General features: G+C 32.7%; 1 protein-coding gene, 1 long non-coding RNA gene and 1 pseudogene across 2 annotated transcripts in view; 1 reads left to right on the top strand and 2 right to left on the bottom strand.

Moving 5' to 3' along the window:
* The window catches only part of LOC112682959, a 4,569-nt gene extending 2,643 nt beyond the window's left edge, over window positions 1–1,926 (bottom strand). Inside the window, exon 1 of the mRNA XM_025553753.1 lies at window positions 1,868–1,926. Coding sequence (XP_025409538.1) covers window positions 1,868–1,926 — 59 coding nt within the window. The remainder of the gene's footprint in view (window positions 1–1,867) is intronic.
* Window positions 1,927–39,964: 38,038 nt separating this feature from the next.
* Window positions 39,965–41,776, top strand: LOC112682958 (annotated as a pseudogene).
* A 375-nt stretch (window positions 41,777–42,151) lies between these two features.
* On the bottom strand, window positions 42,152–60,132 carry LOC112682946. Its single transcript, XR_003148563.1, has 3 exons — window positions 60,059–60,132; window positions 59,858–59,981; window positions 42,152–42,245 (listed from the first exon to the last, which is right to left on the bottom strand). It is a non-coding gene; the product is annotated as an uncharacterized LOC112682946 (long non-coding RNA).
* Between the last annotated feature and the right edge of the window lie 11,957 nt (window positions 60,133–72,089).

Genomic DNA, 72,089 nt, shown 5'->3' with positions numbered 1-72,089 from the left:
ATATACTACATATATTTATACATATATATTTAATCTATGATAGTATACTACTGTCAACAACATTCAATGAATACAATTTTAAATAATCAGATCAAAAATAATGAAAAACTTAAAGTTAAAGAATTTGAATAAATTTATTATTTTCCAGAAAAAAATGTTGTATTTCAAAATACTTAATGTATACAGTTATATCTTGAAAAAATAGTCCCTCATTAGTAGCTTATAATATAACTTATATAACTAACTTAACCTGTATAACTATTATAATTCTATTGTTTATTTTTTATTTATTAAATAAATAATATAGTTACAATAAATATATTAGTTATTTAATTTACTCTACTAAGTAGAGCTTGTGGTGAGGTAAATGAGTAGTTAGTAAACAATAAAATTTATAAAATACATAAAAATTACAATATTTATAGCAATATTTTTTTTTTCTATCATGACCTACACAACTTTAGTATACTAAAGAGGAACTCTTTCAATATCATTTACACCAATAGAAAATCATGAAGTGAACTACTTAATTTTCTTTGTGTAACACCAGTCAAAAATGTTTTTAAATAATGTAATATTATTAGGATCATAGTAAGCTTTGGTATTATACGAGGCAATACAATAATTATGTACAGTAAGAAAGTAAATTTAGCACAAGTACCCATACAGATATTAATAAGTAAAATAATCACTAGGGTCTCATTGAATTTATGAACACAAGCTAATCCAAATGAATATATTCAAGATTTTTTTTAAATTAAAGTTTGACTTGGGATAACTGTATAACTGTAAGGGGTAAAGGTTTGAAAAACTGTTAGTATTGTTTTGTTAATTAAAGGACTGACAAAAAATTGTAGAAATAGTCAAGCATTCGTTATTAAAATGAGGTAATGCTGATGATAAATTTCATAAAATCTCGATCATTGAGCAAAAAACTGATCACAATTTAGTGCTAAGATATGAAAAGTGTTCATAAATCACTACTTTACCATACCAAAGAAAGAGAGCTTTCTCGAGGAAAATCACTGGTAAGTTTATTAGAATTGTACTTATATTTTCATCAATAACCATTTAATTTACAACTCAGATTTAACAATATAAATTAGTGATTTTGATTTAGTTATTTGGCTAATATTTTCAAAAAATTAAGATAAGTATAATTATTAATACAAGGTAAAATTACGGCTATTATATGCACTCTACTGACAGCGTTGCAACTGCAGTATGCGCTCTACCTTATTTTACCACTCTACAACATATTTAGATTTTAGACAATTTATTCTCGTATGTGGGATGATGTAAAAGTGCTATGATAAGAACAACATTTTTTTATAAGTATGTAAAATATTATAGAAATTACAAATGATTATATAAATATTAAAAACAGTTTGTTGTTGTTTCATTTCATAAATAATTATAAATATAAAAACACTTAAAATATATATTGAAATACTTGTGCTATGACCCTCAAAAATGTGTTAAGTGTTACTTTTTTACATACCTTAAGTGAACTCAAGTATTGTCATCCAACAACTAAAATATATACGATCAACAATTGTATAATGCAGAAAAAGATAGTGATAATCTTTATTACCATTAAGTCACGATAATAAAGATATATAAATTATATAGCAGAGAGCATACAACAAGCGTCTCGTAATTGCAAGTAGACCGCAATCTGAGGTAGAGCACATATGACAAGATGGTCAAAATCATTATTCACGGTAATTGACATATATAAACATTAATTTTTATATTAAATTTATATTTACATAACAAATGACAAAAATAATAGTAAAAACCATGTAATATGCTTACCGTACCCGGGAGATTTATTCTTATTTACGTTCGGCGGTATATTCTTTACCCAACATGTCCCATCCGGACGACGGTATACACCATGAGCGTGTCTCGGAACTTCGACATCTCAGTCGGTGCGGCGGTAATGGTGACAAATGTAAAAAACAGAACGTACTGCGATGATCGAAAACTATTGGACCGTGACGAGGACGCGCGTGGTAAAAATCGAATGCGACGACGGTGCACGCGCGCCACGTCGATGCGGAGCGTACAAAGTACGACGGCTACATGTCTACCGCGTTAATGATCAGGCCATAATAATAATGATGTACAACGGTAGTCGGCAATAAAACCGAAACGGAATGGAAAAAATCAATTAAAAACAATAACGATTACGGTAGTGCGCACGAGGGTGAGAACAGATGTCGAAAAATGAAATAACAAGTAAGTTCGTGTAGAACCTCTACGACGGCGGAGGCGGCGGTGAAATGTCGAACAAAGGTTAGGTACGCCGGTACAGCGATAATTGGCTTCGGGAGTGTAACCAACATTTAACATGTCCAAATCCGTATTAGTTCGGTCAAATTATCGTACAGACCACGGTCTCCCTGGACCGTACGGTTGGCAACGTTGGGCTTCGGCCGCGTCTAACGGCTACGGTCCGGTTCGGGTACAATAGCGGCGGCGGCGTACGAACGATGGCGGAGTGACCCCGTGGGATGGTGAGGAAGCAACGCGATGCAGGGGGCTAGTCGCCTGTGCGCGAACTCGTCGGCGGCGGTATACGAGTGCGTGCGTGCGTCCGTGTCAGACCGGCCACTGCCAAGATCTCTGCGGACCCACAAAACACGATGAAACCCGTCGGTTTTCGTCGGTTGCCGCAGCACCGTAAGGCTAGGTACACATGGACGCGCGTTAGACAGACGCGCGTATTTAGATAATCAGTGTTCCTGTACATCGTTCACATGACGCGCGTTTACGGGCGTATACGCGCGTCGATCGCGATAACGACGCAAGTTTCTGTTTTCGCGCGAACACGCGCGTGACTCCGCGTATTGAAATTCCATACATCATTATCGGACCGTTCAGTTGACACGCGCGTTTCGATGCGAACGATCGAATTTTCATCTATAGTTTTTGAAAACAAGTGTTATTTTAAATACGGAAATCGAAATAGATATGTTAATTAATGAAATAAAAAAAAAAAAAAAAAAGGCCTGCCATCTGGGACATTGTCATCAGCTCCTAAAGAGTCTTTAATTATCTCCAATAGGTCGTTAAATGATTTAACGGACATTTCAAAGTAATTGAAAAATTTCTCATGGTGCTCTATTAGTTTAGGATATAATGTAGCACTAAATATAATGCAATAATAATCTGAGACTTAAAGAAAGCCTTGTTTTCAAAATAGGATGAACCCAATATTTCCTTTCCGTCATTTGTCTGCATCGTTCGATGGACGGGCAATAAGCACTCATCATCTATCACATTCATTCTTCATGAAAATTTGAACTATACTAAGTAGTATAGTTTTTGACTAGAACATTCCCGTACAACGCGCGTGACACGCAGCCATCTGAACGGTTATACGCGCGTTCTGTGGCGTTCTAACGCGCGTCCATGTGAACCTAGCCTAAGTTGATATGAGTATTGTGGACAACCAATGACAGTATCTGTCGTACGATTAATTGTAACTGTGTATGGAACGCTTTACACGGACTACGAAGTGAATAGTCGTTCGCAACGTCATCTTATTTATGGTCGAATAATAATAACAATAATAACCCCCATTCGCCGCGTGCTCATAGTATACAGACGATAACAACAACGATGGCGCCGGCGGTACAGCAATAGCCGACATTCGGGATGGGTGATTCGAATCGATTCGGCGAGATGTCCGACCGAATTCGTTCAGTGTTATAAAATGATTAGGTTACACTGCTATTTTCAAAATTGAATTAGTTAATATCACGAATCACTTACCAAACTAAATACAGAGTTATTCAAAATTGTTCGTCCGATTTCAAATAGATTTAAACGGTTAATTATAAATTTTATTTAATCAAATTATATACCAATTAATAAAGTGTGGTATACCCAAGTTTTAGAATGTCATTAATTGTTCGTTTTATAATTATCGCTTTTCAGCGATAAGTTGGTTTCAGCAAACATGTCGACCGAACAGCAGACAGCGTTTTGTGTGTTGCGATTTTCTAAGTGCGAATCGGTAATAACCGTGCAACTCGATTTTCGTCGTCGTTACGGGATCGATGTATCGACTTCTCAGTGCATACGTCGATGGTGTAAGCAGTATGAAGAAACAGGGTGTTTGTGCAAAGGATAAAGCTCAGGCCGGCCTCGTGTATCCGATGACAATGTTGAAAGAATCGTTGTTTTCAACACAGTCCGTTTAAGATGTTGTTCGTATGACCAAAGGAGCTCATATAGAACGTTTATAGGTAAAATTAATTAAACTTGACATGTTTCTATTTTATTTAATATATAACATGTTGTTCTAAGACTAAAATATAAAATTATGTAAGCATTTGAAATCGAATGAATCATTTTGAATAGCCTTGTATTATGGACTCGTAATTATCTTTTATTATTATTTTTCATTTTATTATTCTTTTATTCTATGGTCACGATGGCGAATGTCGAATTATTCTAAGACCGTGAGCGAGTTTGTGGGTTATTGAATAAATGTGATAAGTAACCGGGTTATATATCTATTTTCCATGTCATCTTTATTATTTATTATCACAAACAACATTTTCCATATTTGTGGTAAACTGGTGTGCTATGTTACACGGTTTTACGAAATTGGAAAATTTAACATTGTAATATTACCTAAAAAACATATTTATGATTATAAAAATAACTTGTTTATTTTATTCATATAACTTTCATTGTAATTTATCTTTTAACTATATTAATGGTTGTAAATATAAATTATAAATTACTAAAAAAAAAAAACAAAGTTATATTAAGCATGTTATTCTTATAATTACATAATAATAACCGCCTTTTTAGTATAAAAAAACGAAGTATTATGATAATATAATTTATTTTAAATTTAAATTTAAAAAAAACTTTGTTCAACTCTTTTGCTTGATAATCTGTTGCGTTTTAGTTATAACTTGGCCACCTTTGGAAAACACTCATTCACTCGGAATAGATGTACCTTTTATACAAAAATGTCGTTTCATTATTTCAAACAAAGTAGAGTAGATGTTTTTGTTTTAATTCCATTATTTTAATAGATCATTTAATCTTGCAGTTAAAGGTTCTTGAATACACTTATCTATTTCAATAATCATCAACGCTTTTAGATTTTGAGACTGAACTATGTCAATAACTTCTAAATCATAGTCGTTCCAAATTGAATCTTCTTTATCACTTGTTGTCAATGAAATTGGGTAAGTTGTCAAGTTACTTTGCTGTATATTTTTTCTATAATTATATTTTTTCCTTTATTGACAACAGATTTTATGGAGTCTTGAAAAGCCGTTTTTCGAACCGAGGATCCAAAAATGTTGTCTCTGCAAACAGTATATTTTTTTTTCTAATTGATCAAATATCATATTTGTATATGGAATTGGCTGATCTTGGACCATTAGTTTGTTACAAAAGTTAGTTAATGCCTGACTAAATAAAATAGTTTTAAATACTGTTACTCCTTTTTCACTAGTCATTTCGAGAGTTATTTTTTCAAATTGTTTCAAAATATCACAAGATTTGCTTATTATCTGCCAATCCTATAAAGTTAAACTGACATAATAATTAAGATCTGCTAAGGACAACATTAATGTTGTTTTCTTATATTTATAATAATTTTATTCCAAAAATAAGTTAGGTATATAAACAAATTACATGTAATCTTATTATACATGTTCCATTCAACAATAATTTAATAAAATCATAGACTTGAGAAAAATATTTAAGTTTTTATAATGATATATTCATAAAATTGTGCCGAAAATTACTATATAGTTATAAGATCTATAGTATTCTTATGTTTAAACAAATTTTATTAAAAAATTGTGTTAAGTATTTATACAAATTATACATTAGACCATATATATATTATACATTCTGCATGTTCCATTCTACCAAAAAAATTAATATCATATACTTGAGATAATAATTTACGTTTTTAGAGCGATATGTTCAAAAAATTGTTTCGAAAATTCCGATATTATTGTAAAATCGACGGTTCTAGGCCAAAATAGCAAAACTGCAGTTTTTATAATATCTATTTTAATACTATGAATTTTAATATACTAATTGAACAAATTTTAAAACTTATAAAACTGTAAAACTTTAACCTATTTTATTGATAATTAGTATTTTTAATAATATAATAAATATTCTTTTGCAGGAAGCAACCCTACTATATGGAAATTTATTAATGTGATAAAGAAAATTCGAAATTTAGAAGAATGAACATAAGAACAGTATAATGCTGCTAAAAAATCAGAGATAAAAAATAGTACAAGGACTGTGCCAAAAGACTTTATTTGTTAATAACAAATTATAATACTAATGATAATAAGCATATCATTTTTCACTAAATGTCTAATTATTTTTTCAAAATTATTATCACTAAATATTTTGTCGTATATTTTCGCTATTTTTCAAAATACTTTTTTTTATTTTCTCCATTATTAATTCACAATTTTTATATTCTCAGTTATTTTGCTATTTTGGTCGGATACCTAAGTCAAAAGTTTTATTATGTTTATAATAATTTTATGCAAAAAATATTTTAGGTATATAAACAAATTACACATTATTTTACTCTAAATCTTTCATACTACAATAATATAATAATATCATATACTTGAGTTAAATATTTTGGTTTTTATAATGATATGTTTAAAAAATTTTGCGTAAAACTATGATATTATTGTAAAATTGACCGTTTTCTTATGTTTAAAGTAATTTTATTCAAAATTATGTTAAGTATTTAAACAAATTATTCATGATCCTATTTTGCATGTTTAATTCTACCATAAAATATTAATGTCAAAGACTTGAGATAAATATATACATTTTTATAATGATATGTTTAAAATAGTTATAATCAAACAATATGTTAAGTATTTAAACAAATTGTACATAATCTTATTCTTCATGTTCCATTCTATAATAATATAATATCATACTTGCGATAAATATTTAAGTTTTTATAGTGATATGTTCATGAAATTGTGACGAAAATTACCAAATATTGTAAAATCAATCGTTTTCTTATGTTTATAATAATTTTTATTCCAAAAATATTTTAGATATTTAAACAAATAATACATAATTTTATTCTACAAGTTCCATAATACAATAATATAATAATGTCAAAGATTTGAGATAAATATTTAAGTTTTGATAATATGTTAAAAAAATTCTTCCAAAAATAATGATATTATTATAAAATCTACCATTTTCTTGTGTTTTCAATTAATTTTATTCAAACATTTTGAAGCTGTTTTTTGTTAATATATTTGAAATTTCGTTCTCATCATCGATAAAACAAGTTTTCAATAAGTTATAACAGTGTTTTAAAAATATCCTTAGAAAGATGATAGTAAAAATAATGTGATTTAATTTGATAATAAAACTATTAAAAACGTATATTTCTTAGTTATATTTAACATTGATATTGTGATTATATTGTTTTTAAAAAATGTTATTTCATTAAATATGTTATACAAATTATTTATATGCATCAAACATATGTTATATAAAAGTATGTATCCTTATTTATACATATTTTAAATGGATCGCCACACATGATACATAGCACATTTTTGACTTTTATCATAATACAAATAAAAATCGTTAATGAGCAAATATATCATGGATGATATTCAAATATCTATAATAAATTTTCTTTTTATATTTTGTTTTGATAAAACCGTATTGTAATATTCATTTGTATGTTCATACTACATAAATAATAAATAATTAATAGTTATTACATTTTTATAAAACTATATTAATAGTATCGATAAAATAAATTCGTGCATGGAAAGGTTTTTAATAATATTTTATTACTTTTTTATTGAAAACTAGATATTTTTTATTTAGAATGTTGTAAATTTTACTTTATAGTCTAATTTATGTATTATTTTTGAAGGTTTAAGATGGAAAAATATATTTTGAGTGACTCAAATAATTGATTTGATGAATTTTGATATTAGTGATGATGAAAACTTATAACAAATATAAAATCACTACTGAAGTGGAGTTAATATCTACTCGTTCTAATTCAATTATTTCTTCATCACAAAAAGGAAAAATTTCCGATTTAATTTATATGTCTAGTCCGAGTTTTAAAAGAAAACATTCACATGATAAAGATACCGATACGCCCAGAAAAATAAAATTAAAACAAAAAATTGAAAAACAATCTAAAAAAAATAAAAATAAAAATACCAAAAAAACAAATAAAAAATTAGTCAAATTTGTAAATTAAAAAACTGTGCTTCTAAATTTAAAGTTCAAAATAATTATAAAATCTTATAAATGCATATAAATTTCCATCCTGTTTCTCTAGAGCATTTTTCTAACCATGCAGCTAAACAACAAACGTCGTACGTGGACAACTGTAGAGAGAAATTTAGCTTTTACTTTTTTTACAAATCTCCAACTATATATAATTTTTTACGCCTACAAAAAATTAATTTACCTGTTCCGTTAACTATTAGACGCTGGATCGGAAATTTTGAATCAAAATTTTTGCCTGGTTTCAATGGTTACTTTTTTGATCACGATCAAAAAAAAAAAAAATTGAGCATAAGAATTATAAAGAGAAAGCATGCAGCATTGGTTTTTATGAAATATATATCTAAGAGTTTCTAGAATATTCAAAACAATATGGTTTTATTGAAGGATTTTAAGATTTAGGAACTTACGGTAGAATTAATAAAAGTGCGAACTGCGTATTAGTGTTTTTAACTAGTAGTATATATTCTCAAAGGAAATTTCCTGTTGCATATTATTTTTCTAATTTTGGCGTAAATTTTAAAAGAAATTTTAAAAGATTTAATTGTTGACATTTTAAACAAACTATTTGATATTGGCTTATCCTCGAAACTCATAGTTTGTGATCAAGGGACATCAAATCAAAGCGCTTTATAATTGTTAAATGTTAATGAGACAAATCCGTTTTTTTTTTTTTAAATGGTCATAAAATATATTCTTTATTTGATGTTCAGCATTTACTCAAAAATGTTCGTAACAATTACATTGAAGCTTGTTTTCAAAAGATCGATCAAATTTTTTCATACAAGATTCATTAAAGATACTTATGATTTAGATAAACTAAATAAAAAAAGTAATGCTCTTAGTAAAATCACTGATGCGCATATCCATCCAACGTCTTTTCAAAAAAATGCGTGTGAAGTTGGCTGTGGAACTCTTAAGCCATTCTATGTCAACAGCTATACGCACAAGTGGAGAAATTGGTCAACTTTATCGCGATACGATTATCGTCGGTCCGTGGACGCCATTACCGCCGGGACTTTTTTCCGCCGAAACTTTCCTGCGAACGTCCGACTTGCCGTTTTTCCCGTGCCACCGGCCGTGTGTTTTTGTGGTTGCGGCATAGCACGGTGGAGTCGCCATCGCCGGGGACAATTTCGTGTGTGTGTGACGACTGTTCGAACTGTAGCTGACCCGTGTTCGCGAAATTTTCTTACGGTTATCGTCGTGCGCGAAGAATCCAGTTAAATAAATTTTAATCTTTAATTTAAACACAGACAGGTGTTAAAAAATAACTACTCAAAAGTCGATTCCAAGTGGATCTAAGTGGACTATTAGATTAAAAAAAAAAAAAACACAAATATTAAGGATTCACCAGATTTAAGTACTACCAACAATTGCACTTGTAAATTTTGAGCCTGAATTAAAAAAAACATTTGAGTCCCCTCTACTCAGTAGTAAGTCTGCATACGTCTGTCCAACACTGAGGACGTAGCCGTAGCGCGCAAAGTTAGGGAATTATATGGGTTACACATCCGGTTGCTTCGGTGCGGTAAGTTTGAATCGAGGCCGCATGATCACGTCGACGTTTTCCGGTCCGGTCGTCCTATTTTTTGACGGAGCGGAAAACTTTCCGTCCGCGGTGTACGATGTACTTGAATACCGGTGGAACGGGAGCGGTGACAGCGCGAACGGAACACATACGTGCACTGCGCTCTACCGGTAACAGTGTGTGTGGACCGATTGCATCGGATGTGGCACACAGATGGCGTTACGGTTACCGCAGACAATAATGCTATTCCGAAGGGCTCTGTAGCGTAACATCCGGAGGACGATTTACTTTTTTGAATACAGGATTGTGCATTTTTTGTTTTCTAAACAATGGAAAACCGTAAAACGACACGATGGTTTTGCCAAGATTTATAACAGTAAATTGTTACCGTTTTTGGAAGTTCGTCGTTATACGTTTTATAACTGTTGGGACCAAAGAGGATAATATATTAATTACTGATAATGACCAGTAATTGAGTATAAAACTATATTTGCTCGTACCAATTCATGTCAAGTATTTCCACGTTCCGACGTCATTATTTTTATCTTTTCATTTACCATGTTTTCCATTTCACTTCGTTTACTTCAACGTTCGTCAGTCGGCTAATAAAATCCACCGCGGTTATAAGTAGTGCGAACTTTAATTTCACGATAATCATTTCAAATCGTTTCGTCTACATGGGATTTCCCAGCGTAAAACCGTGGCACAAGAATAACGTGCGCTATCGTGTTACGAAAACGGTCGGAAAAGGTAACGCCGACAAGCAGCGTACGCAATCGGATTCCTTCCTTAATAATGTTTCGTGGGGGTGTTCTCTTCGCGGTGAAACGTTGCGGCGCTGAAACGTTGCGGCGCTGAAACGGTGCGGTGGTGAAACGGTCGTGGCGAAACGTCCGGGTTCGTAAAGAAATGTCGACGAGTTGTACGATTTCGTTTTGAACCCATTTAATGGATGGCATCTATCATAGTGTTCACATCATAGTTCATGAACGTAAAAGTTCCGCATAGGTACCTGACTATTTTTGTATGCGCAGTGTCGTTACCTTTCACGTTTTTTTTGTGCGTTTCTTTTTAAAATCTCATGTTTTTATTTAATTGTTTTAAACTGTTGAAAAATATTTTAAGAAAGTTTAAAAACAAGTGATTCCCAATTTGTGATTAACGGGCAGTATCTCATAAAGCACCGAAGCAAAGCGCATATGCGCACCAGCGACGCCCGATATTACTTAAATGAGGTTTTCGTAACCACTAGCAGTTGGTTACTAGTGTCTCTTATGCTATTGTGCATGTAAGTATATAGTTATAACTGGTGATCAGAAGCGGAACTAGGAAGTTATACGCCCGGGAAAAATGTTAAAACTACGCCCTATCATAGACCAAGAATCGAATACCCGAATTTTCTAATAATTAGCATACAATCGTACTTATCGATTTTAAACACATTATCATTAACAAAGTTAAAAATATCAGTCAATAACGGTTTATAGACTATAAAAATTATGACATCTACAATTTCACGCCAGGGGATGAATCCCCGTCTTCCTCCCCTTAGTTACGCCATAGCACGTAACTTAAAATGCTTAAAATAATTTAGTATTATATGTTTTAGTATCAAATATATCCTAAAGCATAGGCGTGCGCAGACCTCTTTTTCAGGGTATGCAAAAGGCTGCCACTGCCTACCCCTCCCCCTAAAACTGGAAGTTAATTTAAGCGTTCGAAATTCTGGTCTTAATAACTATTTAATTTAAAATATTAATTTTTTTTCCTGAAAAAGTGACTGAATAACCATTTCTTAATCGTTATAACTATCTTCATAATTAAAATTTAAAATAAATTACGAAAAAAAAAAATTAAATACATAACACTTGAAATGGTTTGAGTAATACGTTTAAATAAGGTAAATAAATAAAAACGTAATTATATACTTAAATGAAAAACAAAATAAATTTGATAAATAATCAAAATTAATCATAAAACGATTCTGCGGACAGTTGAGTTCTTAATATCACCAATAATGTTTTCGGGATTTTAATTTATAGCCATTTCTTGTTCTGTAGTTGATAGCTATTAAATCTCGCTTGAATTATTGTACTTCTTAATTTCATTAACACATTAAATCGTTATTATAGCATATGATTTGTGTTTCAAAAATAAATTGAACTATCTGGGACTGAATATAAAAATATAATAAAAATCATAATGTAATACAAAATCACACAATATAGATAAGACCAAATATGTCATAATTTTTATTTATTTTTTGTAGTTTTAGAAAGAAGGCTCTGTGTTTAGGGTACGCAGTTGCATACCCTGCATACCTCCTGCGCACGCCTATGTCCTAATGCCTAAGTTCTTGGACGAATACATATCCCGGAGTTATAACATTAACTCTAGATCATTCAAAAATGAATATGTGTTCAAAACAAATTGTGTAAAACAGTTTTAAACGTTTTGTTTAAAACACTTTAACACGACAATCCTGCTTTTCGGGCAACGTTTCGGAATGACGGGGGCGGCGGCGGCGGGGAATAAGTGCGACAAAAAAATGCGCAGGTGGATGAAACCACACGCGGTACATATCTGGTAGTACTAGTAGTAGTAGTAGTAGTAGTGACAGTATTGTCGTCGCGGACTCGCGCGAAGCATTGCCGCGCACAAGTGTGTATACATATACGCGCGTGTAATGATATTATAATTGCGCGCGCGCACCGGCGGCGGTAGGTCGTGGAACGGCGGAAAAGCGAAAAAAAAGCGAAAATACGTAAAAACAGAAACAAAATACGCGTTCGTCGCACGCGAGCGACGAGAAAATTGAGATTCAGAGTTGAAACCGACCGAGGAACGGAGTGCGTGCGAGCGAACGAAACGCTGCAATAATGATGATATACGGTCGCGTACCGGCCCCACGGTATCAGGTAGCGGGTGTTTTCTCGTTGCTGTTTTAAATAATTTTTTTCTCCCGGTTGTTTTTAATTTTTTATCGTTGTTTTTGTCCCTCCCCCCCCCACTCGCTGGTACCGCTGCGAACACGGTACAACGACCGGCGGGCGACGTAGTACGTGACAATCGACGAGACGACGTCATAACCGTGTACGTACGTGTAATATACAACGTGCAACGCACCGACGGGGCGGTGATAATAATAACAATAATTGCGATAAGAACATAAAAATCGCGCGGTAAAAATCACGTTCCGCCGCAGTCGTCAAAGTCGCCGATCCCGTAACGCTTGCGGCCCCGCCGGAGACCTGTGCACGGCCCCGCGCGCCCGTTCGCCGGCATTCGTTCCGAGGCCGTGCGTTCGCCCTTACCCCCCCTCCCTTCCCCCCCCCACCCGTACGAATGGCGCGGCGTGCGCAGACGGCGGGGAGGGTTTTTTTTTTTTTTTTTTTCAATTCTTTTTATGCGCGACGTAAACGACATAACTCCGGTGCGGCGTCACTTTCAATTATTTTACCGCCGTGTCGTTTCTTAGCACGCCGGCAATGTGCCCCCGGGGTTAACGACGGCACACGGGACGCGTGTCGTCCGCGCGCCTCTCCCCGACCCCGCGCGGCAAAGGTTTCCGAGACGTCCGCTACCGCTACCGCAGCGATCACGTTCCGACTCACGTGTGTGGGCGCGCGCGCGCGCTCGTAAACCGACCGGACCGCTCGCAGCGTCTAGACCGTTCGGTTTTCGGACCGTAGGGTGTTTAAAAAAAAATAAAACAAGTTAATTGATAACCATATTAAAATAAAGAAATAAAAAAAAAATTGAGAAGAAATGGAAAAATCCCGGCTAAAACCATGGCGTTTATACCGTGGGCCTGGAACGTACATCCGCGTCCCGTGACGAGCCCGAAACGTGTTAAAACCGCACGAACCGTGTTGCATGCTTGGGTTCCGATCGAGTGCACGGTAACCGGCAAGCGTCCGGCGATACTGCTCGTGTTCGAACGATAAGAATAATCCGAGTGTCGTGATTAGGGTTCGGGACTTCTAGCACTAAAAATTATCGAAATATGCAGTCAAAATCGTCAAAATATGCTACGCACTGATTTCATTTCATTGTACAATTCATACCCGGCTAATAACTGATTACTTTGTAGAGTTAGAATTTATATTTGTTTCATGATAATATGAAGATAAGCCTGTAGGAGTACAATATTCATTAGGTTATACCACAACTATACAATTGTCGATATTGTCGATAATAAGGTTGATTATTAAACGATAAAGAGACTATCATTGCAAACAGACGTTCGTGTTAGATATGACAGACTACGACTATCCAATTATGATTTTTCTCGACGATTTTACGTTTATAAAAAAAAAAAAATGTGTAATATGCCCAAATATACTAAAAATTGTTCAAATATGTGCTTTTCTTAAGATATGACGAAATATGCAAAAGTATGCAAATTCAAACTTAGTATTTAATTTTGTTATTTCATAAAACAAATTTATAGTTCACTTAGAATAGACTACGACCACTACAAAAAAACATGCAAATGCATGAAGGCCCGAACCCTAGTCATGATGTTACGGGAGAGCGATCAGTGACGATCGTACAACATTTCGTCACGTCGGTTTTCGAACCGTTAGCTAACCTCTGGTAGCACCACGTACCGTTAAACAACGCACAACGAGACTTCCTTGATGGGTCCTAACGGTTTCGAATCTTATCGTCCCGATCGGTTAGTTGTTGATTCGTTTCACGATCAGCATAGTAATGATAACAACAATTAAAAGTAAACCGGCGCGCGAAGCTTCTGCGGCCACGTCTCGTATCGGTCTTCTTCATACATCCATTCCTTCCCAATAAGCCGCAATTCGTATTGGCTCGTCTGAAATTACACGAGTCAAAAAATCTTTCTACACTTAACCGATAATATTGTATATATATATATATGTTACTGGTGGAGTACGAAAATCGGGCAATGTACACATAACCCGGGTAATGTGAACAATACCCATGCCTATTAGATAAAGTAAACATATTTGTAAAACTTTTATTTTGTAGGAACATTAACCGGGTCATGTGTACATTATCTACCTTTGAATGGATAAAGTGTTTTTATAAAATATAATACGATAAAATATAAATCATACATTATGATACATCGTGTGCGTTGATATTGTATAATAATTTTAAACTTCAGTACGGTGCTATCGGTTTTCGAGTTCATTTGTTCGGTTTATTAATGTTTGATAATTTAGATTTTTTTTTAAAAAAAAAATGTCTTTTCAAAAAGAGAAATTTTCTGAGAGTTTTAATAAATTAATTAAGGAAAAGAATGAGAATTCGTTAAGTTTAACGGAATCAAAATATTATAACATACGAGTATTATCTAAAATAAGAAACGTGAAAAAAAAAAAAAAAACAAATAAATCATAATGAATCGTTAATAAATATTTTATAAGTATCGGCTATAAAAATAGCCGTGTGACATAGCCAATGCATAATATTTTTTCGATGGTCCAAGTTTTAAAAATGTTGTGTACAAATAATTGTTTAAAAAATAAATGTACGAGTAAATGCAAATCTAGAGAGATAGATTGCAACTTAAAATATCACCCGAATCTGAACGGTTTCAATAAATAGCTATATTTAATATAATTTTTTAAATTATTTTCATTTACAAAATAATAACTTAATTATACATAATTTACTTCATAATTCTTTTTTTTCGAATTCATATGATTTGGTTTTTTTTTTCTACTTCATACCAGAGCTTAATTTTTTCTACTTCATAGCTCACTGGATAATGTACACTACTATTTTTACGAATAAGGTGTACTTTACCCGGTTAATGTGTAAATTACCCATTTTCGAACTTTACCCGTAACATATATACTGGGTAGTTGTAGTGTCGATGTTAAAAATCAAACATCGGACAAAACAAACAGCCGCGTAACCATGTCGCGTGCGCGCTGGCACGGCAGTCGGTGTTAATGGTGTACCGCCGATTTTTGTGTTGGTCGGCCGTAAATCGCGGTGAGTCGCAATCATCGAGGACACCTGGATGAGCCCGTGGCAGTGCGCGCCGTCCGGTGACGGTAACGCGGACGACGCGGTGAGCGGCCTGGACGCGGTACCCGCAAACGAGGACCAGTGGCCGATGGACGAGATCACGGGCCCGCTGGAACTGATGCGGTTCGCCACGGAACGGTTGCACGAGCACGGGACGTGGATGCGAGCGATGGAAACGGAGAACAGGGACCCTCGGGACGGTGATGGCGGCGGCGGCGGAGGCTACTACGACCGCGACACGCGGAACTTGGTGCTCGAGAGCCTGGTGATCATGTCGCACGTGGCGCACCGGTTCCTGCTGCACCGGGAACCGGACGTCCGCGAAGCCGCGGAGACGCTGACCACCGGCACCGCAGCGCTAATCGGCCGCTTATTTCACACCGTGCACTACTTCCGCTGATCACTTCCGCGGCGCGTTTTCGTCCCGTGCGGTTTTTTGTACAATAATTATTTTCTTTTCATCCGTTTTCAACTCCGTCCGTTATTGGAATAAATAATAATAATACAAGGATTAATACTGCACGTCGTGTACGTCTGTTCGGTTCCGATTAAACGCGTCCGACTGTGTTACGTGTTTCGTTGTTTGCAATGTTACCGCGTCAGGTGCAACATTGCACCTCATCTGCAACGTCAGCGGTCAGCGCATCAAGGGTTGCGATCCGCGATCTCTCCGGGATGGCAGCCCGGACATCGAGATTTGTACTCCGCCGTCGTGACGACGATCTATTGATTTATCTATTAATTTTTCCTCGGATCACGTTTCCCGTGATTATCGATTGATGACTAATGATCAATTAATTAACGCGTCTGGAAATCAAAACATTTTAAAAAAACCCAATCGACTTTGGTGGACGAGTATTTAAACTACGTGCGGTCGACGAACAATCGATTCGAAATCGAACTGTGCACGACAAAGTTTGTCCACACCGGTACTGCTCGTTTTGAAAATCGGCCATTTCTTACGAAACAGTTGCCGATCTATATATTATCGGCACGCGATATTTGTCTACGCACCGGGAATGACCAAATATTTGATCAGACATGTTTGTTAAACCTTTTTTTTTTTTTTATGTACATCTAGACTCAAAATGGAATCGGTTTTTTTGATCGGAATGATTTCAAAAACGTACGAAAATGTATTCAAAACAATTTTATGATCATAAATGGAACCCGGATTTATATGCATTTAAAAAATGTCAAATATGATGCAAATATGCTAAGAAAAAGTGACTAAATATGCAATTATATGCATTATGTTACACTTTATAAAATGTGATTTCTTTTTTTGAAAACCGCACTTATACCAAGTAAAATTCTAATTATTTTATTTAAAAAAAAAAGGATGATAATATCCATTGATTTATATTTCAAATCACTTAAATCAATCAAAACTTTTAGGAAACTAAAAAACGAGAATAGAAAAAAAAATCTAAAAATAAATATTTTAGATCATTTGAAGTTACCTACAGCCAAAAAACTAATAGAAAACTTTTAAAAAAATACAAATCTTTTAAAATAATATTTTTAAAACTTAATACCTATCATGTCAATTCGTGCTCTATTCGAGGAGATTACAAAATTTACTGTAAATTAAAATAGTTAATTTATTAAAAAACCATTAAATATGCATGTTATATGCATTTATGAACAAATATGCAATAACCCTCAAAATATGCAAAATATGCAATATAAAATTTGGTGTTTAAATTCGATGTAATATGAGTCGTGAACATTTCAAACCTCCATAGACGTGTATACACTTAGTACAAACATGCAATTGCATATAAATCCGGGCTCTAACAATAAATATAAATACGCTCGACGTCGATTGAGGCTTTATAGGTATGCGTTTCTATACTCGTATTTGTTCTACTCACTCCGACGTCAAAGGGAACGAAAAACCAACAACTGTTTTAAAAATGTTTACTAAAATATATGAAAACAACAAAGTATATGATTTTTAAGACAAATAATGACAAATGTGAACCATTAAGTTTAAAAATATGTTCTAATAACTATAAATGTTGAAATGTACAAAATTGGGTTCTAAACATTTTTTATATTAATAATAGAACAAAGTTATTGCTTATATTCAGCATACGACATGATCAACAAGAAAAAAAAATGCAAACACATACGAATATGAGCTCTAATTAGTGGTAATATTTATATGGCAAAACATTAACGCGGTTATACGTTTAGCCACGCTTACTGTTTCGTTTATTTTAGCGAACTATCCATTTGGTAATTAGTAGGGCACATTACGCAGTTTTGCTTATTTATAAAAATCAAATTTTTCTTTCAAGTATTTTTTTGTCGCCAATGAAAATGATTTAATATATTGTGTCATCACCCAATTATAATGATTATTTGTGTTATTTTATAGAAATTATATTGAATTATAATTGACTATCGAGCAAAATATATTATTTTTACAATATTATATAAGATTTTTGTTTTAGCACTTAAAATCATTCAGTAAAGAATTTTAAAATTATGTCATAGAAAAATCAAAAAATTTGACATTTTAGACTATTATTACTATTATTTTTATCAATATATTTATTTATGGTTTTTGCCTTTTCATAATTATTATTTTATTTGTCACTATATGACTGTAAAAAATTATAATCTAATTGTTTAAATAATTCTGTACTTTTATAAGCAAAACATTTTTTTAAGTAATTTCTATTTTGTGGTTTTGTAAAAAGCATTAAATACATTTACGTGAATAAAGGCAGCGACAAGGCTATGTTTCGAATTAAAACACCAATGTGAATGCTCCTCGGTTGAATAACAGCGGCGAAATAACGCTCTACCAACTTGGTCGGTACATCAGCTCTATTGATGGTTTGTAAAAAGTATCTTTGGTTTCCCGATACATGGACGAGATCCAACAGTTATGCATTTAGCGGTTCATCTTGAAAACAGCTAGCGTTTATTTTTTACAAACGAGACAGCATTTGATCTTGCCATAAATCCACCAAAAACTTGTGTAATCATGTGAATACTTTTGATAGGTACCTTTGCACGAGCACTATTCTACTATGAAGTAACACGCTATTTCACATGGGTTAAATTAAAATTATTTCGCATTGGCAAAAAATGGATGCCTCGCAAGCAAGGAACACTAGATTTATTCAAATCAAGCACTTTGGGTCTAATATATAGAAGTCAAACTGATTGCCACTATCTGCAACCGTTATTGGTTAATGTCATCGGCTCATTGTCATTTCAAGATATATCAGTGGTGTAATTTAGAATTGGTTCCGAGTAGGGATTGGGATATAAGTTTATACTATCGTTCTAGTGGAGCTATGCTCCCCATATTCCCTTAATCATTAAATCTCACATATCTCAATACTTTATTAATTTATTATTATAAATTAAATGAGGCAAATGGTATAATGATGATTTTCAAAGACAATAAAGTAAACAATTAAATTAAACTAAGTATATTTTTTATAAATTATAATATTAATACAATTTTTCTTTTTCTTTTTTTCGCCAAAGTATCCAGTACGTCATCGGGGTTCAACTAAATGTCCCGATGAATTGATAACATAGTAAGTCCATTCAAGCGTTTCTATTAAAAATTTAAGTTAGTAAAAGTTCATGATAATTATATAATTTACAAAAAAAATGATTATTACCTGATTATTACCATTGTATTTCTGAGATAAGTTTTTACTCTTTTTAAAGTAGAAAACATACGCTCTGGTGAAGTGGTCGAGACTGGCAATGTACATAATATTTTTAAGAGCAAAAATATTTTAGGATAAATTTGTTCATCACACATAATGAGTGCTTGGAGACCAGATTTCGGAAGCTTTTCACATTTGTTTAACATACGCTTCCATAATTTTAATTCCAAAAATGATTTGTCATAACATTCTACATCAGGACTATACAATTCTACCAATTGTTTCAATGATAATTTTTCATCTTCAGTTAAGTATGAATTTGTTGAAAATAAGCATTCGAAACCTATATACGTAACCTAACCTATATATCATAAATATAATTAAGAATTAATTATTTTTTATCAATATTTACGTAATAATATGCAATCCTTATAAATATTATGTTATATCACTATACCTTTGAAAATATCTGAATGAGACAAAAACCTTTCTTCTAATTAATTTATAAAATAATAAAGATAAGGTAGAAAAACTGTTATCCTATAGTATGTTTCTACAGTTATCTCTCCATCTGTTATAGGGTTCGCACGGTTTTTTGTTTTTTTTATAATTCTTTTGAGTGTTAATTCAATGTCTAGTTTAGCAGACATGTCCTATAACAAATTATACTCAGTTTAATATAGGTAAGTGACTGTATTATAATGATATACTCGTATTTTATACCTTTGCTTGACTAATATTTTTTGAAATTCACAATCACAATTACTTTTAATTAACTTCAACTCTGATACTATATCTTCGTTGAGATTGACTGCTTCTTTTAAATTAATTATTATGTATTAAATGTATTATATGATATTATGTAGTATATTTCAAACATATTATAATATGTGCTGATAAATAATAGCATATTATTGCATATTTGCAATATTTGCAACCAAATATCCAAATAGAAGCAATGTTAAAATCAAAGTATACAAATAAACTTAAGAATTAAAAATGTTAATTTTTAATCATCAACTTTTCCTAATTTTGTACTTACAAGTTGTTCCACAGAAATCATTGACGTGAGATTGATTTAATTCTTTGTTTTTCCTAAGAAAATGTTCTTGTGTTATTAAATTTATGGACTTGGATATGCCATAATAATTACATAGAAATAAGAAATACATAAATGTATGAACATTTAGATTATTTCAAAAAATAGTTCAACTTTATTACTACAAGTTCTTTATTAGGTTAGTCTTGATCTGAATCACATTTTGACAAGCTGTTTTTTTGATCAGTTTCTTTAACTTTTTTTTTTTAAAAAAAAGAAATAAACGCATTCGACTGTCTCTTCATATTTAATTTAATAATTTAATATGTAATTTAGTATTGTATTAAATTTACACTATCACACAATAGATACACATCCACAGTTAAAGAAAAAATAATATTATGTTATTACTCGTTTTATTGTAATATAAATAATAATAGACATTGTTGTTGCACTGTTACTCAGTAATATAATATATATAATATTCGAAAATAGTTAAAACCCTATATCACTAAATAGAATAATATAATGATACATTGTTTGTCGACATCGTCGATAAGCAATTTCCTGGGAAAATAAACCAAGTTTTGCTATAATGCTATACATAGTCGAAAACAAAACTCAATATATATTTATATATACAGTATAATATAGTTATTACAGTAATAATATGTCAACCACTGTATTCATTCCATTAATATCAATGATTATAATAAGAACTTTTAGATTATATAATAAATAACTGATAAATAACTAACATTAATATTTTTATTAAAAAAAATTTCAATGTTTCACGTTTTTATAAAATATTGCATGCTTTAAACACTAAACAAAATTCGTGAATTGTAGATTTATCAGTGTTGTATTTTAACTATGAGCTATACAATTTTCTTGTATTCGTATTATATTAGTAAAATAAAAATAAAATCTCAACTATAATAATATCCATGAATTCTTATTTCTTATTTTAAAATCTTTTAAAGCTTAGTGCTTATGGGAATTTAATTATAGTTATTCTAAAAAAAAAATAAGCATCGGGGGGGGGGGGGATATATCCACATATAACCTCATAATTACGCTACTGAGATATACGTAAAGTAAATGGACAACAGTATTCGACGTTTAAAGATACATGTATAATGTATAACTAATTTGCACTTGGCTTGATAGAAGACGACAACCACTGAGACAACATTGAACTGCACAGCAACACAAAGTCGTCTAAAATCCACTATAGTGTTTACTACATGTTTTCTGACCCGAGCAGACATGTAGTGGAATAAGCACAGAAATTGAATGAGTGATGATATATTGCATCGAGTTCGTACTCAGTGGAACGAACTAACGATAACATTCAATGACGTTATGTACAATGAAGCATTGATTACTATCGATGATCTTTGCAAAAAAAAAAGCATGAATTAAATGTGCGAATGGACTTTATGAATAGGTCTGAATTTAGATCTGTATCGATAAGTAAGTTTTTCAATTGTTCAGATGGTGTTTCAAATACTGGTAGTTGCACTTTTCCTGACGCACAACACATCCCGGCTAACTCATTTTATAACTTAAGAGCATGACAATTGGAATATTCCTTGTCTATCAATCGTCACATTTGAATTAACGTAATATTCAATATCAGGCTCATATTTGAATGGCAGACGAAGGAACGAATCAGATGTAAATACTCATTTGTTGGCGTTGTCAGTCATTTGCTTTGCATGTGTTCACTACAAACCGACGCGCTTGTCTTTACTTCAATCGTCGTTTCTTCGTTTTTCTTTGCTCCAATCGTCGTTTGTTGACTCAAATTTGCCCCTTTGCATCTTGCTGGCATTGTTCTAATGGAATTTTTTTTTTTTAACACGATTTATGTATCAACACTATTACTATTACTTATTACAATAAGAATGTGTGATATTTACAATTTGCAGTTGGAATGGATATTAAGCCAATGACTCCGTCTATATTATAGGTATACAATTTACACGTTTAGGGTGAGCCAACTTTAACACCTAGGGGTATAAATATATATATATATATATATATTCACGAATGCGTCGAGTTTACTGGTAAATGCAGTGTCCGTGAGTCTCTTATATATTCCTATCTGTATTTATATATATGTTATCGAGTTGGGCAACACATTCTGTTTAGGATAAGTCAACTTTACTTTTACAATTATCCAGTTGACGTTTATAGACCGAATAAGACGTATGTAATTTTGAGTTATAATGCATATCACCGACAAACAATTTGCGATTTATTAAATTAATGAGTCATTAATAATGACTAATAATTTATTTTTTCCGACAGGCCGCGGGGCCTTTTAGTGCACGAGGCTCTGTGCCACGACCACAGCTCGCACTCTGAGTGCATGCGTATTGTCGTGGCGGTGAATTTTTGTTATTGTTGATTTACACTTTTATCCGTTGAGTTTACGCTGTAATTCTAGATTATATTGAACACAGTTTGAAAATAAATTTACGAGCACTAACGCGGATTATACAACAGGTTAAAACGACGAGCGGGAGTTTACATACAAAATATTTACATTGATTTGAATTTTCGGTTTTTAGTCTAAAATGGTTCGCCAAATGTCAAAATTATTAAACTAACAATATATATAAATATTTATATTCCATGGGGGTCTATTTTTTTATAGTAAATAAATAAATATTAGTTCGTATATTGTACACGAAAATAAGACTTCAGTAATTATGAAATAACCGTGCTTCGATTTTAAAATGTGTTATGATCAATTCATAACACATATCAATTATGTACACGGTTAAATATAAAATATAAAACGCTTGAGTTCAGATCCATGAAGAGAACAACATTTTATTGTATTTATCTTTTTAATCATTGTGGTAAATTATGATGGTAAATTAAAAAGTGTAAGATATAATCCATGGTATTTTACCATTGATTAATTTAATCTTTGGATCCTTAGATCTTCCTTTATATAATTTTCAGTACAGACAAATTGTTTATAAATAAGTTTTTAGTGTACAGAAAATCTTTTTTAAACAAAACAAATAATACAAAATAGTACCTGTTATAACGTTGAAATCTTAGATTTATTTATTTAACAACATGAAAAGAGCGCGTTAAATTTTTTTTTCAAACAAAATTATTATTTTGAAAAACGCATACTTTACACTTAATGTGTTTTAGATGGATTTGTTAATATAATCCTTTTATGGCTTTAAAACCAATAAGAATTAAAGTGTTGTCAGATTACCAAAATCAAAGTTAATAAACAGATTAGTACATTAGTTAGTACACTAATTCCATAGAGTAATCTATTCATAAATGTAAATATATGTATATATATGTATATGATTATTGGACACAAAATTTAACATGGTAAGAATTAAAAACCATTTTGTAAGAACACACTTTTGTATTTTTTACGAATATATTAAATGAATGTACGTACTGTATTTTTCAGTTTATTTTATTCGTTTAATCAAAGTAAAATACAAATTTACTAACAAACGCTTTATTCCTCCATTTTATTCTATAACTCAAATTCATTTAGAATATTTAGAATGTTTCTTGGCTGCAACTCTTTTGAAAAATAGACAAACAAAACAATATTTAATATGTAATATCTATTTAAAAAAATTACATTTCCTAATAAAAATATAAAATAATATAATCTTACTTTTTCTTCAGTTTCGTGTAGAAACATGCTGTAATGAATGTGCATTTTTTTTTGTTGCATTCACAACATTTCCCGATAAGTCCTGGTGTCATACTTGTAACCATTCGCATTTTTACCTTATGTAACCATTGAGTCTTTTTTTGACAAAATACACAATACGTTATTTCGTACTTACGAGACATTGTCGTATCCTATAAAGAAATTAATCAATTTACCATAATTTTATTTAAAAGAAGTATTGAAAACACTCACGTCAAAATTAACAACACTGTTTTTAAACTCAAAACTGTTTACTATCTATTAGTACAAAGTTATAAACTGTCAACGAATTAATAGTAATATTTATATCCCTGAGTTACTGTTTTGATTATTATAAATTTGATAAATTTAAAATATGTATTTTAAATGGCCAGCGTCATTCGTTAAGAAATAATGAAATAATTTGTTACTATAGTGTAAATATCATTCGGTGATCTTAATATTCATGTGTGTTTATGTTTTTAATTTATAAAAATTATGAAAGAGTTTTCTTTAAACGTTGAGCAAGGTGATCAGAAATTAATCATTGATTTTTCCCTATGTTTGAACTTTTGAACTTTAATAAATTAGACTTCTGAGAGATAATTTTTCAATTTTGGAAACTTTTTAATTTGGAAAATATTTTTTCATGGTTTGAATACTTTAACTATAAGAAAAATGTACTTGGCGTTAAAATGTAAAATATTTTGTTTGGATAATATCTTGTATTATATAAATTAAAAACTTGAAATCTTGATAGCCGGTTGATAGCTCAGTTGTTTTCGTAAATACCAATTCACTAAAAATATTTATTTTTTTCAAATATTGGAAAACTTTTATTATTGAATATTTTAAATATCAGTAATTTTAATATCGTTATCATTTTAGGTAGAATAATATAATTATTTCACTAATTAATTTTAGAATTAAGAAAAAATAATTTTACCAAAATATTTTGAAGTAATACTCGAAACTTCTTTAGTTTCAATATTATCTACGAATTTCAATCAAGTAGGTACAGTGTTCATATACAATTGATTTATTTAAACGTTTGAAATCATCGTCTGAACGATATATTGCACTCTATAGGTACTATCTTATTAGAATTAAACCTTCTATAAAATGGTATAAAGTCCTATATTTTGAATTGTTATTTTTCAATTATCATAGAATGCTTAGAGTGAAATATCGAAATTAGTAAACAAATAAATTTGACTAATTTTAACGCTATTACAGTATGTACCGACGACCGTTTTTTTTTATGTTCAATTTAATGGATACTTCATTATACAAAAATTTTGGACTAAAAGCATTATTAAGTCGTTTTCAAAATCAAACGAAACGTTTTCAGTTATTCGAATTGTTTATCGACATACTCGTATATATTTAATAAGTTTGTTTTCATAAACGACATTTTTATCCATACAGTTTTACACGGTTCAGCTGTACAACGGCATCGTAACGGTCATCCGTAACATCCTTTCGGCCGCGATCCGTTCGTAAAGAGAATTTATGAATAGCTGACGCGCGGACGCGCGTTGGGACTTGTGCGGTGCGGTACACGCCGATCAGGTAGGAATGCGTGTGTTTAAAAATATTCTTCGAGGAATAAAAAATAATAATAATAATAAATAAAAATAAAATCCAGCGCTGGCGGTGATAAAATACGAAAAAATCTATGAATGGAATGTTTCGGGGGGGGGGGGGGGGGGAAGGAGAGAGCACGGGTTGTCTGCGCTGCGGTGACCAGTGTGCGAGCATCGGCACCGCACACCGCGTACACGGCGAGATAACAATAATATGTATAATAACTGGTCCTGATTTAACAAGTTGTTTGACAAATGGGAACTCTCGCGCGGACCCGACGCGTACGCGCAACCGGTCGTCCATCATTACCAATGCTAATAGCCCAACATTTATTTTAACGCGCGACCGTGTGCATCCCACGCGACCGTCGATAAATACCCTATCCGTCGAAAGGGCCTCGCGCGCGTGGAATGTCAAACGAACAAACAACAATAATCCGGTCGTAACGTATGGTTAACGAACTTGAAGGTTCTTCGAAGACAAGCGAATAATAATAAAAATTCGTCATAACTAGAACGCGGATTTATGTGCATTTGTCCCTGGTTGAAAGTAATGGGGTATTTTAACAAAACAAAATGAATATAATCAAAATGTAACAAAAAAATAAATTCATTTTGCCTGATTTATAATAATAAAATAATAAATTTATTAATATTATTAACAACTAGATATTACCTATACTTACTTTAAATGTTGATTATTGTTTTTTTAAAATGATACAATGACTAGTCAGTCTTGATTTTCATTATATTCATCTAAAATATCTTCAACGTTTGATTCACAACTTTTTTTAAATATATCAGAATAAAATGTTTTGGCATCATCTGATATCGCAAAAATAAGACTTTATTAGTTATAGCTATATTAATTTTAGGTATAAACATAGTATTATTGTTAAAGCATAAATTTAGGTACATACTAACTATTAAAAATTATAAATAATAAATATCTTACTATTACTCTTGCATTTTTCATCAAATTTCTTATGCGGCCTTTAGAGTCATCTTTATGATCATGAAAAACGTGTTTATGAGATAATGGCATGTAAAAATAATTGTTTTGGCCTTAAAAGCAAAACAAAGTTTAAGCTATTATCTATCACGTATCCACTAATGATAACAACCAAGTTTTGGAGCAAATTTGATGATATAATGTTGAAGTTAGAAACGTTCTATTTTGTTTTACCTTTTAGGATATTATAATCACTATATGAAAATATAAATCCGCACAGCTATAGTGATAACATGAATTTAGAATAAATATAAACTTAAATTTAAATAAGGAATAATTTTGTCATTTGTAACACATGGTAAAAGTGCATCTTGAATACGACCGATGTGTTAAATTTCCATTTTATCATGGGCAATAGTACGTTATGACGTAGTCTGGATATAGTACATTTTGAAAAAAATCATGGAAATAGTTCTTTTTGAAATATTTCTATGGTCTGATTTTTAAATTTCCATGGGCAATAGTACATAAAAGTACATAATTATATATTTTGGCCAAATTGGTAGATTCAGTATTGATAGTACATTCTGAAAAATTCTCGCCATCGGCAGTAGTGCATTTTGACGCAATTTTAGTATTTTTAATCAATTTATTGATAGGAAATAGTACACTTAGGCATAATTTGATAGTTTTAAATGATTTCGTGTGATCTAAACTATATGTTTTAATGTATAACTCATATTTTAATTTTTTGGCATAGTACACTTTGGAATGTCACCCCTCATATGTAATTCATGTTTCATAACGCGGGATGTTTTTATCTACCCGTGCGAGTTTGACGGTCTCAACGAGTGTGTCAACACAAATAATAAACGCCTTGAACGACTGACAGCATTAATATAAAAGTGGTTGTAAATCCACCACAAGGAATGACTATTGTTCGTTATACGACTGGTTTCAATATGTGGCACAATATTATTCTCGTCGAGCGTAGGTGAACTATGTATAATGTACGCACAAACATCATACGAGTAAGTGTTAGCAAAGCGTAGAAAACTTGATTTACTCAAACCGCGATTGTAAACATAAACATTGTATTATGTTTCGCAGGTAAAAAAATTTACTCAAATTCATTTCAATCGAGTGAAATGGTTCTCGATGAAATGTTCAATTCATTGTTCATCGATATTAGAAAAATCAAGAGAAAAAAAAATGTTTAAAACCGATCAATTGATTTGAATTCACGATTTTTCTAAACAATTCTTGTTTTAACAATGAATTATGTAGTGCTGCACGACTTACAAATTGTAAATAACATTATTTAATAATACAAATTTGAAATGTTTTCAAACTTTTCGGTAGTAATCCGTAAGTGTCTCAGAAATGGCTAGTTTACGCTCCGTTGCGTTGGATACGTCTGTACATAAGCGCTCTAAAGATAAAACAGTTAAGGCAAATTTATTGCTCAAAACACCCATTTATCGCGTAACTCGGTCTCTTTGAATTATTCCGAGAAATTAAATGTCAGATTAAGAATACAGTTATACCTCTGAAACAAAGTGAACAAAACTTTATCCGTAAAGGTGCAGGCAGTAACTAGTGAAAAACTTAACGTTCTAAAACTTTTAAACTTAACTAGTTGTTTAACTAAATGTATTATCAACTCAATTAATTTAAATAAATATTTTTGAAATTTAGCTTTTTTATATTTATTTTAAAATGTATCAGCTAAATTTTTTATGTAAGCAGTATTCGTTTTTTTTAAGACTTGGTAAACCAAATAATTTATTAACTTGACTGTTTTCAATTAATTATTAAATAAAATTGTCGAGACTATATTTAGTGTCACAATTATATAGATAATATTTCTAATTCTGTAAAAATTATCAACTTTTGAATTATGTCGCCGTACATTGATAAATAAAATAATGAGTTGAAAATACACGGAATTGTTAAAACCAAACAGTTTTCAAAAATAAGACGCAGTCCATTATATGTTCGTTTCCCACTACTATCTATCGATAAAGAATCTATACATAATATACATAATACAAAAAAAAATATTATTATCTTGTCAGATCAAATGACGCAATGATGAACCTACTCAGCGTCTCGCTACTGTTACTTTTAAGGGATGACAGTCAGTTTTTGAAAAACGGCTACCACTTATACACCGGAGATATACTTCTTATATTTTTCGATCAAGACAAACAACTTAGATTACAAATAATTTACATTTTATTTTTTTATTGATTTTATAATTTTACTATTTTAGTGAACTTCGATCAAATCAATCAACATCGTTCAAACTATGATTGGTATTAATTTTAGAGTTACGTTAAAGTACTACTTAGCCAATTGTATTATGTAATATTTGTAATTACTTTTGATAATATTATAATAATTATATCGATGATAATGACAAAAAAAAAAAACATAAAAAAAGAGATACATTTCGCGAGTTTTGGTGTGGTTAGAGTTACAGTTTTCAAAATATTTTATCAGTCGTAAAAATACGGTATGATATTTTAAACAAATTACTATAACGTACGAATTACGTAAATGCAAAATATGATCCAAACACAACCAAAAGTGCAAAAATAAATAACCTATAAGCGTAAAAAAAAATTACCTTTTTAACAACCCATAAACGCAAATTAATTTTACAAAAATTAAGTGTATTTTATTAAAATCATATAATTATTAAGTTTTTAGTAATTATAAAATTAATTAAAAAATTTGAAATTTAAATTATATATTAGTAGTAGGTATATTATTATAATGAGTACCTTAAATAAATATTAATATTAAATTTGAAGCCAACAGTTTTTAAATAGTCTAATCTGCAAATTTTTTTTTAACATAGATACATGTTCAATGCATTTATATTGAAGTTGACTTTAAAGCTGCGTTTTGTGGTTTTTCGTCCATTTTATTGCATTTTTAAGTAAACTTCGGCCTGGTGTTGTTTAAGCAATTCGATAAAATTATAAATAGATGGATGTGGTTTATAATATTGATCTTTTTAATGACGGTGGTATAATTCTGGACCATTAGTAGTTCTTGGCTTGTTTGAAGGTGGTTCAGCCTAGAGGTGCGATGGATATCTGCTGTCATTTTAAATAAAATTTGCTAAAATAAAATCAAAAAACGCTTATACCTTATCATTACCAGGAGCAATAAAAATAGAAAAAAAAAAGAAAATAGTTTATAAAACGCATAAAATATTTCAGTGGAAGGTAATAGTAGGTAGTAAAAAAGCTAATCCAAAAAAAGACACTAACCAATTTGAAATTTCTGATTCAATATTAAGTCCCAATTTTCCTTATATATTTTATTAAAAATAATAATTTAATTTAATTATTAATAATCTTAAAACGAAAATTATAGTATAACTAACGGGTGCAATATTTCTTTTGGCGCTTTTATCCCACTACTAAGGTACAAAAGCGCAAAATGAATTTGCGCTTTTGGGTTTCACCGCTACGTATAGTATTATTAATTCACATGTCTACGTGTATCGAAGCGGTTGTAATTTTATTATACATTTACCGTTAATAATTATTATTTTACAGACACTGAAAACTCATCACTGTACGGGGACGACCAATATGATAGTTATAATTTATACATTATGTTATTTAGACGTCTATAAGTTAATGCGATACACGCAACTCAGCGACCTATACTACACTTAAGTGTGCAATTATGTACGACTAAGGCGTTTAAATTGTTACATTATTGCAGACGCGTCGATCGTTCATAACATTTGGTTTCATTTTTAAATAAAGGGGCGTGCACTGATGTTGATGGAAAACGTTCAGGTGTGACGCGATGTTGGAAATCAAAGGGTTGTACAAACGGTTCAACGGTGACAGCTGGAACAACAAGACGTGTTGCGTGTCAAAACACAATAACACTATATAACTCCCTTCAACTTCAGGGTGGCCCAACTTCAACGATTTTCGTTATCGATTACCGCACTGTAGAATTTTGTGCGCAATGCGTGTTTGATGCAAATAATATCTGCAACCGTGAAGTATGATACGTTGCAACGTGCCTATGCGATTATTGTCAATCCAACTGCAGTTCCATCACTTGTTTGTAATAATGCATACTGATGTACGCTAGTATTCATTGCGGCGGACGTTCTGTAGCGGAAATGAGCTACAACTATTACAATTTTAATTAGAGGTTTTTATTTCCGAACGCGTTACCTATACTCCGTGTCGGGTACACGAAACGTGACGTGGATGGATATTGATGAGGGTGGGTACGGTTACTTGTCACGTTTTTTTACAACTATTATAGGTGAATAAAAACTGTACATAAAGATATTCACGATATTTCACTCTGTATCATCGATAACTGAACGAAATATAATTTGTGTGCAATGTACGACAGCGAAATTCCAATTTTTTTAAAATTATTTAAAATTAAATATATAAGATACAGCAATCGGTTTCCTAAACAACAACGCCGTAAAAATAGATTATGTGGAAATGCTAAGCAAAAACGCTGCATTTGAAATAAAATATAGGTACGCAATCTTTCTAAGCAAACTGTGGTTACGGCGTTTTTGCTAAACATTGATTATATTTTATTACAATTGCGGCAATATTGTTTTCTTATAAACACATATTTCTGGATAAATAATCCTAGTTACAGCATTTTTTCTTAGGAAAAAATTTGTAAACCTACAAAATTAAACGTAGTATAGTATTATCTCATTTTTTTTTTTCGATTTACGGCGTTTTTTCTTAGGACGGCAGTTTAATGGTCAACATCTGATGGACCACGGAAGGCAGGAAAAACTGAACCGTAAACATATTTTACGATCCAGTTTTTTAAATCTATTTATACCGCGGTATAAATATTCTATTAACCGGAGATTATGGTTAATTTTGAAATTGTTTAAAACGCTTTTATAATTACTAAAGAAAATTACATAATAAACACGTTTATTTTCTCCGGAAATCGTTTATTTATTATTTTTGTCTCTTGGACTCCAATAGAAAACACCATTTGCCAATCTCCGCGCTACATCTGTATATTTTTTTTTTTTTTTTTTAGGATTTTTACAGGAAACGGTTAACAATTTATAACAGCAGGATTAAACTTACCGGGGACGGTAAAACCGGAACGCGAAACACTACAGATAACATTCGACGTATGAGGTCTCAGGAATAATCATTTGCCACGTTATAATATGTTTTTATTCATATTTATTTGTTTAGTTTTCTTTTTTGACACATCGATCGATCGCCGTCGATCACGACACTGGGTTTTACGTCATCTGCGGGTGCGCGTTACGTACCTATATACGTGTTCGTATCACATTGTACATACACACACAAACACATACCTATGCAGTAACATAATATACGGACACATGGTTCGGTTGTTTCTTTTTTTTTCTCGAAATATATGCGTACGGTGCGCCGTAGGGGGTTGGACATACAACGACCGTGGTGCGTTATCCGACGTTTTCGACGAGGCTAAAACTTCGTGTGCACGTAATTGTAATATTATATTATAGCCTATAGATATGCATACCTACATTACGACTTCACACACACACACACACACACGCGCGCGCGTATTTATATACACATACTTTTATGCTCACGTCCACCCGTCGTTTTCCCACTACCGGTTCGAAATTAAAAAAAAACACACACACACACACGTAACACACTCGCTTTGCACCCCGTGAGGAGATTTTATTCAAACCTACACAACACACGTGTGTGTATGTACGTATATATGTATGTGCATGAATAGTAAACGATAAACGTATTCCGACCACGCGTTACATTGCTCATACACACGCGCATTATGCCCATCATTTCACGGTGGATGATAATACAATACGACGACGATAATGATAGCGGTAATATTATTTTCGTACCGTCAAAATATTAATAATATATCGTCGAAGGCACATATAGGAAACGCTCGTCGTTTGTTTTGTCCGTGGTGCTCGGACAACGGACGTTGGACCCACACCGTGACACGATCGCGTGAAATAGGATAGCGCACACTTGCGACCGTCCGTCTCGTAATGGAATCGAGATCCTAACACGCGCGCGCCGTTTCCGTTTTTCAATGCATTGGACACGGTTCCGGATCGGCCACGCGAAGGGTTGCACGGATCGTTTGGTGGATAGGCTTATCTGCCCCGACGAAACAAAAATCGAAAAAAGTCAAATAAAAAAAACGGTCGTTAGAGGAGGAGGAGTATGTACGACGCGCATTCAGCATTTTCTCACACGAATTTAAACCGGAGATTTTGCTGTTAAAAATCTACCAGAAAAAAATCAATGGTAATATATTACAATTTTAAACGCGTCTGCCATCCCAGTATCGTCCTCCCTCATGAAAATCGTCGATCGTTTTGAAACTTGATTTCGGGAGCAGTTTTTATTATTACGAAGATGGTATTTTTTTTTTTTTTAACGCGTAGCTTTTTATCGCCGTGGATGTTTTTAACGGTAGTCACGGGAAGCACAGATAGCTATCATGATAATATTATAATTTGTAATGTACCCTCTCCTGGGCCGCTAACAAAAACTATAAAAGATAATCGAAATTCGCGTTGCTAATAAAAATAAAAATCGGTTGGATCATAAAAAAACCCGTAACCATTTATACTTAAACAATTGAAGAATTATTGTTATTGCTCTAAGTGTATATTTTATTATACATAATTAAGTGACGATAACTTGAAACTTGATAAAACTTTGTCGGCTTGTGACGAAACCATTTTCAACGTACACTCGTATTATTCAGTAAAAGCTGTTCTTAACCGTTCTAATTACGTTCTCAAAACAGCCATGAACAGTAACCGTGAAGCTAATATGGTCACTGTTTATATGTAATGTTCTATTTTATAAGTATATTCATTGTGCATATGTTGTATGTTTTGTATAAACTATTAGACGACTTTTGTGAATTTTGAATTAATCATTGTATTATTAATCATTATACTTAATCATGGATAAGTATAATAAATGTCAATGGTTGTAATATTATGTCCAAGGTTCAATAATTGTTTATACTTTTTTTCAAAACATAAATAAATATTGATGTGCGAATAACATTAAAATCATCATATATTTATCCGTTAATATTGAAATTTTAAATCGTACCATCATAATGTGCTTCGTGTTAATACAAATAACTGTTTATATTTTTAATAATAAAACATATTATAAACTGTTAAACTGTTATTTTTTAACATATATTATAAACATAAAAGTATAAATTGTGTGTGTGTGTGTGTGTGTGTAGGTACCTAAGTATATACTTAAATAAAAATACTATGACTAAAATCTGTACATATCATTAAAATATTACTGTAAAAATTATGTTTTTAATAATCGATTTTAAATTGATTGAATATAATATAATCATTTATGTTTATTTATTTACAAAACGATAAATTCTATCACAACTAAATTTAAACGTGTACGTATAATATACGTGCAGGTATAGTATTTTCTTATACGTAATGACCGTTACTTGCATTTATGTTGTATTAACGTAGTGTTACAAATCATTATTGCAAATTAAATTATGTTATACTAATTCCAAAAAATGTGTCATTCGTATATCATAATTCGTAACTCGTTTTTCGTTTAATACAAATTGTATCATTGGTACACGGCGTTTGTTCACGTTCCTTGTGGTTTTCGATTACTATATTTTTTATTTTAATCATTAACGATTTAGCTTGGAATAATTTTTCTTTCGGCAAGATCTGCGACTGTTTTTTAAAACTGTTCTCGATAAAATCAATGTAACCGTTCAGAATGATTTCCAATTTTTTCTTATACACCAATATCTTTTTGCATTTTTCTGAGAACTTCTTGTCAATTTCATTGAGTTTTGCGTCGTAAAAAGCTATTTTCTTCTCACTATTCCGATTTAACACCCGTTGCAGATTATCAATGTCAATAGAATTGCGACGGACTTGCATATTATAGTAGTACTCTACTTCGGTTTGGTTCTGGACATGCTCGGCCTCTAGCGATACTCGTTGATGCTTGAGATTTTTGCAATTAATTTCATTTTGTTTATCAAGCGCTTTTCTCCACCAAAGTATACATTCAAATTGCTCGTTTTGAAACTCTTCGTACAATATGCTCCTTACCAACGTCATATAGTAACAAAATATGTTTTTTAATTCTTTTTTCCTTTCGGTTTTCTTCGTCTTGAGCGTTTTAGCCAGACCGCGCGCGAACCTGTTGGTTTGTTTTTGGAGTTTTTTTTCGAATTCGTTCTTTATAGGAATTTCCAATATCTTTTTGGCTTCCTAAAAAATACGAACCTTTTTAACATAATAGCACCCGAATTACAAATTTGTCGGATTACATCTAATTTGTTACTGTATTCATTCACAACTCTGTCTATTTCTGTTTGGTATTCAAGTTCTGCCACGCGACTACACTTCAATACCTCTTCGTCGTAATTCACCAACTCGTCGATTACTTTGTATTTTTCCCAATTAGATAAGTATCTATTTTGTTTGGCTCCGATACCTGATATGTTTGAAATAAATAGCTATATTATTCACCGAACGAATGCGAATGCCATATTGACGTTGTCACATTATGTTTACGTATAATTTTTTGTAGGTTTAACAACGTTTGATTATTTCTGGCAAACGCTGTCCCCTGGTTTTTGCTCTCGGACGTTTCCAGATGCTGCCGCTTGTCGTTCGACTCGACTTTTTTGTTTTGTCTCATGATATAATCCGGTATCGAATCGATTACAGCGTTTCCGAGACAGTTACCCAAGCGCATTTTGATGGCGTTCGGTTGTGGATTTCTTTTACTTTTAATCGCTTTACGTTTTTCAATTACAACGCTCGAAATTCCTAACAATACGGTTTATCATACAAATTCGCACATATATATACGTTTGCGTATATTTTATTATTCATTAATTAAATTATATAAATAATTGTTATTAATTAATATATTTCTAGACATCTGAATCGGTAAAAATTATTTAAAGAAAATCGAAGTCTGGATATTCATATGAACATTGAGCAAGAATGATAGTGGACATTTATTTTTATTTTTAAAACTAATGTAAAAAACGTTAAATATCGATAATCCATTGATAAGTCTGTATTTCACTATTGTTCATGCTCCACTTAAAAATGGCTAAATATTTCAATATTGATTGATATGATATTGGCTAAAATGTTATTATATACATTTCATAGTATACGTTTGATTTAGCTTCTGGTACTATCAAATCAACGATTTGTATTCGTGTAAATACATGACTAAATATTATATTATTCTTACCCATTTGAAACTGATTCGTGTTGTTCACTTTAATGCTGGAACACTTATTATTCATCGTACAGGGTTCGACCTTTACTTTTTGATAAAAATTTGATAATTTGTAATAATTAATACCGTAAATTTTCTTAGCGTTTAACTAAAACATGATTGTACTGTTTTAAACGTGTTTGTAACCATGCTAAAAACAACATTAAAGGGTCTGTCTATCGTTCCAATAAAACACAAGTAATCAACAAATATACAAGTATAAAATATTTTCTATTGATGACAATAATAATAATAAAAATAAGTAAAACATTAAATTACGAAAAAAACCCCTCTCAAATATTTAGCTTAGATTATGTATAATAGAGACCAAGTTTCCTATTATTCAATATACAGTTTAATTATTATTAGATTACCGAGCTAATATCGGTTCAATGATTAAAACTTTATGTTAAGATGAAAATAATTGTAGTGAAATCAATATTCACTTATTCATACAATTTCATCACCCCTAACATTTAATAATTTTAAATTAATCATGTATGAAGTTAATATTTTTGGTAGTTAATAAGTATGTTATAAATTCAAGTCATTTTTAAAGAGTAGGTAGTCTGTATTATGGAGAAGAAAAAACACTTTCACGCCGAGTGTTGGCTGCCATATGCCCCCATGTGTGCACAAAACCATCAAATAACTCAATAGATAATTACGGAGATGTATCGAATACAAGAATGAAACATGCGCCTGTTGGTAAGTATTAAAAATATGAGGCGATTAATCATCGTCGAGTGACAGCTTCTTTTAGCCATTGAAAGCAAATACGGTCATGGACAATATCACAGATACTACATTACCGCCACCGAGCAATTGTGCCAAGACATGTTGTATTAACGGCAAACGAAACTCGGATGGAATGCTATAAAACTTAAACAGCCTCCAATAGAAAATGGGTTTTGTGCATCAAACCTATAACACGAAATTATGAACTGTGTGGACTTGAAACTTATAAATACACCGCATAGTCGTAAAATATCTTAATTCCAGTCTGGTAGTGAAGTAGCTTAAAATGTCTATTTCTTCTATTAACACATAAGTCGAAAGACTCGTACGATTTAATTAATATTTATATTTTTATGTAATATATTTCTGAACTTCTATTTAGTTTTGTGAATCAGACCTAGTCAGATCTCATGACTCACATTATAAAACTAGCCCCAGAAATAATTTTTATGTTAATTAATTATTAATATTTATTTATTTTTCAAGCAAAACGATTATTTCATATCAAATGTTTTTTATACACTAAATAAGTAATAATCAAGTTTTATAAGTTGTAATTTTGAACTACGTTTACAATAGATGTAGGTAACAACAATCCATTACATAATTACAATATTTTTTTATAAAATAATTATAGTATACATATATAAGAATATATTATTTTTAATCGATGTATCTTTGTAATTATTGAACCATCATTGGTTCCAAGATCTACCATTACCAATGCATATTAATAGGGGTTAATTGATTGTTATTCTATAAATCCATTTGATTTTTAATTTTACCCATTTTGTGTGGAGGTCTAAATACAACACTCACTAAACATGTGATAATATAATATTATAATATTATATATACATGCATAATATGGTTTCTGCAGTGAAGGTAGAAAACCTTTAGAAGTACTAAGACGATTTGCCTACTGTATAAAAAAAAAAAAAACTTGAAAAATAAAAGCGCTCGTTTAATACTCACTTTTGGTTTAGTATCATCACCATTATTTATTTTTGAAATTAAATAATGCTATAATAAATTAATCGATTTTTTAAGTGAAACAACCGTTTTATTACGAATTAATTCGTATTATAATATATTAAAATACATAACGACACGTATATAACTGTATATTTATGCTATCCGTATCGCTGTACAATGTTTTATACCTAATTATTCAATTATCTGGTATTTGCAACGTGGATAAATCGCAGATTACAAATGGTCGATTCGTAAGTTATCACGTGACGGTATATGATTTTGGTATAAATAATACAAAATGTCAAGTACTATATGTTAATTTTCCACCAGGCTTTGCTTTTTCGATGAACTCGAATTATTATTGGTGAGAGTACTTATTAATACAATTTTTTATTTACCTTTTCAAATAGAAAATTTAATTCTGTTTTCATCGTGGAGTGTGAGAATATTTTTAATAATGCAATCATTTAATTGGGTTTTCGATTAAAATATAAATATTTTTCATGTAATCATGAGTTATAAACTATCAAAATTAAAATACGCATCATATATTATAACCATTAAAATAAAGAAAATATAGATTTTGCGGATAAAAAAAGAAGAAAATGAATAAAATTACATAACTGGTTCTATACAAATACGATTCGGCTATAATATAACTATTTTTGTTAAAAATTCCACAAAACCAAAATAACGTTTAAAATATTAATTTAAATTCTAAAAAGGTCGCTAACACGTTATGAATCAATATAAAATTAATATGCACAGTGAATTATGATCGATTTTTTATTATCCATTGTAGACTAGCGGGACATTAAACGTGATAATCTGTTTACATGTGATTCTTCAAAAATGCTAACGGAAATCGATATTTTTAATTAATTTTAAAGAAAATTATCCATTTTTTTCTTATTATGGCGTAATAATATATAAGGAATGTATAAAAACATTTTATACTTGTAGTTTTAACTTTTAAACTTATTAGATTGTATTTTGTTGGTGAGACTTGAAAGTCCTGTCAGTCATTTAGATTTTTACATAAAACATCTGTCGAAATGAAATATTTAAATTTGTGTCTCAATGAGAAAAAAATTGTTTTGCTAAATACCACGAGATGAATTAAATACAGAATTAATATTACAATTTGTTATTTATAAATTAAAGTTTTTTATAAATATTATTTTGTAAAATAAAGGTTTTATAAGAAAAAGTTATAAATTAAGTTTATCAGGTTATATTTTTTATTTATACTCAGGTATAATATGTATTTATATTACAGACGAATGTAATAGTAATAGAAAACATTGTATGCTTATATTGTATGCTTATAAGATAGTTATATTCGTGAAGGAGAAAAAAACTATAATATGATGATTTTGAGTTATAGATTTTTCCACGAACTTCAAATACTTTTAAAAACTTGTTTGAATTTATAACTGTTTATATTTTTAAAAAATATGATTTAGAAATATCCATAATTTTATAATAAAAATTACATAGCTTATGTGGGAAGAAAAATTGCCCGATATTGATAGAACGTTAAACCGTTAACGTGCAACGATCACAGTATTTAATCAAAATTAATGGCTCGCGTTGTCACGTATACTAAATTCTGTACCGAAAATGTTCAACGAATTTTAATCTCGTAACGGACATATTTATTTTGAAATTCACTCGTAAGAAAAGTATCAGCTAAACGATCTTTATGTTCTACCTTATCGAGACCGAACAGATAATTATTTCTATTTGTTTCGCGTTCGACAGTCACGTGTATAAACATAGAGTTTCATTAATGAACAATGTTCCTGGTAAAATCCTCATTTTGTTCGTCGTTGGTTTCAAAAACGCTTTCCGTACGGTTTAGACCGGACTCGCCGACACCTAATTAGCCAACTACTCGTTTCGTCGACGCGGTAACAGGTAACTGGTAAAAATGGAAAATGTTCCAATTCGTCGACAAATTGTAGTTTCACAAAATATAAAAATAATTTTTATTTGGACATTTAGAATATCACAATCTACAATCAAAATGTTACTAAAACTATACTGTACACTATAAAATTATTGGGATTTGTCAGTTGACAGTTGACAGTTGACAGTTGTGTCGTCAGTTAGTTATTTAATAATATTAAATATAAAATGTCGTGATTTATGATAAATTCTGTGCGTGATGTCCAACTTTTAGTTTTAGAAAATTTTATACATAGAATTGATAGAATAAGAGGTTCTAACCACTATTATAAATGTATTGATAATTGTGGTGGTCGAGCAATACACAGAAATGATTCAAATAATGCTGTTAGTCAAAAATGCATGTACATCCATTGCATGGAATCCAATTAGTTGAACGTAGTTTTCGAAATAAGCTTTAAGTGAGTTTAATTGAAATTATATTATTTTATTCACGAATTTTTATTTTAATTTTTAAAAATTAGTTATGAACACATGTTATAACTTAAAAATAATGTATTTAAAGGACGTAGTGATAAAAAATCCCACAAAAACTATACCACAGACATTTAATGAAATCCGAAGATCAATAATGGCTTTAGGAATAGAGGGTTCTTCGGAAGCTGAAGTAAATGACGCTATACCAATTTATACCAGTGTCAAAAGTTCGGCATACAGGAAATGTATGAAGTTAATGCCAACGTTACCGAAAAAGCTTTCTGAATTAGATATTGAAGGTGATTGGCGATCAACAAATGATGGAAAAGATTTTCTTTTATGTATTAAATTTTATACTAAATTATTTAATGATTTAAGGAATTACTTACTTTTACTAATAATAATGTTTTTATAGGATGTGATAGTGCAGATGATAAAATTATCGTATTTGGTACCGAAGGATTTTTACGACGTCTTTGTTCTGGTAATACAGTTTTTATGGATGGCACATTTAAGTCAGCATCAAAATTATTCACTTAAATTTATACTATTTACTGTTTTGTTGTAGGAATGATGATACCTCTAGTAATTATAATTTTATTTTTTTATCATAATTAGGGATCGGATGTTTATGCACATTATTTGTGCAATATATCTGTGACACACACATTGAATGGGATTTTACGTTGTTTTAACTGTATTTTATTAGATATTTGAAATGTGTACATGTAAACCTTTCGCGTGACCGATAACGGCGATAAAGTAGGAACACGATAAAATTAGTACCTAGATTAGATTTTTTACACTAACACTGCTGGCCACACAATAAGTAAACACACTACACTGTGTATGACGAATACGTTTGCAGTATCTGTACGAAAATTATTGACATATATATGTATAATAATGTATTTGTTTTGTATATTTTCGTAGTATATAAAGAAAAATTATAAACTTTGTTAGATTTTAAATTGAATGGATTATAAAAGAATTGTTTTAATTAATGAATATATTTTTTTAGGCTTATGCACTATTGCCTAATAAAAGTACATCCACATATCAAAAAATGTTTGAAATAATAAAAGAAGCTGCATTATGAAATGGATTAGAATTCAAACCTGGTTGTTTCCAAATAGATTTTGAAATTGGAATGGTCGTCTCCATTCGGCAGTGCTTTGGTTATGATACACCCATAAAAAGGTGTTTATTTCACTTTGGGCAATCTATTTGGCGAAAAGTTCAAAGTCTGGGGTTAGCTTATGATTATGTACATGATGATAATATTAAAAATGTTATTCGTCGTCTTTTTTCATTAGCTTTAGATCCGATTGATCAAATTGATAATTGTTGGACAGAAATTCATAGTGAAGCATCACAATCAGAAAGTAATTAATATACAATATACAAATTATAACAATATATACATATTAACAATACTGATTTTTTCATTATTATTATTTTAGATGTACTGAAATTATAAACATTTTTATTTTAATTAAAGAGCTAAAAAACCAACAACAAAATGTCGAACTTGACATCATAGCGCAAAAAAATGAACAATAAATACAGAAAATTGGAGGAAAGATTATCATTTGCAAAATAAAGGTATAGTTTTTAATATTAATACAATTGGATTTGATAATAATAATAAATAATAATATATTTTTTATACAATTTCAGGCTACAAAACGGTACTATTTGTATTATGGAATATTTGGACGCAATCATGTTCCATTTGCATCTTGAAAACAGAAGATTAGATTTAGAAGATTAAAATACGTATATAAAAAAAAAAAAAAAAAATAATATATCTAATTAATATACAATATTTTTAATTTTAAGAATATTTAATTTCGAACTAATAAACATATTGTGATGAAAATGTATATATTTTAAGTATAATTCATTTAGAACTATTACATGAAATAATGTCGGCAAAATGGTGCGTCGGCGAATCGGGTTGTCGGCCAATCGGTACCGCGTCACGTTCCGTACAAGAAGTCTAGTCGTCGACCCGAGCACACATCGTTTGCTGAAAACACGAACGTACAAACAATAATATTTTTTACCGCCGTTACGATGATAATATCATATTACGAGCGCGGTCTATTACCGGCACAATACCGTTCCGGACAATACTCGGGACGCATTTAATATATAAATATAGTATGTTAATGGCACGGTTTTTCAATGGGGTTTCATCTGCGTGAACACAGAAGTGCCTAACGACGTGGTGCGCCCGTCCGTCCGTCGGCTCGGCTCTCACGACGACGGCGCGTAACATTTAGTCCTGCGCGCCCTAGCCGGGTTAGGCGCGCGCGCGCCGTTGGTGGCCATTAGCCGTTAGCCACCAACTTCACGCGTCTTAAATCATCGTCGCTATCTCGTGCCTCGCGTGTGTTTACCAGCGCTTATTGTGACGCTACACATTTGTGAGCGCGCACAAAAAAAAATCGGTGTCTACCCACTTTCGTCGGTACACGATGAAATGTTTAACAGTCGCGTGTATCATAATATTATTGTACGGGTACCTCTACCTGCGCGTGTGTTATACTATTATTATTGTTGTAAACGATAATATATACGTATATATATATATATATACGATATATATTACGTATATGCGCGTACAATTGCGCGCGCGTGTGTGTACAGGACGCGTTATCCTATTAAAAGGCGACCCCACCCACGACGACGTGTACGGGATTCTCATTAACGGTCGAAAAAGGGACTCCGATCCCCGCGGTGATTTATGTACTCTACGTATTATATAATATCATCAACGCCGGCGAATATCATCGCCGTGCACAATACGCTCGTGCGCGATAGGTAAACAAACATTTTTCTTATTTTCTTGACAGGACGCGCGTATAATACATATACGTGTATATGCACTACGCGTGCATCGCAAACCGTCCGATACGTAATGGCATATTATTATTATATAAATAGACATAATAGCTATACGCTTACGGTCCGCGTACGACTATTCGTTTTATCGATACACCGATCGATCATCGACGCATAAAAGGCGTGTACAAGAACGATTAGTCGTGACGGTGGAGTGCAGGTGCGGGGGCTTTCACGAAGGATTTTGTCGCACGCGACAGTGGAAATAATAATTAAGATCCTGCCTCATGCTTCACCCGGGGCGTTCTCAGTCTTCAGCTGTCGGGCCGCAACGTTCAGTTTTAATATTATTGAACTACCTACGTAAAAATGCTCAAACAGGAAAATGTCATCGAATAAATATTTGAAATAGAAATGCATATATTTATGTATATAGTGTTTATAACAGATATTTCGACTTTATACAAAAGACTCTATAAGAAAACGAATAATATGGTTTCATTGTATAAACGTTTAAAAAAGTTGTTTTATTTAATTATTCTTAGTTAAAGCGGCCTGTAAGTTTGGTGAAGTATCTTGTAATTGGTTATTTTTAATAAATGACAAGATTTTGTTCGTAATATTCGTGTTTGAACGCCTTTATTTTTTCCCTTCATATTTGCCCTATTGTTATATTTCTGACCATTACTGTCATTTAGTTCTGGTTCAAAAATGTTCAACAATCTTAATATAGACTCATAAATTCCTTCGTCAGACGAGATTTCTAATACTATAAAATGTTCTTAAATGCAAATTTCCTTGATATCAAAAAATCTCGAAATCAAAGAAAGTTGTTCAACATGATTAATATCTAGAGTGCAATCCAACATAATAATATATTATTTTTCTTTTCGTACTCATATTAGTATATTTTTTTTTTCCAATAATTCCATTTTGAATAGTTTTTTTACAATAATGAAACATTACTGCAACGATAAAATTCGATACGTTTTACTATTAATAATCATAAGGATTACTTACACACGAATAGATAATAAGATATTTATATTTTTGTTCTACACATATCAATTTATAAAATATTAGTACATATATTAAAGGTACCCCCATTAAAGTAGCGCTCCGTACATCCTCCCGGTTCGTACGTATTGGGCCGGCGCTGATCGTACCCATTTCTACGAATATGTTAATGATTTCCATGGTAAATTACGTTAAACTATTATAAAAGTTAAGTTTTTCTCTCATCTGAAATTTAATTTCTTTGTAAATTTTATCAATGCATTTTAAACGGATAATACGTTCTATGCCGCAGAGTCCTAGGTTGTAATATGCATATATTATTGAGAAATAATAGTACGCATATTCCTGAGTCGTATAAGGAAAAAACGTACTATTGCAAAACCTTTAATGGGCGCCACGCGCGAATTTCAAACAACCACAACAACATCATCATTCGAGGCCAAGGGCAACCAAGTGATGAAACAACACTTGGATATGAAGACCAAGACCAAGGACAGCCACGTGTCGAAAACAACACAATTAAAACAGAATCAGCAGAGTATATAAAGGCTCCGTTTCAACACCAACGGCAGACGTGTCCAGCTATCAGACTAAGCCCTTCCGAGTTGCGTCTCGATATTGTTAGTGCACGAATTTATAATTTATATTTTTGTATCTATGTCTGTGTTTATTAAAGTATTTACAAGTGTTTGAAATAATTGTTTAATCAAATTTATCCCGATCCAACAACATCATTACGATAGGTACCTGTTTTTATTGGGTACCACGTAACAAGGTATATTATATTCAACTTAAATCTTTTCCAACGAGGTTTTATGACACGCAATATCAATAAATGCGCAAGATATTTTTTTAATTTTTTAGTGATAAAATTTAGGTTACGGATAAAGTTTTGCAGATAACTACGAACAATTTTATTGGCTTTTATTGAAATTCCTATATTTTAACACAAAACGAGTTATTTAACTCAATACTATATAGTTTTCAGTCAAACCACTATTATCGCAGTATGGGCTGCGAAAAGCTTGCAATATTTTTATAAACTATGTTTATACAAAAAAATAAGTCGAAAGTCCCGATTTACGATTTAAAATTTTATAGAAAACGATATTGGAATCATATAATTTTGAAATAAAAAATTTAAAAAATGACAGGTTTATTACTCGTGTTTATTTATTTACCAAAGATGGTTTTATTTTAAATTTGACTTTGGCTTTTTATTCATTTATGTTTTATTTTTTGAAAACGTTAAGTACATTCACTTTTTCTCAAACCATTGATCGTTGTTGCAGGTGGCTGCGTGTCCGAACGCTCATTAAAAAAACATTGTTCTATTGGCCGGTACAACGACTTTGTGATATGAAATACGTTTGTGATGCGTACAAAATAATAATCGACCGTTTTCGGTGGCTGTTGCGACGTGTGTGTAAAAGCGTGTATGGTGTATTAACGATGACAGTCGAAAAGGAATTGAAAACACATTTTATTACTACACGGCGATGATTGATGCGTTGTTTGTTATAGATTTTACCAGTGCCGTACGCCGTGTAACAACAATACGCCAATAATAATCATAATAATAACACGATAATGATAACAGTAACGGCGCCTTGCGGTCGTCGCAGCGATGATGACGGCCCGAGGACGTGGTTTGCTTCTGTACTCACTTCTGTACTGACGCGCTAAACGCTGTACAGTTGATATTGATATACGAGTACTCGATGATAATAATTATTATTATACGTACACTCGGCCGACGTGATTTTTCTCGACGGTAATAATTAATGGTCGAACGCCGTCGTGTGTATTTATTATCATTGTACTGTCATGTTTATTATATAATACCACGCTCGTAGACCAATACTCCACGGACGAAATGTGAATGGCCGTCGACAATGAATACGGACGAGCGAGTACGGAAAAAGAGACGGATACTAAAACGAGAAAACGTAATTTTCTAGACGACCGGACGATAAACGACTGCATTAAGTACGATGACAGTTGGCAATACTATATTACTATTATCTCTCTCTCTTTTTATATATATATATACGTGGTTAATTTAATTTTATTGATTTTATGTACTCCGTGTTAATACAACATGATTGATAATTGGTTAAAGGATGTCAAATTGGCGTTTAATCGTGTGTTAAAGAGTTTCGTTTTTTATAACAGGAATGCAAACATTTATTTTATATCAGTTCGATGTAAATGTTTGATTAGAATTATTAAAAATGCATTTTATGTTTTACAATGTTCGCAAAATTCGATACTATTTTACTCATTTTTATGTATATAGTTAAATAAAGTAACTATCAATTTCAAAAATTGAATCGTCACAAAAGTGTCCCTTATTTAGAGGTGTTTTTATAGAAAAGTAATGAAAATATCCCTGTTCCCGAAAAAAGGTCCGTTATTAAGAGGTGTTCGTTAAGGGATGTTTCACTGGTTTCATATACGTAAATACGTAAATACACAACATGCACAATATTTGCAGTAGTATTTAATACTTAAATGTACAGGCGTACATCATCGGTAGAGCCGCACTTTTGAATAAGTTCGTTCGACTCGAGCATGTACACGTTGGAATCGTATAGACATTCTAGTCGATTGAATTGGAATTACGACGTGTCTCCAGACGACTCGTATACTCGGGCTTACGGAGTTTTTCCCAGGGAATTAAACGTCGATTTCGATTTGTGGAGTTTTTCGGATCGTCAAGAACCTACACGACCGTATCGTGCGGGTATTTATCGAGCACGGCGGCGAGGAAAAAAAATCGATTCACTTACGTTACGTCTTATCGTTCGGTACGGTTTTGACGTGTTCGAACGCGCACAAAAGGATAAGAGGGTTTTGACATCCGCCCGGAGTGCAACGCTTTCGTCTGCCGAAGGTCGGGTGGGCTTCACGATCGGAAATCACCCTAATCACGGTGTCCAACGACGACGACGCGTTTGGGTACATCTACATGGAGCGTAACATATTAATACCCGTACGATATCCGTAACATTTACATCTCACGAAAACGATCGGATGGACGATAACGGTTAAAGCCTCTCTTAAACACTATTATCATTATTATTATTATTATTGTTGTTTTCGGGTACGTGTGAACTTGCGTGACTGACATTTCGGATGTGTCCGCGGAGCGCTTGACACCACGATAAAACGTTTTTCTTCTGTTCGTTTATTTATCATAAACGTTTTTATCGACTGTCGAATAATATATTCCCAGCTGTTTCGTCGTTACACACATTAATGAACATATGTATTGTACGTTATCGAGTATTGTTACTTGTAATAAAATGATAGTGTTAAAAACATAAAATCATCGTTTTTAATAACAAAGTGTCGAAATCTGTTCACATCGAGTTATAGATATATAGATATACATGGATCAATATGGTGTTATAATATTGTAAAACATAACATTAGTGATATTACTCATATGTATATTAGTATTAGTAATTAGTAAATTAAATTAATTTTAACTATATATTAATATCTTTTGACATTTAATATAATAACAACTTTATCAAAAATAAATAATTATCTAAAGCGGCATCAATAAACTATCGGATGATTACATTATCATTATATAATAAACACATTTCATTTATATCAAAATCACCTCCATATTCCTAATTAATGTCGGCTAACATCACACAAAATAATCAAACAAATGTCAAAAGATAATACTATAAATATTACATTATTAGTATTAGGACATTATCTGAAATTGTAAAACAATTATAATAATTATTAAAAAATGACGGTAAGAAGGGCAATCTTGTCAATACTCCAAAGGGCATACGAAGAGAATCAACACGTTTTCATTGTACGCCTGCGAAGTATTGACGAGATTTGTCAGTCGTATCTGAATTTTAAATATTTTTAAGTGCGTTTAATTATTTTAAAATATTTGTCAACTCAAAATCTATATGTTGTACGAGAAGTGAAATAAAGGTAAGAATTAAAGAAATTCACTTTTAGAACTCTTAAAGTTCATCCCTTATTTAATCCTTTTTCTGTATTACTACAATGGGTATATACGGTGTTGGGAACTTATCACCGGACGTTGCAAGTACAGGGTAAGCAATTAATGACATAATGTTCAATACAGGTTGTAATAAATTCAGTTCATATTTTTTTCAGTAATATTTTCATCGCCTTTTGTTGATAAAAAAATGTTAATTAAAAATTTACAATTGTATATGAACATCTTTTCTTCAAAATATAAATGTTTATATAATTTAAATTTACTGAAAAAGGGTAAATATAAAGTATTAAATTATATGCTCTAAAGATGTAAAAACTAAAAATCATTCCATTTTAAACGAAATATTTTGGTAATTTCATAAGAAATGTACATTGTTGGTATAACATACAATAATAAAGTTACCGTGCGTATATCTATAACAAATCAATATTTTAATCGGTGATAATTTGACCGAAATAAGTTAATTACGTTAATTATAAATTAGCACCATACGCTCGACACGAGACAGGTACATGCGGACCCGACTCAAACGTTTACTTACACTTATGCAAACTTAAGTTTTGCCACCCCTTACGTGTAAATACTACATCAAATGTTTCTTTTACATAAACAATACTAAAATAAACTTAATTCCGATGTTTATTCATGTAAATTTAACGATTTAATAGATTAATACATTTGTAGACAAGTAAACCACTACTAATTCAAATAAAACAAAACGGTTTTACGAGTCTTCATTTTTACCACACATAATTTGATATGAGTAGCTACTAAAGGGAATGTAATTTTTTTTTTTTTTTAACCATCCATATTTTAAAAATGTTAAATGCCGCCCTAGGCGCGGGCCTATGTCCGTGCGCGCACGCGCGTAAAGACGAATTGAACGTGCACACGCGCCAACATTTACACTCCAAGACACGCGCGCGCACGCGGAACCGCGCGACAGGAGTTGAAAATACGCGCGAGGGGTGTGTTCGATGCCCTCGATTACTGCACCGTCGAGGGGACGACGACTTTCGGGAACCAGTGTTTGTGTAGCGCTTGTTTATTTATGTTTAGCTTTCCTATTTTTTTTTTCCACTTCGTTTTTTCTAACCTTCCCCCCCCCCACCGGGATGCACGTCAAAACAAACGCGCGCCCGACCGCTTGACGAATATCCTTTCGTATGTTACGTTCTATTATTGTTCCGCGTTACGCGTGTACAATCCCCGTAATGCGTATAAACGATATCAGATGCGCTCTTGATCCTCGAGGATTATCCGCGATTTTCTTCATAAATCATACCGTACGCGCACACCAACTTATGTTGCGGCGAGGGTGGCTCGGCGTTTTTTTTTCGTATTTATTATTATTTTTTTTTTTCATTTTTTTTCCACTCTCCCGCCGCACACCATCCGCATCCGTCCCGAATTAATTTATTAGAATGTACCGCCGCCGCCGTCGCATTCGAAACCGCGTCCGATGAGATTACGACGTTTAATTATTCGTAAATGGAAATCGACGGCGGTCCCGTGTCGAATCCGCAGCCACCCGGTGCTGGTTAAAGCCGTGAGCCTCGGTCGTACACAAAACGTATCTGCCATTTAGTCCGTAATTATAATATTATTGTCTCGCAGCGGTCCGGAAACTTTTTATCATCTGCGATTATTATTTTACTTCCATTTGCATCCGCGCCACAACCCCCCATCCGGTAGTCCCCACCGTTCTGCAAACACATTATTACATTTATTATTTACATTATTACATAACTCGCAACGATTACGATAATGCATGCACCGCCAAACAACATACGGTGCGCGGGAATCTATCCCGAAGGCTCCAAGAATCTAAGACATACTCGAATTAGCGAGTTTAGGGATTGCGAACAGTCCGAGACGCACGATTATTTTTGCACACCGCATACTAACGAGTCCCTCCATCGTAAGTAAATCGTGACACTTAAGGACGTGTTTTAATAGAAATCGCGTTCGATTTAAACTAAATCCACCTTTGATTGTGTTTAGATTAATTGCGTTATAACGTCGTAAGAACAAATGGTACCAGTGCGCCGCAACGAATATGAAAATAGTTTCCATATTGTTTCCCATCTGGGAACGGTTCGTATGCACGAGACGTAAACACACGTATGAATACAAGCGATCAACGCCGATACCGTCGTCGACTGATGGTTGTCGGTACTCGGCTTTAGCGAAACGTATAAGAAAAAAAGGAATAAACACGGTATGTTTACGATTGATGCGGCCGTTGATCGCGGAGAGGCTGTATACGCAGTTCGTCCGTGTAGACTCTTCAGAGTTTATGCAGTCCTGGCGAATTTTACCGACTCGGATTGCAGCGGTATTCTCGGAACAATCTACCGGCAAGGACAACAATAACACCGAACAACAATATCCGTACGGCTTGTACACACCTGACGCGAAGGCATAATTGTGTGCGCGCGCTGCGGTCTACCCCGTTGCGGTGGCTGCTGTCTCGTTACGAGAATACGGCTACTTTGCATTCTCCTGCTGGAGCACGTACGCGCCCATCCGAGAGCCTACATAATTCATGATTAATCTCTTGCGGTCTTGCGTGTTCAAATGTCATGTAGTTACAATAGTACAGTTCCTCGTGTGCAACTCGCTGTACGTTGAAACGTAATTGGATACCGATACACCGGTTCACTTGTAATATTACAACTTGAAACGTTTCCGCGTCGATTTCATTATAGACATTGCAATGTTACGTGACAATGAACTATCGTTGTCACACGCTTGCGTTTTGCATACCAATTTCGTGTGCGCTATGCGGCAAAAGGCGGAATCAGTGACGTCCAACTTTAAGGAACAGCATTATTGTTAAATATTTTTTTTTACAATTATACTATCACGCACACCACAGAAATAGCACGCATGAGACACGGCTATGAACTGTCGACTGCCGATGGATAAGTATTCCTAGAGCGAGGTCAATCCCATTCATGAGTTACTGTTTTAACAACACTTGTTACGGAGGTTCAGCGCCACTAGGCGGAACAGTACATCAAAGTTATCAATTATTATCAAGCTTAATGGTTTCACGTGCAATGACTTCGGTCAAGCAGTACCGAGTTCATCACCATTAAACGTACGGCGCTGGATCATTAAACTGCTCACTGTAGTACGTATTCCACTGAAATGTTTTAGTTATTTTTTTATAACGTTTTATATTGATCAAAACTGTTAAAACATGTACTATATATAAGTGTGTATATATATAAATGGACAAACCATCAATAAATACCAATCGACCAAAAAAATAGCTTATTTACTTAATAAATAATTCACTTGTTTTTTTTTTAAAAAAAGTCGATTGTTCATCCTAAACAATGCGTTTTCTATTTAAACCGCGGCGCGTAAGAGTATGATAAAATTTCTTGTGAAAGCCGTTATTATTATAATTATTTAAAATACATATCACTCAGTGACGGGTGTAATACGCGTGTACAGTGGTCTGTAGATACAACATCATGTACGCGCGTATATTTCCTGGAGGGTAAACAACGATGATCGTACACGAGTTCCACGAGTATATGTACGAACCGAGGCGGCGCGCACAGTGCGGCGAAATACATCCCTCGCAATCGTGTGCGCAGACGCCCCTTCAATTAGCTACGGCGGAAAGGGATTTCCGACCGGAGACCGAGTAATTCCCTCGAGCAGTATATATACACACACGCGCGCGCATACGAACAGTTCTACGACGTATATAAAACTGCAATTTGTGGGCGGCGGCGGCGGCAGCGGACAAGTGAGTCGTCGCCAAAAGGGTGTTCCTCCCTTCGTGCAAAAACTTAACTATACATTGTGCGCGCGCGTGTGTGTGCGCGCACGATCATCGTTGAATACAAATAAAGCGCCGCTGACTTATTGCCAATTATCCGAGGTTAATCTGTCACGAATAAACTTCCGTCGCAAACGTTTTCGGCCCTCTGCTCTCCGCCCCCTCCCCCAAAACTCTCTCGTGTCAAATTATCTTTGTATCGATCGCTTGTGGCGACGGCAGCGGTGGTGACGGCACAACGCGTGTGATTCTCTTCAAACACAAATGCCTACGTAGTATTACACACACACCACCATTATTATGCGCGGTCAGCTTTTGTGGCGCGTGTCAGAAAATTAAATCTAATTATAAACGAATGCAATCACTCTTAAAGTTGAGTTCATTCTGACCCTTGATATATTAACCTACTCATATCGATTGTAATGCGACTCGGAGTCTAGAAAAACCATTTACAAATAAATTCGGTACATTATTGTTATAGTGCTTATTCGATTGATGACGAGTTGAATTTCAATAAAACCTCAAATATTTAAATGGACATAGTTCTAAAAATACGATGCAGATAATTTGTATGTTTACTTTGTGACTGCAGTACTAAACGATGGTGTCTGATGTTGTACGATGCACATTATTTATTTGATACACCTACGTGTGCTGTTTTTCTAAACCATTAAGATTAATTTTTATATTTAACATCCTTACATATTTTTATTTTAAAATATTTCACGGATATTAAACGTCAATAGTTAACACAAACATATAAACAAATTTCATAATCGATATTTTACGATAATCTACCGAGAAATAATAATACGACGCAAATACGATAATACATTAACAGATAAAAATTACATTAAATTACTATTTGTTGGAATCCACGGTACTAAATCCTTCAAAAAAAGTGTTATTTTATATCAATGCGTTAATTTCGCAACAACATTCTGTGACCAAATTATGAGAACATCGATCGTATAAGCGAGCATGGCTTGCGAAATGTTTGAAATGTGAGTAGAGGACAATTTGTTCCTCTTGAACGTTTAAATGTCTCGGTATATATGTAAAATATTTGTCGTATAAGCCACAGCATATAATTTACTAACGTCGAAACAAAGCGGTTCCCTTAAATTTCATCGATCACGGATTTTCGCCCAAATAAATGCACGTTTATCCATCACTGTTGTCAGCAGTCGGACGAAACCTATTGGAAGTCGATCACCCTTGCTGTTCTGGTTGTTATGCCATCGGTTGAACGTCCTGAGCAAGTGGCTATCACCAGTACTCCAGAGACAGACCTTCGTACGGCGTTATCCTTATAACTTACTTACTTTTCGTCCTACACAGGACGTATATGTTGAAGAGAAACATTTCGTAGAAATCTATAAAGTTTACTTGTAGTTAATTTAATATTTCTTAAAATACAAATCCAATACAAATTACGATTGTTGTTACATAGTAGACAATACTATTAATACGTACCGTTTTCATACTGTTCTCTGTTTACCAACTGCATTTTTAAATATAACTCATTATAATGAATATATGAACGTCAAAACTACGGACTTTGGATGTGATTATGACAATTTGAAACCATTCGAGCGTTTTAATAATGTTTATAAAATAACTCCTCGTTCACATTTCAATATTTTAATTTAAATAAAACATTCAAGTCCGATTTCTCTGTGTTCAAAATTTGAAGTATTTTGTATACAGCGCTGTGCACTATATATATGTTCAATGAAGATATTAAAAAATATTTAGTTTGTTTATACATCCAATATGTGATATACATGTATTCGTATTATTTAATATTGAATTTTCGACAGTTTTTTTGGAATTCATAGCCCATGCTGTACACATTTTATTTATTAACTATTAAAATTACACGAAATAAACATAAGTTAATACTTCATCGCTGAAATGTAAGATAGCCAAACAGTTTAGATATAAAGATAACATAAATTAAATATGTTACGGCTAAAGTCCGAAACATGGCTAAAGTGCACATTATCCGGATATTGAGCACTCTAACCACACTGGTTGGATAAAGTAAACCATCGTTTCTCAACCTTTTTAGTGTCGCGACCCCCAAATAGGTATAAAATATGGTCAGTTACTTCGCGACCCCCCTCTCCATTAATATTAGGTAAAAATTTGATTTGAATTTACATTTTGTAAATCAGCGTTTTATTATTTTTGACCTACGCGACTCCAAGTCAAGGTGTTCGCGACTCCCTGGTTGAGAAACGCTGAAGAAAATAATTAACATTTAAAATCATAGTTTTGTATACATTACCCGGCTAAAGTAACTTTAGTCATCGTGTATGGCTAATGTATAATATCATTAATAAATTCATAATTATATTTTATTTCAATAAAATTAATTAATATAAGTTAACAATTAAATAATAATAAACTCAGTGTTAGCGTGTAAATCAAATTGCAAAACAAATAAATGCAAATGCAAAGCATCAGGTGTTCTATGCAATTCAAAATGTCATCAAAGTTTACCGTATTTAAATAAATAATAATAAAAAAAACATTATCTAATAAATAATATTAATAATATATGATAAAAATAAATTTAATATTGCATAAAATGTAGTTAATTAATATTTAATTTTTAACTTATATGCCATAACATGATGGCTAAAGTTGCTTTAGCCGGGTAATGGGTACAAAATTATGATTTTAAACGTTAATTGTTTACTTTATCCAACTAATGTGGCTAGAGTGTACAATATTCGGATAATGTGCACTTTAGCCATGTTTCAGAATTTAGCCATAACATATATATGAATCGATGATAAATAAATAATAATAATAATTTAATGAATGAAAAAAAAAGTTTTGTTAGAATATAAGACAATTGTGCGTTTTTATCAAAATCATTTTTTTTTTCCATCACAATAGTAATTGCTCTAATGTAAAATAATAAAGTATTTCCCGGTCGAGGCCAGGTAACTCAATTATTATCTTAATGGCTGTATCCGAGTTGCGGTCAGAGACGATTTTTGAAATAAGGACATATAAAAAAAAAACTAATAACTATTCAGATTATTTTGATTTTTCGCAGTTGTGGAAAAAATGTTAATATTTATCTGTTCGTATTCATGTGAATTATATCTCAAAAATCTAAAATAATATTAACCATGATTCCAAATTTTTTTTGGAAGTATATAAGAACTCTCAAGTCTAACAAATCAAGTATCCCATCCTCTGTTAAGTGGGATGATGTAGTTGCAGATAATATTGAGAATACCTCGAAGTTATTTGCTAATTATTTTTCTTCAGTGTATTCGTGTAATAATATCCCTATTATGCCTCAAGAACTACCGTATACAAATTATTGTCAGGATCATAATTTAAATTCGTGGGTTATCTTTGAAACAGAAATATTAGATTCATTTGGCTCGTTAAATCAAGCAAGTGGAGCGGGACCTGATAGCTTACCACCCATATTTTTAACATCTTGTCTTCCTGTACTTATCAAATCTCTTCATTATTTGTTTAATCGATCTCTTTCTATCGGCGTATTTCCTCATTTTTGGAAGAAATCATATATTACACCTACCTTTAAATCCGGCGATAGAAGTAATGTTACGAATTATAGACCTATATCCAAATTATCAATTATTCTGAAGGCTTTTGAAGCGATAATCACTAAAAAGTTATCATATTTAATCTCTAAAAACATATCTATCCATCAGCATGGCTTTCTTTCTAAACATTCTATTCAAACTAATTTGATATTTAAAAATTTCCTAACTAAATCTGTAGATAAAGGATATCAAGTAGATACTATCTTACGGATTTTCAAAAAGCGTTTGACAAAGTTAATCATACATTATTGTACCATAAATTAATAGCCTTCGGATTTGGGGGCAACTTTCTTGAATGGCTCTACTCTACCTTACTAATCGTACTCAATCAGTAAAAATCTCGTTTTACTATTCAGATGAGTATGCGGTGACCTCGGGTGTTCCTCAGGGCTCTCACCTAGGACCGTTATTATTCTTAATTTTTATTAATAATCTCTCATTGGTCCTTGATACTAACATTAATATTTTGTTGTTCGCAGATGATGCAAAATTATACTTTGATATTAAATCAATTAATGATGCAAATAGGTTAGAATCCAATCTTAATACATTTTTTCAATGGAGTGAACGAAATTTGCTTCCACTAAACATTAGTAAATGCCAAGTTATATCCTTTTCACGTAATAAAAATCCAATTATATTTCAATATCAAATCAATAACCATTATCTGGATAGAGTTTATACTGTTAGAGCTTTGGGTATCTACTTTGAGAATGACTTGTCATTTAAACTAAATCATAGTATAATTATTATTTAATAAATATATATATTATTAATAAATCACTTAAAATGCTTGGTTTCATAAATAGAAGCACTAAAGAATTTAAAAACCCTTTATATGTCGTTAATGAGATCTAATCTTGAATTTGGTTCAATTATTTGGGCTTAAAATTATTTTAAATATATTAATGATCTAGATAATGTTCAATATAAATTCTTGAAAAGAATTTCGTATATAACTAATATACATATAACTAGAAATACCGTTCATATTATTGAAAAAGGTCTGAGCCTAGACTCTCTTAATGTCAAGCTTCAAATAGCTGACATTATGTTATTATACGATATTTTAAACAACCTCATAGACTGTCCTGACATATTATTTGAAATTGGGTTTCACGTTCATAGTATAAACACAAGGAACATGGATCTTTTCATTATTCTTAAGTATAATACCAATAGTGGGAATAGTACGTTCTTTTCAAGAGCTCTTGTTTTTGCCAATAAAATATCAACTAAATTAGATTTTTTTGTACTTTTTCGTAACATATTTAGAATTAAGGCTTTAGAATTAATAAGATCATTATAGTATTAGTATTTTGTATCATTATAATATTAATTAATTAAGTTTTTAATTTACCTCATTGTTTTATATACACATGTTATTACAACAGTTGTTAAAATATTGTAAAAAGGGCATTACCCGTTAATCTATAAATAAATAAATAACAGTTGCGGTTACGCGAATTGTAGGTAATATCCTAGTTACGGTTATATACCTATTACTTATCTGTAAAGTTTGTAAATAAAATAAATAAAATTGTACAGTGGCGTACATATAACTTTTGTATGGAGGGAATCAATCGCAAACAAATCAATATGGAAGAAAAATTCCCAAACCAAAGGACTTGCACTTTCAAAATAATAAATTATAATAAATAATAAATATATATATATTGGATGTGTCAAAATAATAATTTAAAATAAATCATAGAAATATTTTTTTGTTTCCTTATAATTTCCTTACATTAAGAATACTATTTTATAGAATTTTTAAAAGACCTATAGGGGGATCTGACTCCCACATCGCCCCTTGCATACGCCCCTGCAATAGTAATATAATCATGAACTAGATGATCACCAATCAATGATACGGCAAAAGGTTAATTACAGTATTAAACGTAAAGCAGTGGAGCAGTTGAGCGAGCGTCCCTCCAAAATTTTTTATTCTGAGATTTCAAGTACAGAACTCAGTGTACTGGGGTTAAATGGCGTTATATTGATTAGAAAAAATATTCACATTGCAAGAATAAATTTTCACCCGAAGTTGCCGCGTGACTTTTCATAATTACTACGGCAATTTCAAACCTACACAATAAAAATAGTGTAGACAGTCCTAAGTCTGTTTATAAAATGGAAAGAAAAATGTAGAAACTTTTTTGTAAATAAAATAGTATGGTATATGCCATGTATACTAGATATATATTTTGAGTGAACGCAACTAGTATGTAACCTTTTTGTTAGGTGACCGCAACTAGTATACACCGATCTTAATATACTGATGAATATATATTTTAATATTTTTAACAATATAGTATATTAGTATATTATACTTTTAAAATAAAGTGCACTTAAAAAACACAAAAAAACCATAACAGAAATGTATAGTATTGTTTTAATAATGATCATTGATAAAAATGTAACTGTTGATAACTAATGAAACTATGATTTATAAAACAAAAGTTTTTTAAACATCGAATAAACGCATATTATAATTAGGTATTTGAAGATGTATTTGAAATTTTAAACTCACATGCCCATACACCAAACAATGATTTGTAAAAAGTAACATTGTTGTAAAAAAAATAAGAAAGTTGTTCGAAGAAAAATGTAATTAAATAACCATCATGTTATTTCATTAGTGATTTTGTAAGAGCATATAATGTATAATTTTTTACGTTATTTACTCTTTGATTCTGCGTAAATACTAGAATCGTTACCAATAAAACGTTGGTGTTCAGTTGGGCTTCTAAACGATTCTACTGTTAAATGCATAGAACATCAGTATCCAATTAAATTGGGGCATAAAGGCTGTGTAGCTATTATTGTATTCCACATCTGTATTAGCCCTTTGTGTAATTGTATTGGATGCGGACACGATAAATTTAGAGTTGACGTACAGACGCAGAGAGATCCAGATATGTGACACGTTGGGCGGACGAGAACTCACTGCCAAAATCGGGCTCTAGAGGAGTACCTAAATATTTGATACAAAATATAACAGTACAGCGAAGAAGGATAAGTGCACGCACACGCAAATTATTCAAAATTATTATAATCGTTTTACATAGCGGACGTGGACCGTAGATTGATCATGGAAAATCGATAAGCGACGATCGATTTGTTAGGTTATTGATAGTAGATGGTTACATTTTATCGACGGATTGGAAAAAAAAATTGTAATAGGTTTCTATGTCGTTTATAAAATCCATATAAATTGTGACACACCTTGTTAATATTTGACGAATTATGTTATTACTTTTATCATCGTTCAAAATTATAATTATGAAATCTACTACCTGGTGTATTTCTATAAATGTATTCATCTTATATTCCTTTTATCCAAACACATACTACAGAAGTATATTTAATTAATTATAATACAAAGCGTGTATTTGAACCGACCGTTTTATTAGGTTATATGTTTTGGACATTCATAAATATAAATATATTATGAGTAGTGTTAAAACAACAAGAACCAATAACATAAAATGCAGGTCACAGGAAGTACAAGACACATAAAAAAATGAATGCATATTAATTTCGTAATAGGAAATAGTTAATATAACGTTTTGGGATATAAGAAAACAATTGTAAAATAATCAATACCGTTAACTAGCATGTGAGCAATAATGATGTTAATAATTACGTTAAGCAAATTTATAAAAGGGAGAGGACATGAAAAGGAAGGGGCTCCTGTGACGGTCGTGTCGCTCGACCATTACGGAAACATATGCGTTGTATTGAGTTACCATAAATCAAGTCGTTCGTCTGTGTTAGTACGTACGATTTGATCGGCGTATACGACATATGTATGTATACTTACTAAATATTATTATTTCATAATGGCTGTTGCCTCTTGGTTATTTGGCGTGAGAACAATTTTTTTTTTCTCCCGAAGAATGAGTTCTTATAACGGATAGACGTATCTAGAAGGACGCTGTTGCGGCGGATCAGATACGACGACGACGGCAGAATGCATTAATATTGTTATCGCGTGTCGAATTTGTTTTACATAAATTTACATTTTGTGTGCGGCACACGAACGAGAGACCCCCGCCAACGTTGTCCGGTCCGCGGCGAAAGCCCCTACCCTCTCGGCCAACGGCCATGTTCGGTCGAAACCAGTAGTTTTTCGTCAGACCTGTCCGCCGGAATCGTTTATAGGATTATTACGCAGCACCGTACACAATATATTATGCTTACATGACGCAACACCGTTGATTATTAATCAAAATCTGTTACGACGAAATCAACGGTAATAACACGTTGACGTATTCTGTCCTGCGTACCTATATAGGTTATACTAACCTAACCAACGTATAATATCGATATGGTACGAACGCGTCAACTAAACTTCGCGCAACACTTACCTGGTTCGTGTCTGTGCGACGTGTACGGTCCACTGTAACATCTGTGATTTGATTCGAACTTGACTTGGGAGGCGGTAAGAACAGGGCCGGCGAAAGCTATGGACGACTTGCCCAGGGTGCCATACTGAAAACTATTTTTATCTAATTTATCTTTTAACATGCATTAACAACCTACAGGTAGTAAGAATATAACAGTTGTACCTTTTACTTCAATACTGCGTCGAGACCGTTGGTTTTGATGTAAAAATAATGCAACATACTGCATACCACCGCATCTGTGTGTGTAAATAAAATATAATATAGACAGTCGTAATAATTATTTTCATCAAAAATTTACCTATTTATAAATAAATTCATATAATTAAGCGATTACGTAAAACCGTCCGGACCTTACGACGAAAATACCGCGGTGTGGCGTAAATCAAAAAGACACAGTTGCCTGACACACACAATTTATTGTTTTTGACGAGCTCTCGCTACGTACGTACGTGCTGTGTAATGTCAAATGTGTAAGCTAATAAGTAACAGTCAACAGGTTATCAATGTTCATATTTTTTGTATTCATATTTTATAGGCAGTGGTGGCGTGAAATAATATATTCCTCGAAAAATCTTTCATAAAGTAAAAAAACGCCAAACTTAAAATTAGAACTATTATATTCTTGCAACGAAAAAAAAACCTGTCCACATAATGCACTGATATAAAAACCAAATTAAAATACTAAATACATTCGAATTTTATTTAAACTAACTCACTAAAAAATTTAATTTCACTACTACTCAAACTAAGTGGTTTGGAGGGGAGGGTGCCAAAACAAGGTTTCGCTTAAGGCGTTAATTACTTTTAATGCCGGCCCTGGGTAAGAGGGATATGCATACCGAATTCGTTCGACAACTATTACGTTTTTTTAGTAACTCCTCCACTGATATACGTACTTATACCGTATGCGGCGACAATGATGTCGGGATATTAGTTGTGTTTATAATATCGTAGCTCGCAGATGATTTTCGCTGTTGCTAACATTGTCGGTAACGGTGGAAAAATATAATCATAAAAAACGTCCGACAACTGTGTACACAACCCTGCAACGACAACCGAAAAGATGGAAAATGAAATAAAACCGAACTCGCGGACGGACAATATGCCCGATATTCCGTCAAATGCATCGACGACTGTAAAAAAATCATCAAGTACGCATGCGACCGGAGCACGTAACGTCAATTGAATTCGATTATACATAGTGGTTTTTTTTTTTTTTTAGAAGAAGAATTCGGACGGAATAGAAGTGAAAAGAGAGAAACAAAAACCCAGCCGTCGATTCCCTCGGTACGATTCCGGTTATAGGTTATTATCTATTAGCGATATTGCCACCGCGTTTACGTCCGACCTCGTAAATCATGCGCATAAATATATTATTATGTAAGACGTATAAAGTTGCGCGCACGGCGGTCGTAAAAACTCGAGTTCGGAGGGTTCCCGGGTGACGTTAGAACAACCGTCGTGTACGTTACTCATGATTGATATTTCTCCACTCGGATAATCGTCGGGCCGACGCTGCGTGGGAAACATCTCGTGACGGCCACGGCAGCACACGGTCCCCGAGTCCATTACGTACCGGTGCAGGTACGATCGGCGTAACGCACGAAAACCGTTAACGACGGGACGCGCGTCACGACCCCGTCGGGAAATCATACGCGAAACGGTTGCGGCCGCCGTACGCGCGTGCTGTTGCGCGCGGGAAATTCGCGCACGCGTAAACGCGTTATCCGCGGCGACCGGTGCCGCGTTAAGCCGTGTAGCCTCCCCGGGGCTAATTTAAATATAACCCGCCCTTAAGAAAATTACAATTCGAAATTATGTACACCGCACTATTAATTACGGTCAGTGCCGTATTAACGGATAGCATAGAAGTGTACTATTTACGTATTTACGAATCATTAATATCTATATCATTTATATTTTAAACGTAATAAAACGTAATAATTATAAATTTAAAAAATTACCATATGTGACAAAATATAACCATTCATTACTTTTTATACTATTTTTTTTTTTTATATTTGATTTGATAGTCCCAAACTGGTGAATAACTTCTGACCAATCAGTCTGTTTTAAAAGATCATCTTCTATGTTTAATATTGAAAGCGATGACACACAATCATACAAGAAAAACTATAATTATATATTTTCTATTATATGTTGATCCTCAAAAATTTGCCGCCCCATCAAACATCATAAAATTTCCCACTCCTGGGGCAATCGTCTCCCCTTACCCCTTCCCGTAAAACGTGATGATTAACCGTTAACATCGGTCGAATTATTTCCCGATCGGCGCGCCCAAACGGAAGACCGGAAACACGTCGTTTTAGTACCAAAATCGTAACGTACTTGTTATATGACCTGTTTTTCCGACGGGCGTTCAGCGATCGATTTACATGTATAATAGGTTCGTTCGAAAAAAATGATTTTATTTTATTTCGAAATCGCAACGGTGCGGAAAAGTTGTGGTTCGGTATCCCGAATGAGAGAAAAATAATTAAAAAAATCGGTGTGCGCATCGGGCTTAAAGTTTGATAAAAAAAAAACACTCAGAAACCGAACATTTTGACGATTTCATTAAAAATATTGAATTAATATTTTTAAAATGTTTACAGTATTAAAGAGCTTTTTAATACAAAATTTATACAAAAGTTCGAGTTTATTAATTTTTCGTGACACATTCAATGCGCAGAGAGAATCGTAAAGCTGGAGTTAACAAAAAAAAGTATGTGGAGAAAAATATAGACGGTTATAAGGGTAACGCCTTCATTCAATTGTAAAAAAAAAAATTCAAAAAATGTCAAAATTTTCGGAGGATGCTTAAAAAGTAACCACATATCTGTGTACTGTTTTTAAATGATCAATATATTTTAAAAATATTAATTTTAATAATTTTTATGAAGTTGTCAATTTTTCTAGTTTACGACTGTTGTTTTTTTTCAAACTTTAAGCCCGATGCGCGAACTGATGAAATAAACTTGGACTTTTTTTTTATTATATTTTCCTCATTTGGGATACCAAACTGCAAATTTTCCGCAATACTACAATTCCGAATTACAAAAATGATTTTTTCGACCCAACCTAATGTACATTGTGTCACTGTTGAGGTCGACAATTTCCAAAAACGTAAGTTTACAGTGTAAACTTTACACGTTTTCGTTGGATCTGAGAATACATACGATAACAGCGGACAACATAAAACCTATTACAAAAGGATCGTACGTCTGCAGGGTTATGAGCTCGTATTGAGATTGATCACGATTGGACTTGTACGGTGGAAATAAAGTTAAGTGACGGCGAACCGTTGTCCATCGTGTACCGCGTTTACAGGTTCTTCCCGTACACGTCTGCAAACGTTCACTTAAAATGTTTGACGCGCAGAACTTTTGATCGTTTCGGAAACAAATTGTAGTACACCGAGGTGTGTTTCCGAAAAACGGAACTCGACGAACGATCCGCAGAGACGACTGCGGTTCAATTGACCGCACATGTTATAGCGTGTGCACGCGACATAGGTACACGAACGACAACCGATTGGATTGGATTCGACGGTGTTTTCGGTTTCACGATATCAATGATCTCGGTGCGCGCAACGACAAACGTCATACGCTTGTACGCGACCGCACGCCAACATATAAATTATACAAGTATAGAATACAAGTACGGTGTACAAGTGTACACGTCATTATGCTTGATTTGATAGTAATAATGTGCGGTAGCAAACGTTTCGTACGCAACATCGGTTACGACGTGACGTCGTCCGTTAATGTATCGAAAAAAAACTTAAGCTCCGGTCGGGTGTCCCACGTTCGCGGAGTAACAGGCATACTTGGGCGTGGGGGGGGGGGGGTAGCAGCGGGTAGACGTTTAACACGACAGCGCACACGTCACGCGGGCGGCACGATGCGAAACATCGGTTCGGATAAAGACTCGAAAATCGTGGTTAGGTCGGCGGAGACGTCGTTATTGTACGGCCGTCGATTAATGCTACCGGTTTTGTACTTGTCTCGACCAACAGCTATAATGATATTAATGTACGTTCACGTGTAGGCGGTTACGAGAAACGCGGATTACGAGCGGCGTTACGAGCATCGCGTCCTGCGCTCAGTGCGTTCGCGAAACGAGATAACTTAAACTAAACGCGTAACGATACGCAATATGCGGACCGCAGACGTGTACGACAAACGATGTGCTCACCGTTCACTTCGAATTGACGGTGGGGAGAGTTATGTTCAGTTAGTTCACGAAAAACTAGTGGGTATCGCGGTAGCCGACTCGAAATTACTTTGACCGTAAACCGCCAACGGTAACCGCATTTCAATAATCCGCTAGCAGACGCGTTCGTTTACTGACCGCGGTAACCGTCAGAGTTCTTCCGATCACCCGTACGTGTTTCATATATATTATTGTTATTGCACTGGCGTCAAACATTTCGTACGCACGCGACCGACCGCACGATTGTCCATCATTCGAAACGCAAATTGCGCTTGTTGGCGGTAACTTGAATCGGATGGTAGGAGCTCTTCTACCGACGACGTTAAATCTAAAGAGCAACACCGCCTGATATTCGACTGTTAACTTTTTTAATCTTCGATCTCGAAGGCCGACGCGAAACGCGTTGATATTGTAGTGGTGCACGGGAGCTACGTATATTTTACATGACGTGTTTCAATTTTTAAGCTGTTACAATACACTACGATAACGTTCTTGAGATTTTACGTGTTACATTTTTTGCGATAAGATATCACGATTATTTGCCGTATTTAGGGGGATCTACAGGGTGATGCTGCCCCAGGTGGCTGAATGTAAGAGGGCGGCTAATTTTTTATATTTTCAATATTTAATGATCTAATATTTTTGAAGTGAAACTTCTTTACAGAGTAAAAAGTGTATCTCAAAAAAAATATATATATCGCCTATCATGGTGTCACAACACACACACACACTACTCGGTAACGGTCGAGTACTGTCGATAAATCCAAAGATTTACAAACAATCTCTCCTTGTGTTGACATTGCACTTGGAATGTGTTTGTGTACACCAGCAACGAATTGTTCTTTAAAAGGATCTTTTTCAACCAGCAAAAATTTTTATTTGGTATAATGAAGCGTTTTTTTACTGTAGTCCCCTGGTGTCAAATTCCTAAATACGACCCAGATAATTAACCAACGCAAGTGAGATATACATGACGTCCCTTAACGGAACACGTGGTTTTCGCCTAATGTGCTAAATCACCCCGTGATCACTACGCGTAAGCAACGTGGTCGACGTCGAGTTGCAGACCGATACGGGTTCGAAATCGTGGTGTGAGCGATACAGATGATTACCATCGTGTTCAAACGATCGAAACGAACGCGACAACGGTTTAGGCGTGCAGTGCTCGACTTGAGGAAAAATTCAAAGTGTGACGATAATAAGCGTGTCTAAAGTCCGTTCTAAGTGCGTTACTGTCATAAAAATTAGAAGTTATCCACCCTCCACTTCTAAGTCGTGCTCCATTGGTTGGATAGTATACGAGTTTACCGCTCTTACAGATTGAAAAAAAAATTTGTCGAAGCTTTTGTTGTCCGAACAGCCAGCATGCTTGACCGGGGGCATCTGTTCCTCCGGTTGAATGCCAAAACTCTTGCGTCGTCTCATTACTTAATAGGTTGTGATTTGCGAAAACACTAAGCGTTGTCCGACCGCAAATGACCGTCACACATCGTGTCGCGATTTCCATAAGTATTATCGTTTTCTAGTTTTTCGATTTTTACCACAGGAACATGAACGAGTTTTGAGCACGTCAAGACCGAACAAAATGATTTAATAAAACGATTGATGTCGTTCGTTTCATTGGTTTTTATGCTAAAAACATATATAGGTATACATTATTAATAAGAATAATTATATCCACGGATTTATAAAAAATTATGTGTACTACCATTTATTAATTCATACCCCATACCAACATCATCTCAATTGTAATATAATCGAACACGAATATCCACGTTATATTAATTAATCAAACATTACGTCATAAATTTACATTGTTGAAATCGTTTCGAGGATGCATTAAAATTAATAACTGTCCAGTGAAATTAATAAAGAGTGAAATATTTATGAGATTGATCGAAATTCATTACATTATTAAAACCGAAATGTAATCATACAAAAACGGTTGATGAAGAATTCAAATTTTTAAAATACCTTTATAAAAAGAGTTTAAAAAAAATTATGTAACTTAATAAGTTTCATGGAATTGGTTTAAATTTTGAGTCAAAACTTTTAAAACTACTGTGTATTATATGCTAAAACTATTCGAATATTTTAATACATGATATTAATTTTGAATAGTATGAATTTGTCAAATAAAAGTTAAAAATCACATTTAATTGCGGTTTATCATACAGAAAAAACGTTATATTCTAAAGAAATTTGTATTATAACTAATTTTAAGAATTAAAAATATAGAATAATAATTATTTTGATATCATAACTGTGTCGAAAGTTATATTATACGTATATTTATTCACTTATAAACTTTTTTTGTGTAATCTTATAGTTTATATATAAACGTTTATTTTCTGTTTTTTTTTTTTTTTTTTACAAATTTAGTTTTAAATATTAGTATGAAAAAATTTTCATAGGAAAATTTGTGCTCGTGATGAAATAAATAAACTATCCATTGGTAACTGGGCGAATATTTACAATTGCAATTATTTGTTAGAAATATCTATAACAAAGTAAAGACCAAATTTTATAAATATTTTTTGCTTGTTTACAATTCAGTATATCAGATTAATATAATATATTCTGTTAGTAAAATGTCAAAGAACTATATATTTGAAATCGTTTTATTTTGATTTATTAATTTGATGGAAATATATTATAATATTATTGAGTAAAATCTTTGAAAAATATCTTTAAATAGTATCAAACCCAACTTCGTAATATCATAAATATATTAAATATTATAATGTCAAAAAAAGAAAAAAATTACTTTATTAATAGTTATGTCAACGTACGTCGGTAACATATTGTATATTTTAAATATTTATTTAAATATACAGTGATCGATTACAATCAGCAAAAGTAAATAGTAAAAAAAAAAAAAAAAAATAAAAAATTGTTGTTCATAATTCGAAAGTACCTTTCTACATGCAACGTAGATGTATGCTAATAGCACTCAATGAATATTTATATATATAATATAAAAAACAACAAAATAGTAATACATGAGTTGCGATCCGTCATCGCGTTAAGACATTAAAAATATATGTACGTAAAAACAATCACCATGAGAAAAACGATTATGGATTCCCTCATGACAATCGCAAAGGCAACGGTCGTGAATTTCGATTTTTGATTTAATAATAGCGTATGATATTTTAAAATAATATTTTCTTTGCACCTCTTCCTCTCCATTTATTATACGTCTACATATCGTTGTTTATTTTACGCTGCCCACTATTCTTTTTACAATAACAGTTATACCACAGGGAGGCGTGAAGCTTCTTTTAACACGTTTTAACGTGTATAACGTATATCACTTATATAACGTTTTATCCGTTCAGTTGGACGAGATCCTTACATAACTTCAACATCCTTCGATCAAAATCAATTCATCTAAACTTAATTTTAATGCCACCTTCACCATCCAACGCTCATGTCACTTCCTCTCGTCAAAATCATACTCGATATTCTTCTAATTTCAAAAGTTCATTAACCGCCATCATTCCAGAATTTACAAATATTATAAAGCACCTCCTTCCCATAATTTCTGCATTACTTAATAAATCCCAATTATAATTAGCACTTCGAACGGTATTTATATTATCTCAAAACGTTATCTATTATCATATGTATTTTCAAAACTATACGGAACGAACGTTGTTGACGTCGTTACAATTAATATTATATTAAATGTTTCTTTTTTTTCCCTCTAATCATATACCTTATCGAAATCGTCGTAATTAATCGTAACTCTTCGTAGTTGTCGAGCCATAATAGCGTCTACTAATGGATAATAAAAAAATTAACAAAAAAAAAACATAGATGATTTGATTAAAATTTACCAATAATTTATTGAACAGTAAAACGATCATGACCACCGCGGTCTAACATTATCATCACTGATATTGGTGTGCAACAAGAAGCAAAACAGTAAACGCGTTTCGCAATTCGCTACTCGTTCAGCTGCGACTGTGGTCCGAACGATGTTATACGATTTTTCTCGGAAACCGCTACCCCGGTCACCGCCGCCCGGTTAGTCGTTATTATTTGACGCTCGACGTGTACGTATGAAGTATACCGCGGCCCCCTTGCGTTGTGCGCGTTTCGTTGTTCTGGTAATATTGTCGCGCGTTCAGTGCGCAGAGAGTGAGTGGTGTGTGATGTGGGGCGGGCAGGCTACGAGTGGTACACACCTTTATTATTCTGTTTTTTTTTTCCTTTTTTTTTTTAGCATCTCAATACGACCGGTTGCAGAGGAGTGTGTGACGTTTTTACGGCGGTCCGGTAGCCGAAGCCCTGCGATGGTAATACGTGCGGTACGTGTACAACAACAACAACAACAATAATAATAATGTTATGAGTAATTGCGTTTTCGTGCCGAACACGAGTAGCGATTTGCCTACCCCTCCCGCACTCGAACGCGCACGGTGCATAACGAGTTGTCCACCACTGTATCTGCATTGATCACTGACGGCATGGGAATGACGTTCCGAAACGCGAAACCGTGTACCTGGTACAGTGTCCACTGTTAAAAAACTACACTTTTAAACGTCCCGACAACAATCCGAGTGACGTTAGAGGTTTTTCTAACCCCTGGGCTCCGAACACTCTCGAAAGTGGGCGTGATCGACACTAAAAACCTGCCTCAGAATCATAAAGCACCTTTACCTTCCCTATTCAATGGAAATATTATACGTTTTATATGCGGATACCACGAAAAATACAAATTTTAGTATAGTCAACGATTACTTTGCAATACTTTTAATTCGACCAAAATGTAGAGAATCTATCTTCGGATGTTCCGAATGCACTCTCAGAGGACGAAGTATGCATTGCACACCATGGACTGTCCATAGTTGTTTTAGGAGGTCTTACAACAAAGGTACAGGTATGATTCACTGCCATGATGAAAATAATAATGAATACATTACCCGCTTCCTTCAGAATATAAAATGTGTTGTAATACTCGTAATAAATAATATCAATCTTAATACGTGTACTACTGATTTTGTTTTTATGCATAGTAATAAACGTGTCGGAAATGACTTTGTTTTGTTTCTTTATATAACTTTTAAATGTTTTCCCAAAAGTTGACGTCCCTTTTCAATGAACCTTTTATTATTTCCCATAACTGTCCCTTTTATCGCAATATCACTATATATTAGCAATTTCAGGTCTCAATTTAAATAAATAATAGCCTTTTACTCTGTCCGAAGGTTTTTTATAAGTGAATAAAAATATAAAATTGGAAAAATCAATAACACAATTAATTTTATAATTTGATATTGCTCATTTATTAAGATGTTCATCAGTTTGGCGCTATTATGTGATTTCAGAAATAATGCGATTTATTATGCATTGGAAGTTTTAATTGTAGTTAGAATTTTGGAATCATTCTTTTAGTCGGGACTCAATTACCACATGTCAGTGAATAAAACATTAACGTTAATAAACGGTTATAGTTTTGAACAATACTTTGTTAAAAATACATTTCAAACGAAATTTTCGGAAGACTTAAAAATAATTTTACAAAGAAAAAACAAATAAAATATGATGATAAATCATCGTGACCTCTATAAACTTTGTACGAGCAAAAAACATAGGTTTAACTCTACAGATACAATTACGCGGTGATGGGCTGCAGGATTGTTATACGGATTCTCTTGGTTAAAAAATAATTATCAACATACCCGTGAAACTACTGACATTAGTGGAGAAAAGCAAAAGGGCAAGAAAAAACTAATTAAATCGTATAACAAGAATTTGTAATGTAATAATTTCGAAAAAAATAAATGAAAAATTCATCGGAATTCTACGAAGCCGAAGCGGCAATGGCGTACTGTTGTTACAGATGAACATAAAGTATGAAATCAAGTACCTTAGTGCCAACGCACATGACATATACTTTGAAAAAAAAACCCATAAACGACGGCGTAAAACAAGGGACTGTTTGTTCGAAAATAAACGCTTTGATTTACAACAATTTTGGAATTAAACCAGCAAACTAGCGCAGAAACTAATAATGTATTATAATTTTAATAAACAATGTTACAATACGAGAATAAAATGCATAATGTCGAGTCGGAATCGTAATTTTTATCGTTTTGCGAGTGTTTGACAAGATTAATTATTTATTAATGCTTATTTTTATAAATAATATCAAAAATACATTAACAATGACCGAAAAATACCAAAAAAAAAAAAAAAAAACTAAAAACATGAATACTTTTAGCTAAAGCATAGATTTATTTCATACGATATAAATATCAATGTATGAAGCGTATTTTTCACTTGCAGTGTTTCGTTATTGCGTATAATGAAAATGGATAAAATCTCAACTCAACAGTAATTTACATGCAAACCACTCGTTTTTATCACTTTTCCTCGAAACTTGCGTACAGCCTCCGTTTTTAACATGTGGATGATACATAATTATATGTGTTCATGGACAAATTAAAAATTGGATTAGATTTTTTTTACAAAGCATAACACAGACAAATTTTAACCACACGGACTACGTTGTCAGTCCTAAGTCTGAATAAAGTGGGAAGAAAATTTGTATTCGCTATACGTTTTATTGGTGTTGGAACTTACGTACCGTTATATTTTTTTCGTGTAGAAACTTACAGTAGACAACAGTGGCGATTTTGGGATTCAATTTTGACTGAGGCGACTAAATATTAACATACATGCATACAAAAATTATAACATTAAAATTGTAACACTAATGTTTTCTAAACGTTTAATCCCCAAATAGCTGTGAATACGTTATTTTGATGACTCGTGAAATTTTACACTACGGGACAAGTTTTCAAAATCACAATAACCAACTGTCAACCAGTCAGATTTTGATTGACCTAACAATATACGCGGCCAACAAAATAACGTTTGTTTGTAATAGCTTCCACAAATCATACCACGCAGGATTAAACAGTCGACTAAATACTTTGCCACCTTTTTTGTCAAGTGATTGGCACGACAAAAAAGGAGTTGCCTCGCACTTTCTAATCGAATCATTCACATGAATATTATTCCAGCTCCTGAAAGGCGTTTCAAGTAATATCATTACTGGATCATTTATAGGATCCATAGTTCCAGAATGTGACACAGTGACAAGTCACGTGTACTGTAACGTACTATACTGTATAGAGTAGTATACAACAAAAAAAATAATAACGCTAATCGTTATAGCTTTGCGTACAAGAACCAATAAGACTTTTATTAAATCAACAACGCACACGGATAAGAAACACGGTAGTACAGTACCACGGTCTGCGATTACGAGATAAAAGTGATTAGTGGAATGGAGATGGCAGATGGACGACAATACGAGCACAGACTACGATTAACAAGTCGATACGAACAGAAAATAACTGCACTGATGATAATTTAATAATTATTTTGTGCATTAATCGTGTACTTGCCAATGTTTACATGCCGCCTAAATCGTCGTCTATGGAATGCATGTGCTACGCGTACGGCGCGTTTGCGTGCGAGATCGCATTATTTAGTAATATTAAATACGCCTACACATGAGAGCAGTGGCGTATATAGGAATTAATTTCGGGGGGGGGGGGGGGGTTATGAAAAAATATATACTAAATGAAGGTTATAAATTAACTTATTTTTAATAACTATGAAAATTAGAATACATAAATTTAATTACAGGACAAAGTCTAATTTTCGAGGTAGATTTGCAAAATTATTTATCACTTCTTCAGTGTTTATTGAAATACTTCGATGAATTGACATGAGAGCTAATCCTGTTAGTCGATTTTCGCTTGTACTATTTCTCAAGCACGACTTCAATCTTTTCAATATCGAAAGCGATCTTTCTGATGACGCTGTTGAAACTGGTAGTTACTAATATTGACATAAAGCACCATATATTTGGAAAAAAATCAACGGATAGTTTATTCAAAGTATCAATAGCAGATTTGGATTTCTGACAAACCACGGAACATTTGCAATTATTCTG

Source organism: Sipha flava, unplaced genomic scaffold, assembly GCF_003268045.1.
Source record: "Sipha flava isolate LNK unplaced genomic scaffold, YSA_version1 216_pilon_pilon, whole genome shotgun sequence".
NCBI classification, from domain to species: Eukaryota; Metazoa; Arthropoda; class Insecta; order Hemiptera; family Aphididae; genus Sipha; species Sipha flava.
The sequence above is the reverse complement of the archived record's forward strand: the minus strand, read 5'-3'. Positions and strand labels throughout refer to the sequence as shown.